Source organism: Anabrus simplex, chromosome 1 (assembly GCF_040414725.1).
Source record: "Anabrus simplex isolate iqAnaSimp1 chromosome 1, ASM4041472v1, whole genome shotgun sequence".
NCBI lineage: Eukaryota > Metazoa > Arthropoda > Insecta > Orthoptera > Tettigoniidae > Anabrus > Anabrus simplex.
Window position 1 is genome coordinate 1,760,955,991 of NC_090265.1, and position 72,089 is coordinate 1,761,028,079.

Sequence of the window (72,089 nt, forward strand, 5' to 3'; positions counted from 1 at the left end):
CGTGGAGAAAGGTCAAATCCGGCAGTAACTGTGGAGCGCCCTACCGCTAGACAACGCGGCATCATGGTTTGGGGCGCTATTGCGTATGATTCCACGTCACCTCTAGTGCGTATTCAAGGCACGTTAAATGCCCACCGCTACGTGCAGCATGTGCTGCGGCCGGTGGCACTCCCGTACCTTCAAGGGCTGCCCAATGCTCTGTTTCAGCAGGATAATGCCCGCCCACACACTGCTCGCATCTCCCAACAGGCTCTACGAGGTGTACAGATGCTTCCGTGGCCAGCGTACTCTCCGGATCTCTCACCAATCGAACACGTGTGGGATTTCATTGGACGCCGTTTGCAAACTCTGCCCCAGCCTCGTACGGACGACCAACTGTGGCAAATGGTTGACAGAGAATGGAGAACCATCCCTCAGGACACCATCCGCACTCTTATTGACTCTGTACCTCGACGTGTTTCTGCGTGCATCGCCGCTCGCGGTGGTCCTACATTCTACTGAGTCGATGCCGTGCGCATTGTGTAACCTGCATATCGGTTTGAAATAAACATCAATTATTCGTCCGTGCCGTCTCTGTTTTTTTTCCCCAACTTTCATCCCTTTCGAACCACTCCTTCTTGGTGTTGCATTTGCTCTGTCAGTCAGTGTATATATGCAGATCTCATAGCGTAACCATTGTTCAGGCTAGCGTATTCTCGCTACTCATTTCAGTAATTTTGTATTCTAACCCATTAGAGTCGGGTAGTATTATAGCCTAGTGCAGTTACCGATTCCGCATCCCTTATAGCACAGATACGTTTCTCATATCAGGTCATTATTACGTTATAGACCATAAAAATTTTATATCATCGTGAGGGACTTCTCATACTACGAGTACAGGACGATAACAATCAACATTATTTATGGCCGATGCTATTGTTTTTAAGGACCATAGTAAACTCACGTTAATGGAGGTATTACTGGGAACTGCAGGGTGGTTGAATATAGAGTCTCATTGCGATCATATTTATTTGTTTTGTTTCCAGAGCACATGACCCCAATTTAATCCAGAATTAGAATACAGATTAAATATAAACAAATTCAGCTGTATGAATCGAACAAGTATATTATCGATAAGGCATTCAATATCGTAGCTGATCTCTTTATTGGTCTGCGTGGAACATTTTGAAAACCAGAAATTAAAATTCTAACGAAGCTCATAGTAAAATAAGCTCCTGTTACTGTACTAAATACTGTATGAGAAAGATAATGTGAACTTCTACAGAACGGGGCATATGATGTATATAAGCAAATACTAGCTGTTGAGATGATTATGATGATGATAATGATGATGATGATGATGATGATGATGATTACTATTATTGTTATTTATTCGCTTATTTTGTGGATAACTAACAGAATATATAAGTAATGATAATAAAAGTACACCAATAGGATACAAACTAAGTAAGCAGTTATTTATAAATGACTACCGGACTTTTAGGCAGTAACTTGATAGGTTAGAATGCTAATTTAGTTATTACGAAGTGTCATGCTGCCCGCTATTCCACAATGTAACAGGAGTAACATACATTCTAGGGGTTTTGGTAGACGAGTCCTGGTGTAGAGGCAGATCTCATAGCATAACCATTTTGCAGGATAGCGTATTCTCGCTACTCTTTTCAGTAATTTTGCATTCTATTCCTATTACAGTCAAGAAATCTGGGCCCTATTGATAACCTATAAAAACCAAACCCCATGGCGCAACAGCCCCGAAGGGCCTTGACTTACCAAGTGACAGCTGCTCATCCCGAAGGTCTACAGATTACGACGTGTGTGTGAACAGCACGGCGAATCCTCTAAGCCGTTATTCTTGGCTTTCTAGACCGGGGCCGCCATCTCACCGTAAGATTGCTCCTCAACTGTATTCCCGTAGGCTTAGTGGACCTCAAAGCAGTCTTCAAATGCAGGTAAGTATCCATGAGCTGGCAGGGAATCGTACACGGGGCCCCCGGGTAAGAGGCAGGCACGCTACCTCTACACTGAGGGGCTGCCCTATTTATAAACTATACCGTGAATAGAACTTTCATTAAAAATAATATACTATTTTATTTTTTTATTTAAACTCTATGTGCCCCAGCCTCTCAATACATCGGCTATCGGATTCACAGGAATAACTTGTTTACTGTATAATATGTAGCCAAGCGCATTATTCAAAAATATTCATTGCCTGATCTGATAAATTTATATAAAAAGCAAGTGCACGTAAATACGGTAATACGGAAGTTATAATACGAAAGCGAAAATGTTTGTAAGCCCAGGCTTTATCCCGTCCCTGTAATGGGTCAGGTATGAAGTGAGATGAACCTTCCTAGCGTTTTTTTAACCAGATATCCTTCCTGACGTCAACCTCAACAGTGGTGTTATTGAACGAAAGGAATGATGTCATATATGAGAGTACGAATAGAAAGGGTGAAACCCGCTGCCAACACATGGCTTATTCCTGTCAAATATCAAGGGATCCGTTGAAAGCTTAGCGTCTCCGTCTGCCAGACGAATCATAGTCTACAGTGTCGTTTGCCCTCACTCCACATAAGTACATCGGAAAGGTTTGGAATTAAATTCAAGCTAGTGATTAGAAATTGTATACCACCAACTCTCCTACCCTGGCGCCAAATATTCCGATGATGACATTTCCTTTCCCAACTGGACTCGAACCGAATAACTACGGTGTCAGACCTCGGAGTCTGACGCCTTAACTATCATAGCCACCAGGCGGGATAAAGCGAGAAAAAAAAGTATTCAACTAAATACAATCGAATTATTTTACATCGGTGCTCACATGCAACTTACAAATTTACATGTCGAATAAGTTAAATAAGACGTACAAGTATTACTATACTATCACGACGGGACCAGAAATTGAACATGGCACCCTGTGAACGGAAGGTCGCTAAGCTAAACATTCAAACGAGGAGCCAGATGCAAAAGAGATATTCAGTAAATAACAAAAATGGCCAAAGTGGCACTAGTCAGAACCAAACTCACGACCTTCAGATTTCGTTTCCGATGCTTTACCATTGTGCTACGGTGGCCTAGTTATTTCTGTTTTGCAGGGTGAAGTTCAATATTTAAAAATGCATACATTTTTATTACTGAAGACCAATCATTCAGATTTTTTGTTAGGAAGTTCACAGCTTTTCAAATATTTAACAATTAGCCAATAATTCAACTATAGCCTCTATCGCGAAAGTGAACAATATATGAATTCGTGATTTGTATATTTACCTATTCGTATCATATCTTCTACATTGTGACGTGTTGGGGATGTAGAAAGAAACAAATTTATCAATTCTTAGAAAAACAAAGCAACCACGTAGTAGTTGATTAAGATTCTTTGACAAGACGTTCAAGGAGAAAAGGGCTGGGACCAATTGGAGGTTGGTGGATGTAATAATAAGAAGAAAAAGGTTAATAAAACAGTATATTGTTTCCACAAGGAAATCAATTTCAAATTTACAACTCAAAATTTTGTAATCTGGCACATAAAAGAAAACGCTAATCGTGAATGACGTACATTAGAATAGAATCCCTAGACCATTTACAAGTTCTAATGTGTGACTAATCAAATAAACATGGTAATCTATAAGCCTCGGAGAATATTGACACAGATTTCCAAAAAGTTAAACAAAGGGAGAAGAAAGGCACGGGAAGGGCCAAGGACGGGGATCAAAATAATGGGAGTCGCCTGAGTATAAACGTTGCCAAATGCAGGAACAGTTTTATGTGATAAGTTGTACCGTCCAGGCCACAAGTTCAATCACTCACTAACCTTGAAATTGCATATTACTCGATGTTCATTTGTTAAGGAGAAATATCACTCATATCAAACTTAGAAGAAAACCGGCCACAGCAATGAAGATAACTCCAAAATCCATAGGAGAATACTAATAGTGGTAATTATAAAATAAATACTCTGTTGCTCACCCAATACAGGAAATAAAATAAGTGGAGCTTCCCAGCAAATACTGGGAAGTCCTCAGACGACCCTCCAAGCACACCCGGTGTCAGCGCTGGACTGAAGACCGAGTATGTGGGGGAAGCCTTTATACCGCTGCAGAAAGTTCAGGAAAAAAGTACACAAAACGTCGAGAAATATCGGGCACTGACGCAGCGGGTGACGTAATCCAGTGGAGACTCAGTGTGTAGTGAGCAATTCACCAGGACGGATGCACGGCGAGGCAGCAGTGAAAGTCCAAGGCCGGTTATATGAGTAAAGTAGCGGCGAGTATATGAAAATAGGTGGAGTTCCAGATGACGGCAGCCGAAAATAGGTGAGTGATCGTTACAACATCTAAAATATTATTTGATAAAATGGTATGATTGGGAATAACCTAAACACTTAATTTTGAGCCAGTTGTAAATAGTTTAAATAATATTTGGTAATACCACTTTTCTCTACGGGGGTGTTCATTGACGTAACAATGGAATTTTCCACTTTTCCCATACCAGGAATCGAATTTGGCTCCCTCTGAATGGAAAGCCATGAGGCTATCCATTCATCCAAGGAGTCGGATAACAAGGCTTGTTTATTACGAATCTATATAAATAAAGTTGTAGGGGGGTCCGCTGTCTGTAATTTCGTTTGTTTTGGCAGTTTTTCAGATATTCATCCGTTTTAAGTCAACTCAAGACCGAATCGGTGGTTTTAATTTTTCGTGTCTCTTTGTCTGTTTGTTCCAACATCGCAGCGAAACGGCTGGATAGATCTCAACCAAACATCATATTTAATGTATACTCATCCCGGCGACGGTTTTGATATGCATATCGTTTTAAAATCTTTGAATAGACGGGGGGATTATAGCAAAACCAGAACGGTTTTCCTCCATTTTCTCTTATACGATTGATTTTCTGTAAACTCTGTGAACTTTATGTGAAACGCCACTTCATGATAAACAACTTTTGTCATGTTAAAATTTACCCTACTCTTCAAATGACGGAGAAATTTACTATTTTCTGCAAGTATCATGCTCTGCATTGAGTGACCGACAGACCGAAAACGAACCTACAGGTTGCCATGGCAATGTCTCTGAAGCATGCCACCAGGGAAGTAACGTGTTGCCATTTTCGTCATAATTCCTGTAAATTCATGGTTGTTCTTTGAATAGAAAGCAAGAGAGGGTTCAATCGATCATTCTGCGGGATATTGGCGGAATATCGTTGGAGGTTATAACCGTCCTCGAATAGCTTTAATAATAACATCATTAGTCATCTTCTCATCTGTTTACCTAAGAATCCCTGCTCCTAAATTTCTCCTCTGTTACCGCTTTCTTATATCCATAACTCATACCAGCATAATATATTGAGGGGAATTTCATTTTCCAATACATTCACTTGGCATTTACATATTTGTACTCATCCCGCTGTCATCAGATATAATCCTATTTTCTGTCAATTTCAACTTTCTCAACTGTATTACTTTCTTCCTTAATTACTCCGTATGTATGCGTGTGCTAATCCCGAAAGCTGGATACTCTTGTTTTGAGGAAATATGCTAAGCTATGCAAATGTGTAGCTTTTGGCCCCGGAAAGTATCTAAATATGGATGCAATTTTAACGACGGTGCAGACATGCCTTTCGGAATAATTGGTGGCTAAACCGTAAGTCGTATCACGAAACATCGCGTTTCAATTTGGAGAGATCTACAACTTTGGTCCTATGAAGTTTTATCGTATCTCTGTCCTTTATTGTGTTAAATAGTACTGCATTTCTTGAGTTCAAGTTAATGTTGTACTTTTTACACGTGTACATTATTGTTTGGCATACTTATAGGAAGGATGCAATCATGGCATTGGGCATGTACATTGATATGACCAGTGGCCATGTGTTCGCTAAATGTTATAATTTCAGTGTCACATTAGTATCAAAAAATAAAGTAGTATGTGAAATGTGTATCAAATTTCACCCCATTCAATGAATAACTGAATCTAACCCATGAAATGTCGTATGGCTTTTAGTGCCGGGATATCCCAGGAAGGGTTCGGCTTGCCAGGTGCAGGTATTTATATTTGACTCCCGTAGGCGACCTGCGCGTCGTGATAAGGATGAAATGATGAAGACGACACATACACCCAGCCCCCGTGCCATTGGAATTAACCAATTAAGGTTAAAATCCCCGACCTGGCCGGGAATAGAACCCGGGACCCTCTGAAGCGAAGGCCAGTACGCTGACCGTTCAGCCAACGAGTCGGACATAAACCCATAAATATAGGAGATACGGGAAAATGTCACAGGACCAACCATGCAGAACACTGAACGAGTCGTCTGATGGTGAAGTCCGTTTGTAGGTTCAATTTAATATAGTGTTACTCACTGCATTTACAATAATTTACATAGAAATCCGTATACAATGTAGAGTACCGTAGCGAAGCGCGGGTACATTTTCTGGTCGGTTCATAAAACTTCCGTTTAACGCAGTGGAATAATAAATAAATAGAAATCCATTCAGTAGTCTGCCTTCAAGTTATGTTAATTAACATTGTGTTCATTCAAACATTAGCCAAAACTTTTATGTCTGAAATAATAGTACACTTTGACTAAGAAATAAACAGCTATCTTAAAAATATAATATAGTTACATGAATACCTCTGGAGGTGCAGAAGGTAGAGGCTTCCGCAAATTCTGCCATTGTCTCCAGGAATAGGTTAGTCTGAGTGAACAGTAGGTCCATTAGGCTTTACAGTACTGTAATTTTTTCAAACCTTCAGACTTTATGGGTGGAGAACTAAGGATACGTACCTCCAGGTGAACAAAAATGTGTTTATTGTCCCGGCTGGGCAGCACCCTTAATCCCATTCGAGGCGATACTGAAATCAGTAGCTCTATTACTGTCATTGTTAAACCATTATTTAATCAAAATATTATGTGTGTGAGTTCGTGAACAATATTTCATCGGCATACAAAGTTTATCACTTTAAACTAAACCGGTATGTCATCGCTCTTCTCCCCCTAGGACATACAAAATCGGGTATCAATAACCGCCCTCGATGCACGCATACGTCATTATGACATCTAAAAAGTCAGACCTTTTCAACTTGGAACAATTTTTAAAAATATATGTTGTATATTTATTTGCATAAAGTGAGTTACGCCATACATCAATCAAAATTTGACTAATAAATTTTTAGTGCGTGAACATGCCAATGAATGCATTTTAAAACTCCATTCACTTTTATTGGGTGTTGCAAATATTTCTGTACTACACAATATTTTTTAAATAGCTTGTATGTATTCACGACAATGTTGCGAACAAGTTGCACGCATCATTTCTAGAGAGTAGTCTGTTTTAAAATACATTTACGAGTGTAGTGTACTATGAGGACTCATTCTCGCCTTACAGTAATCATTATAGGTATTCACTCGCTGGTGAATGCAGTGATATATTCATATTTCGTCAAGGTGACCAATAATGGGTTTTTTAATGGCTGAAGGAACGATTTCTAGAATAGCAAGTCCTGCAGCAAAGTTGACACATCAAATCTAATAAAGCATATAGTGGAGGCTACTACTACTACTAAAATATTTCCATTACTCCCCTGAAGGGGAAGGTGGGCCTCTTAGACGGTGACACCGTCTCACCTACCGGGAGATTTGTGACGGTGAGGGAGATGCTCGGCCTATACTAGGAACTTTCCCGGCATTCACTTTAGTGGAGGAGAATGGTAAACCACGGAAACCCATTCTCAGGCCAGCTGACAGTGGGGACCGGCCGTGAGTTCCAACTTTTTCCCATCTCCCAAATACGGAGGCGTAGACCGACGGTAGAGCCGTGGCCGCCCCTCCTCTGTTCGGTTTGCCGGTCGGAGTGCTGAGCTGTCGGACTACGGACCAGCCGTGGCCACTTCCAGGCAGAGACTCACTCTGCATCCACCAACCTAATGGAGGCCACAGCGTAAGCTTTTTGGAACCACTGGCAGTGACAGTACACCATAAGAGAGTCTCCTTTACTATAGTGCAATATACATAAGCCATGCGTCTTGATAGGTGTGCTAGTTACCAACTACTGATAACCCTAAATTGGCAAACTGGGGCTAAACGAAAGCAACCAAGAATGAGTCAGTTGGAAAATTTATAGTCTCCAACAACCGACCATTTTCTCGTATATTGGAATTGCAGAAATCATGTAAGAATAAAGAAACATTTTGAAGTTCGTAATATTTTTGAGAAACCGTTTGGCTCTTTAACCAAATTTAACATTATAATCCAATGAATATCTCATTGGATTGAAATATCTCATTGGATTGAAGGTAGTTATCAGGAAATGACATGTTATTCTGTTTAAAGCAGTCCGGATCTTTAGCATTTTCTTACTGGAAGTGAATTTTTTCACGAAGCTCTCTAATAGCATGTGAATTTCTGCCTGGATTGAAATGATTTACATGAAAATAAATTAGATTCGAGACTACATCCTAACTCATTGTTTTGTTTAATTTCCGTTTGTCACAGAATCGATCTGCTGCATCATTCAGTTTAGCGTCTAGAAGTGCGACTTACTATTGTCGAGGAAACCCTTGAGTCAAATTTTTAGTTGGACCTTTTTTTCTTCCTAGTGGCTTTACGTCGCACCGACACAGATAGGTCTTATGGCGACGATGGGATAGGAAGGACCTCGGAGTTGTAAAGAAGCGGCCGTATCCTTAATTAAGGTACAGGTCCAGCATTTGCCTGGTGTGAAAATCGGAAACCACGGGAAGCCATCTTCAGGGCTACCGACAGTGGGATTCGAACCCACTATCTCCCGGATGGAAGCTCACAGCCGCACGCCACTAACTGCACGGCCAACTCGGCCGGTTGGGCTATTGTTTATTATTATTATTATTATTATTATTATTATTATTATTATTATTATTATTATTATTATTATTATTATTATTAAGAACCAGGGTACAGTAGTGCATTACTTCAAATTATCTTAGCAGTTGGTTGCTATCCGCGATTGGAATCCAGTTCATTCATTCATTCATTCATTCATTCATTCATTCATTCATTCATTCATTCATTCATTCATTCAGTCAGTCAGTCAGTCAGTCAGTAATTTCGTTCATTCAATCAGTCAGGATCTCACTCAATATGGAATACTCAACGCAGTCCATTACAATTCAACCATGAAACCACCAATTTACCAATTCATTCAGTCATCCACTCATTTAATTCAGTCCTAAGGCATAATGTAATGGTAGGATACTTCTTAAGACTTGTGACACAACAGTAAGCATTAAATAAGCTAAGGAAAGGGAAGGTACATGTTGTCCTAGACAATATAGCATTGTTAATGTCTAGAACAAAACAAAATTGTATTTAGAGTTGTAATAGTCCAGTAATGTCCGCCTCTGTGTTTAGTGATTAGTGTAATTAACTGCCATCCCCGAAGACCAGGGTTCGGTTCTCGCCACGAAATTATAAAAGTGATACGAGGGCTGGAACGGGGTGCACTTAGCCTCGGGACGTCAACTGTGTAGAGGTGGGCTCGATTCCCACCTCAACCATCCTGGAAGTGGTTTTCCGTGGTTTCCCACTTCTCCTCCAGGCAAATACCGGGGTGGTACATAACTTAAGGCCACGGCCGCTTCCTTCCCTCTTTCTTGTCTATCCCTTCCAATCTTCCCATCCCCGAGCAAGGCCCCTGTTCAGTATAGCAGGTGAGGCCGCCTGGGCGAGGTACTGGTCATCCTTCCCAGTTGTGTCCCCCAACCCGGAGTGTGAAGCTCTAGGACACTGTCCTTGTGGAGGTAGAGGTGGGATCCCTCGCTCAGTCCGCGTGAAAAACCAACTCTGGTGGGTAAACAGATTAAGAAGAAAAGTATATTCCAGTAATTGTAAGGGAAGAATATACCGCATGTATCGAATTTAATGAATTGCAGTAAACTACAACTAAAATATTTTCATTCCTCCCCTGAAGGGGGAGGTGGGCCTCCTAGACGGTGACGTCGTCTCTCAGGCCAGGAGATTTGTTACGGTGAAGAAGATGTGCGGAGAAGGTGAGAGGGTTGGCGGTCGTGGCCTATACTAGGAGCTGTTCCAGCATTCGCCTTAGTGCAGGAGAATGGAAAACAATTTTCAGGACAGCCAACAGTGGGGACCAGCAGCTCTCCGTCTTCCGAGTACAGGGGCGTAGAGCCACAGCAGGGCTATGAACACCCCTCCTCTGCTCGATTGGTCGGTCGGAGTGAGCAATGCTCTTTGCCCCTGTTTCAGGCCATCCGGAACTAAGGGGATGGGAGTTAACATTCTTTCCATTCTTCAGCTCCGTTCTATTCTATCCTAGTGTCATCCGTTTCATTTTTGTGTACTAGTTTTTATTAATTTCTTCAGGACTGGGAATTTGTTCTATCCTCAACATCCCAACACCCCTGAAAATCATAAGTCACACACAGTTCTACCCTTCAAGTTTCTACTATATATTGCTTCTTCAATAAACAAATTAAAGGTTATGGTGAGAGTGAAAAAAACTGGCATCACCCCGTTCTTAATTCTTACTATTTTTGTACATCCAGTCACCACTACCTTGTTACACTGGTTCTTAGAATTTTCCAGATAAGCCTCCTATCATTCCAATGTACAATCACGGCAGCAAGAATTGATCAACAAATAAATATTAAGAAATTAAGATGAGAATTTGGTAATGTAATGATGTAGCCTCATATGAAAAGCCTACATGTTGACTTTCCTAATTCTACTCCTTGTTGACGCCAGCACGTCAAGTTCAGAAACCTATGAAAAGTTCGCTCTCATTATCCAACTCACGCAAAGAACTAATTTAAAACGCTTTAACCACCAGGAAGTTGGGAGCTGTAATTAGAGCCTTCTCTCTATACTTCGTATCCCTGTTAATGTAATAGCAGTGTAACAGACTGGCGCAGAGGAAGGGAGTAGTTAGGCTCCTCTAAACTAATCTTTCCTCTCCCGACACTGGTATAATGAATGGATTCGTATTACGTGCTTTGATATACAAGTCTACTGAAGTTTAATTAGAAAATGCACCATCTTCATTATCTCTCTGTAGAAAATATCCGAATGTCAGCTACGTACAGTATGTCGCAGGAGGAATGGTCAATAATCAGGGATATGACAGGTAATATCATTTGAAGCAGAAACATTGTATGGACATACGCCTTATTCCGAATTTTTTACGGGATAGAACCCGTTTAATGTACATTTATTTTTGGGCTAGTGGCACGCACGTATGTGTCTTACCCACCCAACCCCTCTGACATTATGAAATGTGTACAAGTTTTGCGCATGTAATATTTGCCATAAACGTATTCGTGGGACATTGATACCTGCAGTAAGTCGCCGTGTCCTCGTAGTAGGACTACGCTGCACCATTCCAACAATGTGTTGCTTTTTCTGCACAGATTGTTGAACTGACATGAAATGTCGTATGGCTTTTATTGCCGGGATATTCCAGGATGGGTTCGGCTAGCCAGCAGCAGGTCTTTCAATTTGACTCCCATAGGCGACCTGGCGTCGTGGTGAGGATGAAATGATGATGAGGACAACACATACACCTAGCCCTCGTGCCGTAGGAATTAACCAATTAAGGTTAAAATCCCCGCCCCGACCGGGAATCGAACCCGGAACCTTCTGAACCGAAGGCCAGTACGCTGACCGTTCAGCCAACGAGTCGGGCATTGTTGAACTACACGATCTGGAGAAAGAAGCGAACTAGGAAAAAAAATCTATTTCACGGAATGTGCTGAAAACTCTGCTCAGAAATTCGACGTGTCGGAAAGCACCGACGATATTCCTCGACAGCAGGAGGAGCACCACCATCGTAGATGCATATTTTCATTAGCCAACGGCCGTAACGGATCCCGTGAGATCTCCGAAGGTAAGCAACATTGGGCGTGGTCAGGACGTGGATGGGTTGCCACGCGCTGTTGGTAGGGGGCAAGGGAATGGAGGAGCGGAAAGGAACTGGCCACCCTACCGCACGTAAACTCCGGCTCAGGAACACCTCTGCGGAGGTTCGGCCCTGCCTTCGGGCAGAATAAACCTTACCTATATTTTCATTGGTGTAGATGTTTGGCATTTTAACAAGCGGGTGTACAAACACAGTTAACCGATGATTCTCTTTGATACGCTCTCAATCCCTCACACCTCTTCACTCATAACACACCATCGACAGACCAGCTCTGGTTTCTTTTTAATAAATATACTCATGTCCGTAGAAAAGAACACATTGATAGACTGCAGATATAAGTTCATATTCACAGGTCATGTTAATTAGTATGTTCTGCAGAAATGATTAGCATTTCAGTCACCTAAGTTCAGCATGTGTCCTGTTGCCTAGCAGGCACTGGGTCCTCCATGGGCACTGATAACTTGTTCCATGCGTGATGGCATCGACGCGTATAATGCGTGAATGGCGTCCTGGAGTATAGCCATGCATGCTGCATTCAGCTGGTTCCACAGTTCGTCTTTGGTGGTTGGCATTCGTTCACTGCGCCGCACCCGTCGTTTCACCATATGTGACGTATTCTCGATTGGCGACAACTCCGGTGATAGGGAGGAGCAGGGCAACAGTCTGACATCCTGTGACAACAAGAAAGCACGTGTTTATGCAGAAACATGTGGTCGCGCGTTGCCCTGCTGAAATATGGCGTCTGTGGTGACGTGCAGAAAGGGCATGACTACGGGTCAAACTGGTTACATTGCCCTGGACAGGCACCAGCTGTGATTTGTGGTTGTACCGATTAGCACCCCTCACTTAATGCCTTGAGTTGGCACTGTATGTTTTGTGCGAATGCATTCAGTGTGATGCCCCTCTACCTGTCTGCGACGAACCAAAATGCGGCCATCTTTTTCAAACAAACAGCACCTGGATTCGTCTGGAAACACTATCTGCTGCCATTCTTGTCCCCAGTGTTGTCGTTTCATACACCATTAAATCTAGCAAGTTTACGCATATTAGTCAAAGGTAGACGAAGAAATGAACGACGCGCCGGTAACCCTGACCGTAATAAACGGCGACGGACAGTCACTCCTGACAGTGTACGATGTTTTACACTGTTGAGCCAGAGCCGAGATGGACGCAGATCTGACCTGTAATATCATTCGAATGAGGTGTCCATCTTCTCGAGGGGTGGTCTGTGTGGTGCGACCAGACCCAAGTCGTCGTGTTCTACGGCCTACTGCGAGCCATTCTGTACACACCCGTTTCACTGCCGACACCGTTCCTCACGAGCAGCAATTTCCCCGATGGATGCATCACGTTCTCTCATAACAACAAAGAACCCTCTTTCAAACTCACTCATTTGACGGTACGGTTATCGCTCACATCTGCGAGGCATCTGCACATATGATCATGTCACACTGAGCCATTACCTTCAGTTTATAGCGACAACATGAGCCGCAAGCGCTTTTTACAAGTCACTGGTGGTGCACCGAGATATCGATGTGGGCCTTGAACCTGAGGGCCGACGTGGTTCAAATGCTAATTATTTCTTCAGAACATACTGAACCCATGACCTGGGTTCAATACGAATGCGTTTTATGTGAATATGAACTGCCTATATCTAACATGTTTTAACAAGTAATAAGTAGGTCGAAGTTCTTCAACATCGCGCTTGAATGAAGATATATGTCACAATTAATTCCTTGGATAAATGTTTTTGTAGAAATTTTATCATGTTAAGTGAAAAATATGTCTTATTCTTAAAATTTTCCTGTTTTAAAAACGTAATTATCAGTGATGTTTGCAAAATAAAACCAAGAGTGATTCAGTCGAATGGATTCCTAGGTAATGAAATGCAATAAGTACCTAAACGAACTCAAATGAGGTTTGTTATGATGATTCTAAAGGAAAATAACCGATGGTACACTAGACAACAAAAAGTAGTAAACAAGACGTACAATGACCCGCTCATCGGAAAAGGTTTGCTGAATCTGGCCTAGCATAATCAGTGATATTCGTCATTACAGAAATAAAACCAAACCACTAAACGCCAACAGTTCTGAAGGGCCATGGCCTACCAAGCGACCGCTGCTCAGCTCGAAGGTCTGACGATTACGAGGTGTCATGTGGTCAGCACGACAAATCATCTCGGCTGTTATTCTTGGATTTCTAGACCGGGGCCGCTATTTCTCTGTCAGTTAGGCGGAGCGGACCTCGAGCCAGCCTTCAGATTCATATAATAATCCCTGACCTGGCCGGGAATCGAATACGGGGCCTTCGGGTAAGAGGCAGGCACGCTACCCCTACACCGCGGGGCCGGCTATTTAGGAAAGAAAATATACTAAAATTTCACTGTGACTTTTCTTAGGTGCGATTCCCAGGTTGCCGATTCCCTGTCTCTTGTTTTCTTAGTCTTTTATTATATGATTGCAAATACTGTACATTGGAAAATATATTGAACTCCCTAGGTAAATTATTCCAATTCCTAGCTCCCTTTCCTCTAAACGAACATTTGCCCTTTCGCGTACAGTAAAAGTGTGTATTCATATTATATTCAAACGATGTGATTACTTGGAAATGTCTAGCACCCGCACAGCGCAATGAGATGGCGAACATGGCCATCTTACAGCACTCCTCTTGACGTCAGTACATTACTCATACGACCACACGTGTGTGTGTCGAGGTTTCAGGCAGAGGTTTGAGCCTTAATGAATGAACCACATCAAAGCGTGAACGTTATTAGTAATTTACTAGCATACATAGGGATCATATTATTTTCCTCTACATGGGTGACGACAGTAAGAACAGTGTTTGCTAACTGAATATTAATGGGATGTGAGAAACCCAGATATGTAGAGGTTTACAATCTATTCCCTGAGTTTAGAGTTACACTAAATGATGTACCCGTGCTTCGCTACGGGGTTCTCGGAAAGACTGTCTTCGTGGTTTTTCCAACTGAAGTCAACTTAGTCCATTACAGAAACGCCAGCAAAGTAATGTTAACATATAAAATACTCGATCAAATGGAAAACCGCACATCTAAAAGTTCCAGTGCTGGAATGACCAGACCGCAGACAGCCGTGAAAACTTCCCTGTCATTATTCCGTTAAATATGCACACTGCTCATTCCAATCAGTGCCTCAGAGTAGGTATTGAATAGCTCGAATGCTATGTTGAACCAGTGTGTTAGGTACCAGTAAAATCAGAAAACTTATGAACCAGGGGAATGGCATGCAAAAGAAGAAAGTTATCCAACTCCTCATCTACTTACCGCCAATATTCAGGCAGACTGTTATACTCAGCACGACCAGGCGAGTTGGCCGTGCGGTCAGAGGCGCTCAGGTGTGAGCTTGCACCGGGGCGGTAGTGGGTTCGAACCCCACTGTCGACAGTCTTGAAGATGGTTTTGCGTTTTTCACATGGAGCACGGCTGTACCGTAATTAAGGCCAGGGACGCTTCCTTTCCACCCCTAGCCCTTTTCCTATCCCATCGTCGCCATAAGACATATCTGTGTCGGTGGAACGTACAGCAAATTTAAAACAAACTTGGCATACAGCAGTAATCCCATCCATCGGAAATGAGTTGCAACAGAGACATAAACCACATCACAACAAACAATGGTCAGTGTAATGTTATTGTTGACCAACGTTATGAGCTTTCTATATTGTAGGCCTCCATGTTTAGTATTCTTTCGACTCTGTCATATTACAGCGTTTTACAGAATTATTTATAGCGTAGACTGTAGTTCATTATTCCCCACCTCTGCATACCGATTTTCATCAAATTCTGTTTACCCATTTTCTCGTGACTCGGCGCTGATATGGACTTAGCAACAAAAATCAAAATTCATGAACATCTCTGTTATCATAGCCGGTACGGTAGAAATGCATAAGACATATGATCGGAAATTTAATACTATATAACTTTAGTTTGAGAATTAAATTTTTGGCCTTCCCCTAAACTACCATTTCACTCAGCGTGAATAAAATTATTTACAGCCTAGATTATAGAAATTTATTCTCCGACTTTGCATACAAATTTTCATTAAGGTAGGACCACTAATAACATATATATTCGAGAATTAAATTTTAGAACTTCCCCTAAACTATTATTTCTCTCAGATTGAATAAGACGATTTATCGCTTAGATTATAGAAAGTTATTCCCCGACTTTGCATACCGATTTTCATTAAGCGACCACTAATAACATAAATATTTGAGAATGAAATTTTAGGTCTTCCCCTAAACTACCATTTCTCTCGGCGTGAATAAGATTATTTATACCTAGATTATATCGACTTACTACCGGACTTTACATACCGATTTTCATTAAATTCTTCTCAGCCGTTTTCTAGTGATGCGTGTACAGACAGACAGACAGACAGACAGACAGACAGACAGACAGACAGACAGACAGACAGACAGACAGACAGACAGACAGACAGACAGACAGACAGACAGACATACAGACAGACAGACAGACAGACATTACGGAAAATTAAAAAGTGTTACTATGGACACGACCGATACAGAAATACTATCCTTTTCTTAATTCTGAGCAATGTACATTCAAATCTCTTATGGTATATATATATTATGCAATATCGTTGGAGTTACCAAGAACGTGAGAACGATATAAGTATATGTCGAAAGAATCGTGTAACGCATTACAGTGTGTTTAGTACATACTGTATAGTAAATATCGGAGAGATGGGAGCCAGGTACCAGTGATGTCCGAACCAACAACCTTCAGATATCGCGTCTGATGACTCTTACCAATGAATTGAGCTATGGTTGTCTAGGTCGCACTTGGCTGTTAGGAAGGATCTGGTGTAAATATCCTGCGCAAGATCCGATGCATTGCACGGCGCAAGGTGCAAAATACGACTTCGCTATGTTGACCAGAGTGCAGATCCCCCACTACTCGCTTTTTAGCAATAGCTCTATCTCTTTCTTTCCCTGTGCCTGTCTCGCTCGCTCCGCCTGTCTTCCCCTTCCTCACTTTCTCGGCAGCGCTCCACCATACGAGCAGAGTTGAGCCGAGCTTAGTCGAATTGTCCCGAGACAAAACGCTGGTCCACACAGAGCCGAGTTTGACCGATGCAGGGTGCACAGAACTCCTGCGCCTCGGTTTGCACGCGTGAGATTTTGAGCGTTTGTGAGACCCTGCTCTAGAGTTCATGCAAGTCGCCCATTGTGAGCCAGTTCAATGAATATTTTCCTTGTCAAAATGTGATGGATGTGCAGAGTTTGTGAGGAATCTACCTACTTTGTAGGCCTTTTAGATTGTTATACCGAGCGGGTAGGGTGAGAGGATTGCAACGTAATGAAACTGGAATCGTTCCTGAATGATTCTTTTTCGAATGCATGGGGAAAATGAAAGTGCTTCCCACAGTAGATTTTCAACGTAATTTATTTCGTATACAATGCGGCCGTGATCCCTCTGGAATGAAACTCGGTGGATTCCGTGGTTTCCAGAGAAAGCTCAAACTTAAAAGGGGAAAGAAGTTGTCTGAAGAGAGAAAGGAAGCTCGATGAAAACGACTCCAGGAATGCTGGGCATAGGTCAAAAACCATGGAAGAAAATTCGTTGGTGTCATCAACCACGAGAAGGAATTTTGATTAGACGATATTGAGACTACTTTCAGGTCAATTTCACCGTTTCGTCTTGCTCTCTCCCACATGGTCGAGAAACCAAAACACTTTGGTGCCCTATTGATGAGATATAATTTTATCCGTCTAGATGCTGGGTGGGTCTCGGCACACAAGTGGCGACGGGTGGTCTGTGGTCAGACAGCTCTACACTCTGACCAGCCAAGGCTCTACCGTGACTCCACGCCTCTGCGTTCGGGAGACTGAAAGGTGAAGATCCCCACCATTGGTTGTCGGGAGAATTGTGTATCGTGGTTTTCCATTTTCCTCAGTAACGCGAATGAAGGGACAGTCCCCAGTGCAGACCACGGCCGTCAACCCTTTCAACTTCTCCACATATCTTCTTCTCGATACAAATCTCCTGCCCAGTGGGAGGGCGTCACCGTCTAGAAGGCCTCGCTTCCCATTCAGGGGAGGAATGTAGTAGCAATTTTATCTAGTGCTCAACGTAAGTCACCATATAACTTTTTGTGGAGTATTCGCCCTCAAAAGTTCGACCTTGTACGCCATATTTAATCCCGTAATCTCGATAGGGAAACCCTGATCCACAGAGGGATCATAACCAACTAGAGTTCAAAAAATGAAGCCCTGAGTGGAAACTAGATTAAAGAGCACTGATGTACTTCTAGACTGCGGTGGAAAAAATACACAGTTTTGGATCTTCAGGAAGAATAAATATCTGGAAAATAAACTCTGGACCGCCTCTGTGGTGTAGTGTTCAGTGTAATTAGCTGCCACCGCTGGAGGCCCGGGTTCGATTCCCGGCTCTGCTACGAAATTTGAAAGGGGGTACGAGGACTGGAACCGGATCCACTCTGCCTCGGATGTTTAACTGTTTAGAGGGTGTTCGATTTCCACCTCAGTCATCCCTGAAGTGGATTTCCGTGGTTTCCCGCTTCTCCTCCAGGCGAAAGCGGGGATGGTAACTTACTTCATGCCACGGCCGCTTCCTTCCCTCTTCCTTCTCTAACCCTTCCAGTCTTCCATTTGCCTCACAAGGCTCATGTTCAACATAGCAGGTGAGGCCATCTGGACGAGGTATTGGTCCTCTTCTCCAGGGGTATCTCCCCGACCCAATGTCTCACAGTCCAGGACACTGCCCTTGAGGTGGTAGAGGTGGGATCCCTCACTGAATACTAGGGGAAAAGCAATCTTGGATTGTAAACTGATTAAGAAAGAAAGAAAGAAAGAAAGAAAGAAAGAAAGAAAGAAAGAAAGAAAGGAAGGAGGAAAGAAAGAAAGAAAATATTATTGCTCAAAATAATGCAAAGAATGTATTTCTGACGAAAATACTGATTTTGATGACTTCAGACTACTGTATGTTCTTAAATTTTCAGTCAGCACTGACCACAAAAAATGTAAATATGATCTTTTGGTAAATAATTCTGTAAATATTTTACATTTAAAGATACAACAATTACTGGGGAAATAGGTTTTGTTGTTAAAACTTTCAATATAATTTATTCTCGTACCGTCTAAACTTATGTTGAAAGAACAAAAATGCGTATCGTTTTAGGCTTAGTGAACATTAAATAAACATCGTTTATTTTAAATAGCAATATTTGAACACTAATTTTGTTTTTCATTTAAGTAGTTGGTGACCTTTGACCACGTGAGTGATAATCACCAGGAAAATACGTTACCTTTCCTCTCTATTTTCATAATGTAATGTTATCTCATTCTATCTGGATTTACAAATTTAACTGGCTGCAACTCGTTGCAAATAATCTAGGAGTTGATCTCTGTATAGCCCGCTAACTGAATTGCAGTTTACCTCTGTATTCCTGGGGAAACTTCCAACTGCAAATGTTCTAATGAACACAACAAAACTTTAGGCCAAGTTTATACTAGACTTAACTAAAGTTGGCGTCTGACAGGTAAGGTTGGAGGGAGGAGCACTGCGCGTGCCATTTCACGATGTTGCCACATTCCAGCATTCCTTTCTACATGGTCTTACCCCTCGCTTCCGGCTCACTTGTTCCCTCCTTCATTCCGACCGCTGTGATCTGTTGTAGACTACCTGGCCAGGCGGTGTCGTCCCATTTGCGATCACTCTTATACAAACAATCAGGTTCTTATCAGTAACAGTGACAGGTTTGGCAACTCCCAGCAAGACGAGCTGCCCTGAAGTTTTATCTCCATGGCAACCGCAGTCGCCCCACCCTCGTTTCCATGGCAACCACACAGCCACTCCCTTTATCCCGACCCGGCAGGCAGTAAACGCAAATCCCTCTAAGAAATGTCAGACGCCAACTCTTATTATTAGCAGTATAGTTAATTGAATTGAAACTGTTCGTATAAAAATCAGAGAGGATAAGTTTGGCGAGCGAATATCTGGTATTGAAGTATCAGGTTAGTGGGGAATTACGTAGTATGACAGTGCTTCTTGCCAGCCCCTTTCCATTCTGCCAGGAAGGGACTAGAGCAGCCCCGAGTCGGCCTGCAGAGTGTTGAATAGCAATTACAGGGACTCTTTTATAAACCCAGACCGAGCGCACGGTGTTTGTTCTCTGCGCTACAGCAGCTGCCTCAGCCCAACTTACGTCGCGCGCGGCCGCCCTGCTTTAAGCGTGTATGCAAAATATGAAATCTTACCTTATAAAAGGTGCTGGAAGTGTCATCCTTCATAATGAGGGACTTCATAAGCACGATTAGGATTTTCTGCACAACAATAGCGAGAATTATAACTGTTCACACGACCATTAAGATGAAACCAAGCCTCATCCAGAAAGAACACAAACTGTGGGTCGAATAAGCGATCATTCAGTGATGCAAGATACCACTCACAGTACCTCATTCTTGTGGCTGAATCATCAGGTTTTACACAATGAGCCCGTGTAAATCCGTACGGTTTGATTTGTATCAGTTTGTAGCTCTGTGTAGAGAAGAAACCGTAACCCCTACGTTTTTGGCTAATTTTGTGAGAGATTTATTCGGTGACCATCCAAGACTCGCACCGGTGTCATCTAGAGTTTCCTCTGTTAAAACTGTTCACGTGTACGCGTGTTTGTTATTGAGCACTGAGCCAGTAGTTTCACATTTATTTACAATTACGTGACTCTGTGCTCGTGAAGGTGGCACTTCACTAGGGAACTGCTGAACTAATGCATCGCATCACTGTCGAGCTGACTCCTACCTAAAATAACTTTTACATACTGAAAATACGGTGTTGCAATGATAAACGTCTCACCATGTTAACAACTGAGATTCAGGTTGGCGACTGATGCTTGCAAGGTCGAACACGTGCACGCTCCTTGCAAGGTCAAGCACTATGTCCGCGCCTCCCGTACAGCTGCTTAGGTCTCGGAGAGTAGAAACGCCGCTGGACAGACGGAATTTATAAGAGAGACCCAGCAGAAGTGGAATTCGTCGGTGAAGATTGTGGGTTGCCGTTCATCCCTCCAGATCTGACGATTCAAGCACCATTGCGGTACACATAGACGGTGACGAAGCGTGCGTGTGGACACAGCTGATGTGCCATATGCCTGACATCCTCAGTGAGGGTGATTGTTGTGGTTGTATGTTACTCTAAACCCCATGCGTACCAAATGTATGTCCTCGCACTCGTTGGTACGACGAGGCCTTTGGCATCCTGCAAGTGACTCAGCAGTCCCTCCTCAACGCACTTATTCCATGTCAGGTTCACTGCGGCTGCATTTCTTCCAATACGGGTTCCAATTTTGGGGTGGTGTAATCCAAAATCCAGATAGGGCACGATTCATGCGAGGTCAAAGGCAGAAACTTGTTTAACAGTTGTTGTGTTCTGTGATGCGGCATTCTAGCTCTCTGTATAGAAGAACGGGACGGAGAAACGCAATTTTACTGCCTTAGAGTGGTTTATTGTACAACATCAGCCAGAAATACGGCTATACGTTAGATTATAACTCTTGCAGATGGCACCGTCCGAGGCTCAAAGCTCCTTACTATCGAAATGCAACAATTCAAGTCAAAATCAGTTACATCGTTAATCAAATTGGCGCTGACTATGCAACAGGAAGTTACCGTAGCTGCATGGGCGATTGCTTTCCGGAATGATCGTGACGTTGTGCAAGTCGTGATTTTAACAACATATTGCTATTGTCGACTGTGGGAAAGTGAAGATAACGAATGGTGACAACGATGAACTTTCAGAAGAGAAAACCTCCGCAAAGGCGTCGCAGCTGAACTGATTCAGCAACAATGGAAAGGATCGTGGAACTATTCGCAAATAGCTCCCGGCAATCAACATGCTAAGGTGCTCGTGAGCTTGGCATCAGTCAGCTCAGTGTGTCTCGTGTTCTGAGACGTGAGAAGTACAGAACTTCCAAGCCAATTCGTGTTCAAAATCTTAATGAAGATAACCAGTTGTAACTGTGTGAGTATGTGTTAGGATCATGTAAAATTAACGCATCTTGGTACTTACGTCAGATTTTACTTAAACGCAGTGCCCCCTTTAATCCCGCTACATAGTTTTCATACATCTGCATTCTTCAGATGAAGCTCTGTTCCAGATGAATGGGAATGTTAATCAACACAAACTGCCATTAGTACGCGAGAGAAAATTCTAAAATTATTGAAGAGAAATACACTGACTGACAGAGCAAATGCAACACCAAGAAGGAGTGGTCAGAACTTTATGCCAATTGCAGGGTAGACTGACGTCACTGAGGTATGCTCATGATGTGAAATGCGCCGCTGTGCTGCGCACGTAGCGAACGATAAATGGGACACGGCGTTGGCGAATGGCCCACTTCGTACCGTGATTTCTCAGCCGACAGTCATTGTAGAACGTGTTGTCGTGTGCCACAGGACACGTGTATAGCTAGGAATGCCAGGCCGCCGTCAACGGAGGCATTTCCAGCAGACAGACGACTTTACGAGGGTTATGGTGATCGGGCTGAGAAGGGCAGGTTGGTCGCTTCGTCAAATCGCAGCTGATACCCATAGGGATGTGTCCACGGTGCAGCGCCTGTGGCGAAGATGGTTGGCGCAGGGACATGTGGCACGTGCGAGGGGTCCAGGCGCAGCCCGAGTGACGTCAGCACGCGAGGATCGGCGCATCCGCCGCCAAGCGGTGGCAGCCCCGCACGCCACGTCAACCGCCATTCTTCAGCATGTGCAAGACACTCTGGCTGTTCCAATATCGACCAGAACAATTTCCCGTCGATTGGGTGAAGGAGGCCTGCACTCCCGGCGTCCGCTCAGAAGACTACCATTGACTCCACAGCATAGACGTGCACGCCTGGCATGGTGCCGGGCTAGAGCGACTTGGATGAGGGAATGGCGGAACGTCGTGTTCTCCGATGAGTCACGCTTCTGTTCTGTCAGTGATAGTCACCGCAGACGAGTGTGGCGTCGGCGTGGAGAAAGGTCAAATCCGGCAGTAACTGTGGAGCGCCCTACCGCTAGACAACGCGGCATCATGGTTTGGGGCGCTATTGCGTATGATTCCACGTCACCTCTACTGCGTATTCAAGGCACGTTAAATGCCCACCGCTACGTGCAGCATGTGCTGCGGCCGGTGGCACTCCCGTACCTTCAGGGGCTGCTCAATGCTCTGTTTCAGCAGGATAATGCCCGCCCACACACTGCTCGCATCTCCCAACAGGCTCTACGAGGTGTACAGATGCTTCCGTGGCCAGCGTACTCTCCGGATCTCTCACCAATCGAACACGTGTGGGATCTCATTGGACGCCGTTTGCAAACTCTGCCCCAGCCTCGTACGGACGACCAACTGTGGCAAATGGTTGACAGAGAATGGAGAACCATCCCTCAGGACACCATCCGCACTCTTATTGACTCTGTACCTCGACGTGTTTCTGCGTGCATCGCCGCTCGCGGTGGTCCTACATCCTACTGAGTCGATGCCGTGCGCATTGTGTAACCTGCATATCGGTTTGAAATAAACATCAATTATTCGTCCGTGCCGTCTCTGTTTTTTCCCCAACTTTCATCCCTTTCGAACCACTCCTTCTTGGTGTTGCATTTGCTCTGTCAGTCAGTGTATTTGAAATGCGGATCAGTGACAGCTTGGACAATGGATAGATGCGAATGATTGCTAGGCATGCGAAGTTGAGAGAGACAGTTACGTTGAATGATATTGTGAAATCCTCAATGAAGTTGCAGTGCCAGTGATGCAAGGTGTTCAGCACCAACAATGCGTATTCCAGCAGGATGGTGCACCCCCCCTTACTACGCTACTGCGGTGAGGCAAGTTTTCATTCGCGAATTGGCAAAATAGATGGGTGGGAAGGAGCGGGCTGTAATTTTTGGTTGCGGAGGCCTTTGAAAGATAAAGTTTACGCTTAAAACCACGAGACATTAAAATGCTGAAAACACTAACTGAGTGAGAAATTCGTGCTACCCAACTGTTCATCTATCATAAAGTAATGAGTATTTCTTTCAATGCGCTGTCGACTGTGCTGTGATGTTCACGGCGAACAGTTTGAGGCAATTATGTGACTCGGTATCGATGGTTTTGACTTCAATGTTGAGTGTGGATAGTGTTAGGTGTTTACTTTTTAACGGGATCATTCTTTTACCTGTAGGAGTTAAAATAAAACATAAACAATCGATAAAACGTACAGCCGTACTGATTTCTTGCTGTAGACGGCGCTCGTATACCGTACGGGCGTGATTTTCGCACGTGTTTATAGGCAGTTGTACGTATCCCATACGGTTCCCGTCCCTTACTTGGATGTAGTAGTTTATGTGGTGTCCGCTAGAGTGCAGCAATTATCGGGAAGTTTAAACAGAAACGGTTAAAAGGGTAGTTACTCCTTGCCGTGTTTTATACCGTAGCACTCGACGTGTCGGATACAGAGCGCGCCAAATCTGTAGCGCTGTCAGCTGTTTTACTGTTACGCCCGGCTCACTGATATCTTCAATAATTTATCCAGAGTAAGGAGGTCAGAAATAGATGAGAGTGATGAAGACTCTGCTTACGAACATAAGTCGGTGGAAGCCAAGTGGGCTTCGGCTTACACGTGGCCACGGCTGGTCCGTAGTGCGACAAATCTGCACACCGACAGACCGACCAACCAAGCAGAGGAGGGGTGGCCGCGTCTGTGCCGGGGCTCTAAGCGTCTGAATTCGGGAGACGGAGAGGGACTGGTCCCCACCGTCTTGAGAATGGTTTCCGATGGTTTTCCATTCTCCTGCAGTCAGGCGAATGGCGGGACAGTTCCTAGTATAGGCCACGGCCGCCTACACCCTAACTTTCTCCGACCATCTCCATCACTGTGTCACGTCTCCTTGGCCTGAGAGACGGTTTTTATTAGTAGTAGACAACGTATCAAGTGATAGTTTGGGCTAGATTTTTATTTGTTATATCAGTTTTGGATGCAATATTTTAGCTGTATTATTTTACACCGAATAAAAACGATAGAAATACTTCGCCTCTCCGGAAATTTCGTATTATTTTTTCGTTTGGAGGAAGAGACACAGGCAAATGATTCACCTGTACTGCTGAAAGAAAGTATATGGTTGTGTAAGTTTGGACTGTGTATAGCCCAATGTTTTCGGTCCTACCATACTAGAACAATCTATTCCTAAATATGTTAATTCTGTATTTCAAATGTAATTGTTTATAATTGTTCCTTATGTATCACATTAAATGATTCATTTTTATTGTTTGATCAGACTTACTGGTGTAACATGAATGTAAAATTTTTCCGTAAATGAGTTTATGTTCTTCATAAGACTAGTACAATTGAATTTCATTTTGTATCATTGAAACCTTCATATGATAACAAAAGGTATGTACGATGTTTCGCTGTTTTGTGTAATAATGTATTAAAATCCAGGGAGAAAAGCCCTGTTCACTGCCAGGGTCTATGTTAAAATAGGTAGTGTTGAAAGTGTTACACAGAATAGTTGGGCAGTATCAAAGACGGACATGTCACATTTCGAAATTTTTGCAGGAGAGGTGAAAAACCGGTTGAGGGGTTTCTGGGTGAGAAACAGTATTGAAAATTTTTGTTGAGGTGTGTTAGGTTTTTAGAATTGGATTAGAGTATCTGATTTTAATTGTAGATTTGATACTTGGGTCAGAACCACTTTTGAAAAGTGTACTTGTCTGGGTTTGACACCAATATTTGGACTTGGCCGGTTTCGAAATCAAGTGCCTTCTATATTGATTTTCATACTGACCGTTTCTGAACAAAATCTGTTACCAACTCAGCTTCAGAAACAGACTATTGAGGAAAAGATGGAGGGAATTACGGAAAGCAAATAAAATCTATGAAACATTCTTTATTTAAATATGAATACACTCTATAATACTCGAAAATTCTCAATGCAAAACATTTCACCACTAAAATAAATTGATTTTCCTAAAAATAACACAATAAACTGTGAATACGTCATCTCTGCAGTTACTTATCTTAAGAATGGTAATAATTTTAAAGTACAAAATTAAACAGGGACAGACTTTAAAACAAACTGTTGGAAAACCTCTAGCATTCTATGATCGTGAGGGGCTACAACGCAAACAGCACTTTCCATTATAAAAATGATTTATTTTGCAAAAACATGAAAATATCACAGATAACAGTTGAAATGGTGTCACCAATAAAAGTGCCACCACGTTATAATCTGTTAGTGTGTGCGTTGCACCATGGGTAGGTTGTACGAATACTCCTCTCTGATTCGCTCCTGACGGACTTACCCGTTTTGATTCACACACACACTAGACTTGGCCGTGTTTTGATACCAATGTCCAACTATAACCACAATTTTAAGTTACTTCACATTCGGAAAAGTTAGTAGACACGTCCGACTTTGATACTACCCTACTCAGATTATAAGTGTTGACATTGGTGCACGTGCTGTCACTTGGCTGAACAAGTAATCACGTATTGTCTGATCATGCTGTATGTTTCAAATTAAAATTAAAATATAGGAACTTTATCCACCTTATTCAATGCACAAAGTTGTTAACTCTAAAAAATGAATAGTTTAAGACATATACATGTTTCGATCATCATCAGTGCATAAAAAATGTTATAAAACAACTAAAATATCAAGATATTTGCGTAGAATTTATTTTAAGAGTTATGTCTTCTCACTGGGATCCTACTGTGTGGAGTTCTTGTATATTTCTGGTCATTATTGTAGATAATGTTACCAAGTTCTTAGTTCTTGTAAGTATATAATGGAATTTTGTTGATTTTAATGTGTCTTTTGCTGTTATTTTAGTTCAATCGAACCAAGTTTGATGTTGTGGATGTTAATGTTCTAAGAGCTAAAATCGTGCTTCCGTGGAATGGAATCTACAAGAAGGGAAAAACATTTATATTAGAAGTTGTTTTTAATATAAATACTGGCTTCAAATTAGATCCCAATGAGAGGACACAACCCTTTAAAGGAACTTTACACAAATATCTCGATATTTTAATTGTTTATAACTTTTTACTTTTTTTGGCTGATGATGAGCCAAAAGATCGAAACATGTCCATGCTTTAAAATACTCATGTGTTAATTTTATATCTAACAACATCGTGTATTGGATAAGGTGGATAAAATTCCTTCATTTTAATTGTTATTTGTCAATACGAAACAAAGATGATTTTTATCATATGTATCAATTGCTCTATGTTTTCCAAACTTCACGATCCATCAGGTATGTTCGTCTTAATGTCTTAGTTTTAATGTGCAGCAGTATAACAACAATCATACGGCCTCAAACACCTTGTGCATGTATTTATATTTTAAGCAATTTGAACAGCCTGTGTTGCAAATTGTATGTTCTAATTTACTCCACCAGATGGGAAAGAAACTAGAACTCTGGTTGAACAACAGAGGAAGCTGACGGAGGTAATCGCTGGTTTTAATATCCCTAAAATAATTTTCTTATCAAGTGAATGAATCATAACAAGCTGTAAATCTTTGTTTTTCAGATCAATAGTTAAAAGGGGAATTCCTTGCGGCATTAAATTACTACAGCGCGAGTAAGAAAAAATTATGATCCCAAGTTTAGAACTTTTAGTTTCTCGGCAGAACCATTCAGCGCATTCCCCAGCAATTTGTACGTCACGACATTCTCTCATTTGCGTCGTACATTCTACACAACTAGAAAATAGGCGTGGCAGAGAAAGCCATTACATGTAATGGCAAGTTCATTTCCTTGAGACGTTCTACAGCCGTCTGATGTATGAATTTGAAAGTGTGTACTCAGAATGTTCATAAACTACGAAATATAGCTTAATTAATATCGCACACGATACATGGCATAGGTAGGAATTAGGGTGGTATTTCTTGCTGGTAGACTCATTCTATCCAAGGAAGGTGGTTTCTACAAATAAGAAATGATTTAGCAGTGATGAGTTGTATATGCAATGGATTATTTTTGTGAACTTCATAAAAGTTATTCAACTCCCTTATTGGATATTAGCTATTCAAAAGAGGTTCTTTAAAAGTAATTCGATATCTAGAAAGAAATTTCTAGATACACAATATTCTAAGGTTACAATCACCACCCCACACTCTGACACACCGCGGTGCAAAAACCACGAAAGCTCTCGGCTTGCCAAGCGACTGTTGTTGAGCCTGAAGGTCTGCAGATTGCGGGGTGACATGCGGTCAACACGAGGGAATCTTTAGGCCATTATTCTTGGCTTTCTAGACCGGAGCGGCTATCTCATCGTCAAAAACCTCTCAATTGTAATATGTAGGAAAAAATTCCTGGCCTGGCCGGGATTGGTTGATCTACGTTTGATTGGAAAAATGGGACATTGGAAAAAAACGACATTTGGTGGGCATTTAAGTACACCGGGAGTGAAAAGGCTTCAATGAAAGTAACGATTAAATGGCGTATGATTTCATATTTGAATAATAACTCCGAAATCAAAAGACACACACACAATAACCTCCAAGTAACTCTCGGTCTCATTTAATTCCATACCTCTTATCCCTAAGTCATTATAAACTGGAGCAGACTTCAATAACGATATGTAATCGGATGAAGGAACACAATAGGTGCATCAGACTCAAGTAACCTGATAAATCAGCTGTATTACTGCTATTAAAGTATTTTCATTCCTCCCCTGAAGGTGGAGGCGGGCCTCTTACTGGGTGATGCCATCTCTCAGACCGGGTTATACGTTACGGTGAAGAAGATGCACGGAGAATTTGGGGGGAGGGGTGGTTGGAGGCCGTGGCCTACACTAGGAACTGTCCCGGCATTCGCCTTAGTGCAGGAGAATGGAAAACCACGGAAATCTATTCTCAGTACAGTCCACGGTTGGGGCCAGCCGTGAGGTGCAACACTGTCCCGTCTCCCGAATGCAGAGGCGTAGAGCCACGGTGGAGCCGTAGCCACCCTTCCTCTGCTCGCTTGGCCGGTCGGAGTGCAGAGCTGATTGACCACGACTTGCCGTGGCCACTTGTGGGCCCAGACCCACTCTGCATCCACCGACCCAATAAGGTGGTGGTGATCATGCTTTAGCGACTGGTCATGAAATCATGATCAAAGGAGTGGATGGTCAATAACGCTCCAGAATCATCAGGGAGGTGGTTGAAGTACGTAAACACCCAGATAATATGAACCGCGATACAGGCTACAACCTCAGTGAATCATGCCTACCTATTATCAGAACCATCGGAAGATGGTGATGCCTTTGCTACTGCCATTCGTTGTCCCTAGCATGGGGCTAAAATTGCTTCCCTGTTATCTCTTAGATATTCTTTATTTCTCTTGGCAACCACTGATGCGTCGTCTTTCCGTTTTCTTTTTTCTCCTGATAAAGAAAGGCAAGGGACCAAACGTGCGTTATGTGAATTGATGTAGTTTATTACACGGCTTAATCCCAAAAGTAATACACCATGAATAGTTATACTACCGAGCTCGACAGCTGTAGTCGCTTAAGTGCGGCCAGTATCCAGTATTCGGGAGAGAGTGGATTCGAACCCCACTATCGGCAGCCTTGCAGATGGTTTTCCGTGGTTTCCCATTTTCACACCAGGCAAATGCTGGGGTTGTACCCTAATTAAGACCACGGCCGCTTCCTTCCCAGTCCTAGCCCATTCCTGTCCCATCTACGTTTGATTGGAAATATGGGACATTGGAAAAAGTGACATTTGGTGGGCTTTTAAGTACACCGGGAGTGAAAAGGCCTCAAAGGAAGTAACGATTAAATGGCGTACGATTTGATATTTGAATAATAACTCCGAAACCAAAAGACACACACACAATAACCTGTCTGTGTCGCTGCGACGTAAAGCCAATAGAAAAAAAATAGTTACACGGGCTGAAAGTCAAAATGATATTATTATTATTATTATTATTATTATTATTATTATTATTATTATTATTATTATTATTATTATTATTATTATTATTATTATTATTATTATTTCTTGCGAACCGACAGAACTTAGGACCAAGCCAATACCACTTCGCATCCTTCTTATCATTCCTTGTTCCTTCCTCTTTCTCCGCAGTACCTTCATTCTTTCAGAATGTTGGGCTCTTCTCTCTTTAGTCCATCTCCCCCCTCTGCGCTCTTACTTCACTTCCACAATATTTTTTTGTCTATCAGGACGTTCTTCATCTGCAATTCCTAACCTATTGATTTATTTCTTCATCTGCTTGGCATATCTCCCCTGGCTCTTCAAGTAGTATATTTTATTAAAAGTTTGTTTATTTAACCTTGCTGGACCCGTTCTGACCATGTGTCCATAGATCGCAGCCGTCTTTTCCTAATTGTTCTTTTGTATATCTCCTTATTTCATCGTAATCTGTAGTTTCCCTCTACCACCCTTGGGCCCTAAATCCTCCTTAATATTCTCCTTTCAATCTTTTGTAGTTTGTACAGGATCGTTACTGTTGCTGTTTTCACCCGATACAAAATCACTGGTTTTACCAGTGCATCATAATGTCGTAGTTTGGCATTAATGGAGAGATTCTTAGTGTTGTAAATGGCTTTGGCTATTTTCCATAGCCTCTTCACCCATGTGTTGCTGCTGATAATTTCTCCCAGGTATTTAAAATGCTTTGTGACCTTCACTTCGCCATATTTTGACTTCATTGTTCTCTTCACCTAATTCCTGTCCGTGCTCATCATCTCTGCTTTTGTGCAGGATATTTTAAGCCTGTATTTTCGGCCATCTCCTGTAGTTCATTTAGCTGTGTTATTGCTTCCTGTTCTGTCTCAACGAGGATGCCAAATCATCAGCCAAGGACAAACACTTGGGTTTGACATGTTTATTTTTACTATCTATTATAGCACCTGAGTCATTATGTTTCAAAATTGTTTTCATGATCTTATCTTGAACCACGATGAACAGTGTTGGTGATAACCTGTCACCCTGTCTCAGACCTGCTTTTATCTGAAAAGGTTTTCTGATCTCTTTGTTATTATTATTATTATTATTATTATTATTATTATTATTATTATTATTATTATTATTATTATTTGTATCAATTTAGGAAGGCTCGGCTTGTGCCGGTAACATAATGGGCTGACTCGGCCTAAGCAAGGAGTCACCCTCTTGATTATGAAACTACAGGTACATATACGTACAAATATTTACAACAGAAATAATTACAACATATACATTTATACAATAAATACAAACAACTTCAGACTTCTTATGTCCCCGTTTTGGGAATCTGTTCTTCAGTATTACTGGAACTGCGACCTGGAACTTCATGCTGTTTGGCGTGAGTCAGAGGAAAAGTCGTTCCTAGGAACTTTCTCACAATGTGGCAGGTGCTCAGGAGGGTGGCTTTCTGTAGTTCTACGTATGTGTGATGATGCAGGTTTAATGCGGCCAGAGAGCTGTGCAAGCAGTTTGGAATAACACCGGTACATTATATTACTATTGGAACTGTGGTGACTGATTCTAGTTTCCACAGGCGTTGTATTTCTATTGCCAGTTCTGTGTATTTTGATATCTTTGTGGCTATTGTTGTTTGCAGATTGGAGGTATTTGGACAAGCAATTTCTATAAGGGATGCGGATCTTTTTGATTTATCGATTAGAATAATATCTGGCCTATTGTTGCTGAGCGTGACATCGGTTATGACTTCTCGGTCCCATAGTAGTTTATATGAAGAGTTTTCGAGAATGGGTGGATGTGTATATTTCCAATATGCAGTTGATGACTGAAGAAATCCACATTTTACAGAAAGTTTCAGGTGAATGATTTTTGCTACCTGATCATGTCGGTGCTTATAATCGGTGTTGGCCAAGTGTGGGCAACCAGAGATGACGTGCTGTATGCTCTCTGTAGTTCTGGAACAGCGGCGGCAGTTGTCTGAGACAACTGTTGGATCCTTCATGATAAATCTACGGTAGTTCCGTGTAGCAATTACTTGATCTTGGATGGCCAGAACAAATCCTTCTGTTTCTGGGAAAAGACCGGAGTAGGTCAACCAAGCGTGCGACGCAGATTTGTCGATATGAGGTTGATCCAGTTCATGGGGGTATTTCCCGTGAAGAGGTTTTTGCTTCCACATGGCCATATTCATCTCTTTTGTAGGTGGGGTAGAAACAGGCATTTCTGGCGACGACAGATTGAGAGGTGCATAGTTTATATCGGCTCTGCAAACAGCATGATGAAGACACGATGTATCAGATCTCGAGTGGAAATATTCTCTTAGACTTGATATCAGATTGCTATGTAAATTGACAATGGATAAGAAGCCCCTACCACCTTCTGATCTCGGGAGTGTAAGACGTTCGGTTGCAGATTTAGGATGGTGCATATGGTACCGGTGAGTGAAACTGCTGTTTTCGTTTGTAACTGCTGAAGTTCTGTTTGGGTCAATTTTATGATACCAAAGGAGTATGTGAGCAGTGGTACGGCGTACGTATTGACTGCTTTGGTAAGATGTTTAGCTGTCAGTTTTGATGATAGTACCTTGTTGAGACGCGTTATATATTGCTGCGTGACATTTCTCTTGATGTCGGGGTGTTTCATACGAGTGCTCTGATGAAAACCGAGGTATTTGTACATTTCTTCTTCCTCCAGCTGTTGTATGGATTCGTCGCTTAAACTCAAAGGTGTCCCTTGTGCTGAGTAGGATCCTCTGATGACAGTTTGGGTTCTGCATTTGTCCAATCCAATTATTATTATTATTATTATTATTATTATTATTATTATTATTATTATTGGTATTGTTATTAACAACACAGGGTCATTCATCATGCAAAATATGCTTAATTTATGCTACTTTAGCCTCACACATCGTAAAAAGAACGAAGTTCTCATAGCTTGTGCATCCTAATTATGACAGGTAATGTGTTCGCTAAATTACGGACGACCGAGCTCGATAGCTGCAGTCGCTTAAGTGCGGCCAGTGTCCAGTATTCGGGAGATAGTAGGTTCGAACCACACTGTCGGCAGCCCTGAAAATGGTTTCCCGTGGTTTCCCATTTTCACACCAGGCAAATGCTGGGACTGTACCTTAATTAAGGCCACGGCCGCTTCGTTCCCACTCCCTGCCCTTCCCTGTCCCACCGTAGCCCTAAGACCTATCTATGTCGGCGCGACGTAAAGCAACTAGCAAAAAAAAAAAAAAATTACGGACCATTTTAATGAGAAAGGAAAATTAAAATGTATTACCGTAGTGTATTTGCTGGTTGTAGAAATTGCTGCATTAATGAGTCACCATTTAATTATCTTGTAACGAATGTCACGTTGACACGTGATTCAAAGCCACCTTAATCTGCAATTATTTTCGAGGCATCTAGACAGCTACTGTGTGTTAAGTTAGTTAAACATTTGCTCGCAGTCGCAGGTTTTGTTTAATCTGAAGCTAATTTGTAACTAACCGTGTGATTAAGCAACTGTATAAACTCTGTACCACTTCACCACAACAAATATCAATTACAGTAACTCCCATTCAACATATTTACATGTTAACTGAAATGCACATTCCAAACAGCCGAGACTGTACTGCGTACAGTTGTTACGTTTATATTTAGAGATCTAGCTTCGCTCGTTTGGATCTTGTAATATGATCAAAATAATCGTTCCTAGGTACTGCACTAAGTTACTCTCCGAAAATTTCTAATGTATAAAAACTCACCGTACAATTCAGTTTCATTTCCCCAGTACCTGTTTGTAAACCACGTTTTTGGTATTGACTTTTGGGGCTAACATGACCACGTTACTGGAACATGTGACATAGAACTGTTCATGTGAGAAACAGTCCTCTCTCAAGTTGAAAACAATACTCATTTTGAAAATCCTCCTGCTTTTTCAATTGCTTTCACCCCGTTGAGTGGACTTTCGGAAAATCAATAGGAAAGTTCTTCCTTGTTTTCAAGGAACATTCCAAATACCAGTTCTTACGTCTGTAACACGTAAACTTTTTGAGATATACTCATTTGAAAGATTCATCCACTTTTTCACTTCCTTTCTCCTCCATTAAGTGGATTTTCTGACCACAAATTTACGTTAATTTTATTTTCTAGGGAGATTCCTAGTACGAACTTTCAATTCTGTAAACTGTTAGGTTTTCTGGATATGGATATAGTTATTTAAAAGTTTCATCCCCATTTCCCCCTCTTAGCGATGGAATATCCAAGGATCCTTCCTTAATTAAATCCTAAACCGTTTATCTTCAATTTCTTTATGTCCGGTCTCAGCGGTGATGAATAAGTCAGTCAGTCAGTCAGTCAGTCAGTCAGTCAGTCAGTCAGTCAGTCAGTCAGTCAGTCAGTCAGTCAGTCAGTCAGTCAGTCAGTCAGTCAGTCAGTCAGTCAGTCAGTCAGTCAGTCAGTCAGGACACGTTACTTTAGGGTGTATATATCATCCCTCAAGCGGCTTTAATATTCTTGATTATTATACTATTACCGTTTATTTTACGTCGCAACCACACAGATAGGTTTTATGGCGACGATGGAAACGGAAAGGCCTAGCAGTGGGAAGGAAGCAGGCGTGGCTTTAATTAAGACACAGCCCTAGCATTTTCCTTGTGTGGAAATGGGAAACCACGGAAAATATCTGCAGGGCTTCCGACAGTGGGGTTCGAACCCACTATCTCCCGAATACTTGATACCGGCCACACTTAAGCGACTGCAACTATCGAGCTCGGTAATATTCTTGATTCAACGTCACAGTAATCATTTACTTACGATTCTTGAAGATGTCAAGGTGTGGGAATTTTGCCCCATAGGAATTTTGTACGTAAATTTATCGACAGGATGTTGGTGTATTTCAGTAGCTTCAGATACCACCGCACCGTTTCGGGAACAACCCGCCAACTTAGGCTTAGAAATCCAGTGCTATACTGACTGAGTCACTCATTATTACTTTTCAAAAGATACCTGACCAATATATAAATTATTCACAACGAAGACAAGAACGATACTATATATCGTAACCTTGAGAAACACGGGCCTAAACCTTGGCTCTTAGGGTTAAATTGAGAGTAACCAAAAATTATTGATTTTGAAACATTCGATTTTGTGTACATTATCGATGGCTTCTGCCGTTTTATGATGAACTCGAATCAGAGGTGACTTATCAATTCCAAACATTTCTATGCATACAAAGGGATTCAAATCGCGGTTATCACAGTCAGCGACCAGATATATTATGGTGATCATTGATCAGGTGGAAAATTCAGTAGCATATCATCACATCTTAAGACTAATCCACGGCGAAAAACGAGTTGTTCGACGCTGCCAAGTGTGAATATATTTGCGTGAGGAAGAAAGTGTTCAGGAAAGGTATGAAACTGATGCTCAGTAGGTCTTAAAACTTTTCGATTTCAGGAGGAAACAGGAATTGACTGACAAGTGAAAATCAGGTAGGGAAGGAGAAAGCAATGAATCTGGTACAAAGAGGTGGAAACAATGGCAGTCTCAACTCTGGCTGTCACTCCTTGCTCTCAGTTTATTTCCTTGTGTCATTTTCCATATTTTGAATTAAATCAGGACAATAATATAAAACCAAAAACCAAACCCCGTGGCACTACATCCCTTGAAGGGCCTTGTCCTACCAAGCGACCACTGATCAGCCCGAAGGCCTGCAGATTACGAGGTGTCGTGTGGTCAGCACGACGAATCCCCTCGGCCGTTATTCTTGGCTTTCTAGACCGGGGCCGCTATCTCACCGTCAGATAGTTCCTCAATTCTAATCACGTAGGCTGAGTGGACCTCGTACCAGCCCTCAGGTCCAGGTAAATTCCCTGACCTGGCCGGGAATCGAACAGGGGGCCTCCGGGTAAGAGGCAGGCACGCTACCCCTACACCACGGGGCCGGCTCAGGACATTAATATACAGTGCAATTATTTCAATATATCATGACTTTCAGATTTACAGTGTTGCCACATAGTTGTTTTCTTTCTTTCTTCGTTCTTGCTTTCTTTCTTTCTTTCTTTCTTTCTTTCCTAAACTGTTTACCCTCCAGGGTTCCTTTTTCTCCCTCGGATTCAGCGAGGAATCCCACATCTACCGCCTCAAAGGCAATATCCTGTTGCTTGAGTCTTTCGGCCGGAGAGATACAACTGGGAAGGTGGACCAGTACCTCGCCGAGGTGGCCTCTCCTGCTATGCTGAACAGAGGCCTTGTGGTGTGGCGAATGGGAAGATTTGAAGCGATAGACGGAAGAAGAAAGGAAGCGGCCGTGGCCTTATATTTGGTACCATTCCGGCATTTGCCTGGAGGAGTTGGGAATCTAGTTCGAGAATGGCCAAGGTGGGAATCGAACTCCTCCCTATTCTGATGACCTCCAGAGCCTGAGTGGACCTCGTTCCAACCCTCATGCCACTTTTCAAATTTAGTGGCAGAGCCGGGAATCGAACCCGAGCCTCCAGGGCTGGCAGCTAACCACACTAACTACTACACCACAGAGGTGTGCCCTACTCTAGTTCTGACTTCTGTAACTCCTTGAGAAGGCAACAGCTGTGTGATGACGTGGGAACATACTGACGTGCAGCACATGAAGAACAACAATTATACGTTTTAACTCGCACAATATTCAACATAAGATGACAGAACCTCGCTGGTGCAAGTTTTAAGCTGAAATATTTCACATGCCGACTTTTGAAGGTACAGAAACGATATTTTTTATACGAACATGACTTTTATTTTCCAAGTAAAACACATTGTAATTCGCTTGTTCGCATCTTTCTCTCCACTCTGCATATGCTAATTAGACAAACCAGAATAAGTACATGACCATTATAACCCACTGTCCATAACTTACAAGGTTTATGCATAATTTTTTCCGACTTTTGTGGTAAAAAAAATCCACGTAATTTTCAAGATAAATTATGTATTTTTTATTTAAAATGTTGGCCATCGCCTTTTACATACTTCGCCCATCTTTCGGGTAAGTTAGGATTACCATGCCAGAAACCTGCTTGTCTTTTGCTGCAAACGACTCGTCCAGCAATCTCCCAACTTCCTCGAAATTGCCGAAGTGCTCCTCTGCGAGCGCGCGCCCCATTGATGCGAAGAGGTGTAGTCAGATGGCGCCAAGTCGGGAGAGCACGGCGGGTGCGGAACGATGTCCCATCCAAGCTATTTCAAGTTTCTTTCAATGGTTTTGCTGTGTGAAACGGCACATTGTCGTGTAACAAAATCATTTTGCCATGTCTTCTGGCCCATTCCAGTCGTTGTGCATTAACAGTTTCGCCGACCTTCACGAGTTCATAATACACAATACCGCTCTGGTCCCACCAGACGCAAAGCATGGTCTTCCTGCCGAAGCGATTTATCAAAACTATGTATCACATATTCTAATCGATGGAGCGTGTTCACCATATGTTTTTACCCGAAAACGATGATTTTCTACAGACTTTCCCTTTTTACTAAATAAGAAAAGCAATGCGTGTCGCAAATATATTTTTTCAGACACAGTCGTCGACATGATCATTGAAGGATACAACACAACGCTAGAGTTTGTAGGACTCAACTTGTGTGTAGTGGTAGGTTAATGCCAAACGAACAAACTGACGTATGTGACAAATGCATACGCTGCGTACTGTTCGCTGGCGCCATCTCTTAGCGAAATAGGAAAAGACTTATGCATACACCTGGTAGGCGAAGAAATACCAAACTAGAGTTAAAAAAATTTAATGGCGCATGGCTTTCAGTGCCGGGAGTGTCCAAGGACAAGTTAGGCTCGCCATAAGCAGGTCTTTTGATTTGACTCCCATAGGCGAACTACGCGTCGTGATGAGGATGAAATTATGATGAAGACGACACAGACACCCAGCCCCCGTGCCAGCTAAATTAACCAATCATGGTTAAAATTCCCGAACCTGGCGGGAATCGAACCCGGGACCCCTGTGACCAAAGGCCAGCACGCTAACCATTTAGCCATGGAGCCGGACAAACTCGAGTATATGAAGTGGAATCACTGGCTTCCTCACTCAGGAGACTTTCGTGAGTTTCTCGGTACGAAATGTTCGACTTATTCTTGTTTAAACTAATACACTTTTGCTTGCAATATGTACTTGTCAGTACTGGGCTAGAAATATTACTACGCACTCAAACAACGTAGAGACTGTTCTGCTGGCGTAATACGTCAAGCTCGTGCCGGTCCTGCTTACTTTTCAGTCACTTTCTCCTCTTTTGTGAGACTCTTTTCCCGTAATAAATTATCTTCGTACGCTCTAGTATATCATTAAACATTTGTTTCTTGTTTATATATTAAACTTTATCGGTAAAACTTAACTAATGAGGATAGAAAACGGAGTTTAAGTTTCGAACACGGCGTGGCTAGCGCGACGTCATGACGAGGACCACAAGGCTACCAACTGAGGTGCGGATAGTGCCAACACCATGGGTGTGGTTTTGGTTAGATTATTGGTCGGCTAGTGACAAGACCTTGGTCGGGATAGATTAGATCATTGGTCTGAAGGCAAGCAAAGGGACCCACAGGTGTCCCCTGCGACAGTATTTGCTATACTAGGGCCGACGAGAGTTAGAGTCTGACATTTAGCGCTAGCAGCGAGGAAGCCTTGAATAACGCTATTTGAAGGTGGTCCGTTTCCATGGCAACAGTATCATAGATACCACATGTTAAGGTTGATATCACCACGTAGCTTGTCTTTGCTTGCTCACGGTCACTTTTGTGTTATAATTTGGAATGAAGCTTTGTTACTTTTATTGTTTACATGTTTGATTTCCGATTATTATTCTTGAGTCCGCCTCTGTGGTTTAGTGGTTTGTGTGATTAGGTGCCAGCTCAGCAGGTCCTGGTTCAAATTGCCGCTCTGTAACGAAATTTGAAATGTGGTACGAGGATAGGAACAGCTTCGGGTGGTCAAGTGAGGAAAGGGTGATCGATTCCATCTCAGTCATCCTCGAAGTGGCTTTCCGTGGATTTTCCACTTCTTCTCCAGGCAAATACCGGGATAGTCCCTAACGTAAAGCTATGGTCGGTTCCTTTCCTCTTCCTTGCCTATCATTTTCAATCATCTCATCGCTCACAAGCACCTGTTCAGCATACCAGGTCAGGCCGCCCTGGCAAGGCACTAGTCCTGCTCGCCGACCGAAAGTCTCACGCTGCAGGACACTGCCCCTAGGGCAGAAGAAGCGTGATTGATACCTTGCTGTGTCTGGAGGAAAATTCATGGGACCTAGTACAGCTAACACTGTCACAGGGGGTACTTAAACACCTTTTTCTTTTTTTGCTAAGGGCTTTACGTCGCACCGACACAGATAGGTCTTATGGCGACGATGGGATAGGAAAGGCCTAGGAGTTGGAAGGAAGCGGCCGTGGCCTTAATTAAGGTACAGCCCCAGCATTTGCCTGGTGTGAAAATGGGAAACCACGGAAAACCATCTTCAGGGCTGCCGATAGTGGGATTCGAACCTACTATCTCCCGGATGCAAGCTCACAGCCGCGCGCCTCTACGCGCACGGCCAACTCGCCCGGTACTTAAACACCTGTTGGACCTTTTGCGTGCCTTCATTACAACGGTAAAACTGAGTAAATAATGTTTTAACAATAAAATAAAAGATGTGTTGTTCGTTTATTTTTGCTAATCAGTGGCTATTTAAGAATGTAGCTGTTTATTAATCGACGGTAATACAAATATCGATGTGGACAGTGTTGTATTCTCTGTTCGAAAATACGTTTCTTACGAGTAGTTCATAGATATAAGATATACCCAGATTGCAGTTTTTGTATTTTGTGCATTTGTTGATGTTAATTGTACCGGAAGGTACACCCCCCCCCCCCCACTTTCTTTTAAATCAAGCGCCTGGAAGAACGCTATCCGCCATCCTGAAGTTGCAACAACTAATGCAAGAAGTTTGGACCTTTCTCTACAGATGTCTCTAACTTATGTCATGCCCTCTGGTGTGAAAAGGGACTGTTAAGATTGGAAAGTAATTTGTTCGTTTAAAGTTCACTACACTGAGTTGATTATTCTTTGCTTTTGGTGCGTCATAGTTTGCAACACTTCTATATTTTGGCGCCAACTTTGGATGTTGGTCAATAGAAAATTTTGTATATTTATTTTTCTGCCAATTAGATCTGTCTTGTATTTATTTAATTACCCAATAAGAATTGGGGCCTTAGCCCAGATTTCTCTATAACCCTACTCTCGTGTATGAAAGCTGGCAGAGTTTTGACCAGGTGGTCTTATTCATTCCTCCAGTCTAGTGTGTGTGTTTACAAAGGAAGCTGGTGCCTCGTCCATTTTCCAGCAGTCCATCAGTTCAAGGTAATGATAGCCCGGATTTTATTAAGTTCTAGTCTTCGAAAGCTAGCTCGAGAGGAATGTTTCCATTCTTTCCTAATGTAACTTTAATTTTCTAGAATATAACTTTCAGACAAGTCAAAAAACTTGGCCGAAATCTCGCGTTCCCTATAAACTTGATTTTGAGGTGACTATGATTTTGTAAATTTTTTCAGTTTGAAATCCTTGTAATTTAAATATTCTCTCCATCTAGTCACCTCGGTAGCAAAGACTTAGCCTCTGTAACTTTGGGCCATGAGCCCAAATAGGGTTTCAATCTTGTAATTGCAAATTTCAAGGTGTGCAAGTGTCAGCGTCCGTATCATTTTGATTTTTGGGCCAGTAAGTTTAACCTGTTGTTTTCCACATAGGCTCGGTAGATTGGGTACTAGATATCCCTCTAAAACACTTGCAGAAAGTTAAAGATGTTAGCTGTTGAGCAGTTAATACTGCGAATACTGTTGGAATTTTTAAAATGTAGGCTGACCCTTTGACAGGCCTGGAAATTTCTGAAAACAGATTCCTAAGTGTAAATTTTATAGAGCATTGATGCTCCTCCTATTCAGGTAGAAGTGTTAGCGTAAATATTGAATCAGGCCTTTGGACGGCTGTGACGTTATAATGTTTGGAGAGTTGTCTCCTAGACAATGTTGTGGAGCAAAAAGTACTCTTGAAAGAGGGTGTATTTTGGAATACTCTGTCTCCTGGTGATGTAAAGAAATTGGGAGGTTCATCTCCTGGACTGTTCTGAGGAGTCGCAGCGCTCTTGGAGAATGTATAATTACTGAGCTGCAAGCTCAGGTTTGCTAATGTTTTTGTTTGTTGATCGTTCTGATTTTATAAACGTCTTCACCTAACTTTTAAGAAAATTTTGGTACCTGAAATTGTAAAGGCTAACTTTAACAAGAAACAAAAAGGAGAGGGAAGTATAAATGTAACATTAAAGTTTTAGAATAATCCTCTGATTGCCCTAGTTTGACCCATTCATGCCCTCTGTCCACCACGGTATCACCAGAACATTAATTATCAGAGATTGATAATTTATTTATTGATTATCAGATCTCATATTTGTCAGCAATGATGTGTTCTGTCTTAAATGCTGAAGTTATTACCACGAACGTAGGAACGGTTCTTGGCCTGTTGCCATTTCTTGATGGATGCAGTACTTTTGTATCCGTCTCTTGGCACAGGCCAGAGCAAAGTGTAGCTTCCACCGAAGTCCCAGTCTCATCCATGGCTGTGACAATATGGAAGCTGCTGGGGTATGGGTGGTGCTGAGTAATGACATTCAGAGCACGACTAGTGCATGAATGTTATGAAAGGTGTTGCTCATAGGGTCAGTCGTGCTGTAGTAGCACCTTCTGGTCCAGTGAGGAAAGCAATGGCAAACTACCTCACTCCTCATCTTGCCTAGTACGCCTCATTTGGGCTCTGCCATTGATTTTTGCAGTTTCCCTATAACTGCATAGCCTTTGGAGGTGCTATTTGAGGATCCAACCAGCCTCTGGGCTGATGACCTAACAGACAGACAGGAACGGCTCAAAGTTCATTGTTGAATTCCATTAATACTAGATATTAAACCTATATAAAAGGATGACATACCGCACGCGGAGTTAACTGTGGTAATTCATTGCACCTCGCATTTATAGCTTTCACCGCCCATGTCAGACTTCATCTCTCACGTGCCCAAATATAATAATAACACTATTGTTTTGATCATTCGCTAGTGATAAATCCATTGGTCTAGCTAAAGATTCTGTATATCTCGTTCTTTTCGTACTTGATATAATATTCAGGTCGCGAATACATTCAATAGGCGCCGTGACACTTTCAAACCGTGGTTTCGTTATTTTCACAGTGTTTGGCTATCCTCTGCCCACAGGTGATACGAGGAACTCTCTTGGACGCAACAGCAATCTGCTCCGGCCAATAGCAACACAGAGAGTTGTCGTATTTCCCAGATTTACATAGAGTTTGTTTTCATTTCTGTGTGTAAGTGAGAATACTTTTAGGGGAGGTTCTCTGGCAATCATAAAGGCTCTGCTAATTCAGGTATCACTTTATGTTATTTTTGCACGATTTTCTCATTTCTATAAATCAACCCCGTTTTAGTAAAATCTTGTCTTTGTCTTACGGCAGTTTAAAATCGGAAATGTCAATATAATATAGAGGTTCTCCTTCCACCTTGTGGATGCCTGGATCCTGGTGCTTCCCTACAAGATAGCACATCTCGGTGGTCAAGCTTAGTCGGCGTAGTTACCCCTGGCATTGGTAGAATAAGTATTCAAGCTGCTTGGAATATTCTTCTTATCAGTCATCTCCACACTCTTCTGCAGTAGCCAACTAGTAACATTTAAGAAAATCCGGCCTCCTCACTGTATATTCTCCTGAATGTTGTGCATGGCTCCAAGCATTACCTTCGCCTTCTCTTGGTCTTCTTATTTCCAATGGGGTGTCCGTATCGCTGTTGCTTTACGTTTGGGAGCAGTCGTCTGCGAGCCTTACCGATGCTCAGCTTATGGTTCCTATGGTGATTCACGTGGCCTCCGTGGCATTTCTGTTTTAAAAGTGAAGGCGGACACATACGCCACTACACTATAAGCGATGTCTTCTTTCGGGCTCTGTTTTCAGCAGAAGTCCCTTCCATACGAGAGCCCACTGGCTGCTGCCGTTTAGACTGTGAAAGGCCAGGTGGAATGGCACTTGTGGCATGGAAAAGGGTTAAATCTCTCTCTCTGTGCTGACGTGCTCGCCCAGTCCAATCTTCCCCTTTCATCACGGAGTGCTGCAGGAAAAATGCTAAAATAGAAGAATACAGCGATTTGCTGGACAAATTCCTCTCCGTGCCAGTGGCCACTGAATTGAGAGGTACCTGCGGTAATGAGGGCCTCAATTTATCAAAGTGGTTGGCCAGCGGATTTCTCGGATTTCCGGAGCTACATTACTTTGTATTTTATGATATTCTGAATATATTCGATTACTAGTTTAATAAATATTTGTGTAGGCCCCTATATCTAAGAATATTTCGAAAATTACCACTGATCTCGTCGAAGGATATAAGATAATTTCTCTCACCCAGTTCTCTGGGTAAATATCACTCTGTAATTCTACTTTTTTCATTTCCTATGTAAATTTTTTTTTTTGCTAGGGGCTTTACGTCGCACCGACACAGATAGGTCTTATGGCGACGATGGGATAGGAAAGGCCTAGGAGTTGGAAGGAAGCGGCCGTGGCCTTAATTAAGGTACAGCCCCAGCATTTGCCTGGTGTGAAAATGGGAAACCACGGAAAACCATCTTCAGGGCTGCCGATAGTGGGATTCGAACCTACTATCTCCCGGATGCAAGCTCACAGCCACGCGCCTCTACGCGCACGGCCAACTCGCCCGGTTGTAAAAATATATATATATATATATATATATATATATATATATATATATATAGCTAGCCCTAACTACTCTCGTAAAAATTTCTTTGGCTACCAAATCTTCTTCTTCTTCTTCTTCTTCTTCTTCTTCTTCTTCTTCTTCTTCTTCTTCTTCTTCTGCCAGTGCCATCTCTTTTCAGAAGGTCGGCTACCATCATAGAGATTCTTGCTTTAGATCATGCAGCGCGAAACAGCTTAATAGCGGCACAGTTGAACGAAGTTTTCAGATTATCAGTACAAGAAATGTGTCTTCTTCCTGGTCTTCTTTTGCCTGATATTTTCCCTTGAATGGCCAGCTGCACTTCTCTCTTCGCATCGCATGGCCTAGAAACGGAAGTTTTCTAATTTACAGCTGTGACATTGTCTCTCAGAAATCTTTCAGAGAAACTCCTCCACGTGTGTTTTGGTCATCGTTTTCTTGAGGTGGATCTTCGATACCTTGGACTTTCTGAATAAGGCGATTTCCGATCTGCATTGCACGTGCCCAAACCATGACATGGAAAAGAAAATAAGCCATAAACAGGATATTTTGCAAGAGAAGAAATGAAACAGTCTTGCCAACTCTGTGAGGCAGATTTTGTTGAACAAATATAATGTAAATTCAAGGAGTTATCCGTTTGTCAGTTTTACACACGAATGTACACAAATTATGTTTCAGGCAAACATTATGTGATAAAACCCATTGTGAAAAATCACTGTTTGATAAGTCTGTTAGTTGACGTGTATGATTCAAGTACAAAGTACGCGTAAAACGCATGATATTTTCAATCCAAAAATCCAGCGTGGCCAGTAAGTTCCTTTCTTCCGGTGCTCTGATGGTTGGTTCCTTCCAAGTGGTTGTAAGTACTTATTGTTGCTGATCGCGTGATAGGATCGTCCACTTTTGAGGATGTTGTGCTCCATCCACTGTAATAACTCAATGAATGATTTGATAATTCAGGTCTGGAAATCCTTATATAGCTCACAGTGCTAATCTTTAAATCTCTCTCTCTTTCTATGGTGAAGTCACAAAATGCCCGCGCGTCATCATGATTCCATAAAATGGTTGAAAGTGGTTAGCCTCTCTGATCACTTCCGCAACTTTTTGCGGGGCCATTGCGGAATACACGTAACAGCGATTTATAAGAACAAAGAACTAGTATGAACGTTATGTCAAGATGCTGACAATAACGACTTACCATTTTGAATGGAATAAGTTTCGGAGGTATTCTGGCAACTTAAATATATCTATAGCGAACTATAATAGCTATAAATAAGTTTTACACGCAGATGACTGTCTACAAATGCCAAAGTTTATACCTAATACCACCAGAGACTTACTAGCACCTCCTTGCCAAACCCCGTGGACTTAACACAGGTTCCATCTTGCGTCAATATTAGAAGCATATCTACTCTACCAGGACTTACTACTATTTCCATGTCATTGTCATGAGCGTTTAATAGTTGCTCCATGAATAAACGTAATTTCAATACTATTTTAGTCACTATCTTTCCCAAGTCAACGCCTCAACTGTTCTTCGTGCAATTTTTTATCAGTTATCACTTTAAATTATTTACTTCTCGCTTATTCCATACCAGTTATGTTGAAATACGCGGATTGGGGAAAAAGTCATGGCAACTATTTTGTTCTTGAAGATACCAATCCGGTTGGAAAATGTGACATATACAGACAAAAGAACGAGGTGTTAACTTCATGTGTGGACAATGAATAGCACCGAAATATCGTAAAACACTAATTTATTACGGTAGTGTACAGGTCAATATGGCCTTCCCGGTGCAAAAGAATGACAACACAGTACACATAAAGTTCACATGACCAACCTGGGCCTAAAGACCCTCATAGTAGTCCGCTGCTACTGACACCACACGCTGCCAAATATGTGGGAGGCACTGAATTCAATCTGCCACAGCATTTGCCGCACCATGTGTGAATCGGGTCACCTGTTGGCGCACGGCATTAGCAATGTCCTCTCGTGTTTCAAATCGCCTATCACGTGGTGGTTCCTTAATCTTTCGAGTGAGATCAAAGTCACAGTTCGAAATGTCGGGAGAGTACGGTGGGTGCTCCAATTCTTCCCATCCCCAACGTCACAGTAACTGCCCTACACGCTCTGCTTTATGTGGTTTTGCATTATCTTTCAGGGTTGTTGCACTTCCCACTGTCCACTGCTCGATGACAGCACGTGCCACGTCGGCCCGCACACTGACAGGTCGTCCCGAACGTTGCTCATCACTGATTGACACACGTAATTGCTGAAACTTTTCTACTCATGTGCTACTGTGCTACTGTACGGTATGGTAGGGCATTATTCCCAAGGGCTTCCACTAATCCAGTGTGACATTCTATCACATTTCTCTCTCTGAGAACGGATATTTTGATGTAAGCGCGCTGCTCAACACGGGTTACGTCTATCTCGCAAGACACGCACCAACTGACTGATTTCACAGCCCTCGTTGCGCTACTACCAGCTGTCACAGTGCCATCTGTTGTTATGCGTACACACTATGCCTGCAGAACTTCCATACGACACATATACGTCCGTGATCCGTTCACATATCTACAAGAAAAAATAGTTGCCCTGACTTTTGCCCCAATCCTCGTACGTACGTCCTGAAAGAGTGCCACCATATCATATTCATTCAGATGTATAATATATATAATACGTAATACACACAGCATGTCATGCTGCTGAGGAAAAAAGTAATGTGCGTAGAAGAGTTAGTTGCATGACGTCACGCTATAAACAGCAGAGTTAATTAATGATATACTTAAAATATTCCAAAAAGAATTCAATTTCATGTTTGTAAATATTGTACGAATATTTTCTAAAATGTAAATTCCCAAGGAGGTAACTCAAAAGAATATGGAAATATGAACGCTTGCTATATATTTTATTTGTAGCGCATATTTAAAAGAACATGTTCCCAGGAAAATGCAGCTCAAATGAAGTATGGAAATATTCATTCATAACGAATGCAAATCGACTTTATGAATATTGAAATATGTTCCTTTCGTCTTAGCCACTACCTACGGCATGCGATCCAACGATGCCTTTGTAAATCAAGATAGGATTAGGCTACTCTCTATGCATGAAAATATATCCGTTTTAATATGTTGTCGACCCTGGCTTTGAGGCACTTGGATGAACTTCCTTAGCTTTCCATACTATTATAGGTGGGATATTTACATTCCAATTGAGCTGCAATTACTCCCAAAATCTTATGAAATTAAAGGGTGTGAAGTAAAAGCAAGAACAAGTAAATGTAAAAAGTTATCACGTTACTTTGTTATAAAAAAGTATCCCGTACTTTTCAGTGTCAACTCAGTTAATGTAAGCTTTTCACCTTGTCGAACACTAAATATAACACATAAACATACCTGTAAAGAAATACAGTCTTAAAGAAAGAATGACATGTTTCGTTCTTCGTAGATCATGACAATATTCCACCAAATCACATATTTTTTCATAATTGATGAAGATTGTTCAGAAATGTATAAACATGTATGTTTAAAATCTTTTCATAACCATTAATGGAAGTCATGACTGTAGCTTTCAATTTTCAAATTCTAAAATTTACTACTTATAAAAACTGCTGAAGTCCCCTGCAATTATACTTGGATTCTGCAGATTTGTAATTGACGGAAATATATACGGAGTTCAAGGAGGTTTATATACGTTGACTGCTGTCAAATCACAGTAAATATTTCATTTTCTAAGGAGGATGGCAAGTCTTGATTGTGTGTGATATCGCTTCTCAGACAGGTGGCAATTCGAATGATTAATTGCGGGCACTAATTTAAATCTTGTATTTTCCCTCTGGATTGTAGTTGGAGATCATTTTTCCGTCTGGGTTCCTTGAAGCAGGATGATATGAGTCTGGTGTTCTTTGAGAACTTCTGCTAGGTGCTCACACTTTGCTTTGCTTATGCCCTCGATATTAATCTGACATATTTTCATTGAAGGGCGAATGTTACGAACTTCAGGACCCTGAAACAGGCCTCTGGGTGTGTTTCCCCTCCGTTTTCCTTGACCGAGAGGTCGTATAAGGCAGTTCTGTCTCATCTTAGTGAAATGGTGCTCACTTTACACCACTCGGAGGACATGTGTGTGTAGGGTATTTTTAAGTTAAACCTACGGACGTAAGCAACATGCTTATGAAGGCTCCATAGAGGACATACACTGTGTATCAAGCGAAGCACTTTTCTGGCTCTCAAGTTCTGATATGGAACTTCTGTTATGAACTTGAGATGGTTGTTGTACATATTGTATATAATATTATATTCATCATAAGCAAAATAAATAAATAAATTATCAAAACAATGTTTAAAACACAAGTACCGGGCGAGTTGGCCGTGCGGCTAAGGGCACGTAGCTGTGAGCTTGCATCCGGGAGGGCCCCACTGTAGGCAGCACTGAAGATGGTTTTCCGTGGTTTCCCATTTCTGCACCAGTGAAATGCTGGGGCTGTAACTTAATTACGGCCACGGACACTTCCGTCCCAATCCTAGCCCTTTGAAATTCTTACGTCGCAGAAAATCGTGGATATGTTCGTGAAATCTTAGACCACTGTCCAAAAACAGTAAAAAATTGCGTGCTATTCAGGGTTCGACAGACAGAAAAGCTTTAAAATTGCAGTATCAGGTAACATTGAATTATTCAGGATCGTCAATTGAAGGACAGATGGTGCTGGCAGTGGTGATTGTTTTAAGAGGAAGTACACTACCGGTCAAAAGTATAGGACCAATTTAAATATTTGTGAAGTTCCAGTCAAACTCAAAATTGTGCTACTAGATCTCTGTATTTTCTTACCTGGGCTATCGCATCTAATATGATATACGGCAATTGATTTCAGTGATTTACGCCAGGTATTGTATATGTTCACTACTACATGAAGACATAGAGCTAAAATATGCACCGCGCGCCAAGCGAGCAGCCGGTTACAGCGCACAAGTGGCGAGTGACGTAGGAGCTCCTACATTTTTAACCATTGAAAGGTGACATCAGAAAGTCAAAATTTTATGAAATATTGTGTACTATATACTCTAATTGGTTTCAAGTATCACCACCAAGTTTATTTTATAGTCTTAGTAATAGTTGGGCGTAATTTTAGTATAAATATAAAAATTCGGAAAAAATGTGGCATGGATTTTTGGTGCGTTTACTTTTTTTTAAACCAGCGGTAAAATGGTCAGTTTTTTGCCTTGTCATAAGTCTCAGTGTAAGCTATCGGAATCAGAAATCGGTTTTTGAATGCAATCCGCAGGGTGTAATTGAAACTATCAGGGCAGATTAATTTGACGCCGATAACTCGTCCTGAGATCATTGGCCATACGTGACAAAGGCAAAGAAAAATCAACCAGTTTGGCCCTGGTTGGAAAAATAAAACACGCAAGAATACGGTGCTGCATATTTTCGGAATCTTTATATTTATACTAATATGGCCCCCACCTATCGCTAAGTCTACAAAAAAATCTTGGTGGTGATTCTTGCAACCAATTAGAGTGTACAGTACATTATATTACCAAAATTGTTGATTTTTTGGTGTGACCTTCCAAGATTTAAAATTTCATATCTTCTAAAGAATTTAGACTAACTCAGTTAAATCAGACTACATATATACTATTAGATGTGACAGTTCGCAAAGAAAATTACAGAGGTCTAGAAGCACAATTTTAGCTTCTAGATGACATTTCGCGATTTCTTTAGGTGGTCATAAACTATTGTCTACAACAGGTCGACCATCCTGTATTAACACTAGTCAGAAGGAAAAATGGAAGAGGAACAGCACTTAAAAACATGGAGATAAGGCCACGAAAAAGGAGAAGGGAAACGAAATTCGCTCAAGTTCTCGCAATCTTAATAGCAAGTGTTAACGAAGGGAGGTTAGATTGGAACATGAAAGTGAGGAATCTATCACAAGAACATTGAAGAAGTACAAGACACAGCTCAAGGCCCCGTAGTCCCTACACCACGCTCCCAGTTTGACAGCCCTTGAGTTCCCCTCTCAGTCACCTCTTGCAACGGTCAGGAGACAATATGAATATATTCTAACGTACCCACCCTCAAGTGGTTACGGTGAGTTCCCTCCAAGTAACTATAATATGAATTCTCTTTTCATAGTTATTCAGGTGTCCATCGATGAAAAACACTTGCATAACAGTGTTTCTCGGCCTTCGACAGACTATTTCCTGATATTTCTCTTTCTTTATTAATTCGTGTACCCTCCAGGGTTCGTTTTTCCCTCGGACTCAGCCATGAATCCTACCTCTATCGCCTCAAGGGCAGTGTCCTGGAGCGTGAGACTTTGGATCGTAGGTTTACAACTGGTGACGAGGACCAATACATCGCCCTACTGGCCTCACCTGCTATTTCTGCGGGGGGGGGGGGGGAATTGATGGAAAGATCGGAAAGTATATACAAGAAAGAAGGAAGGAAGTGGCCTTGGCCCGAAGTTACCTACCATCCCGGCATTTCCCCGGGGAAGGGGTGGAAAACCACGGAAAACCGCTTCGAGAATAGCATGGGTGGGAATCGAAACCCTCTAGTCCGTTGACCTATCGAGGCTGAGTGGACTCCGTTCCAGTCCTCGTACCACTTTTCAAATTTCGTGGCAGATCTGGGAATCTAACCCTTGCCTCCGGGATTGGCAGCTAATCCCGCTAACCACTACACCACCGTGGCGGACCAGGTATTTCACCGTTTACTAAATTGATAATCAGGCCACCACGTCGCAGTCTGTATCACATCCATGCCGACATTGTTCTCTGGATCTGGTTGATCTCGCGTCGTTCCTCACTAACTCAGTCTAGCACATGTTTATTGGTCATTTTCTCCGAGCAATGTCAGCACCACATCTCAAAGACTTTTGATGTTATCTGTGTTCAGAGACCAGCTCTCATCACAGTATACTGGTCACACGTAAGTCTTAACACGTTGCCTTCTTAAGCTGACGTATCGGAGATTGTTTATCGCTAAATACCATTTTATCCATAGACATATAGTTCCAGATTTCAGCTTCTTTGTTTCAATTCATATCAAAGTCTTCGTCAATATTTGTCAGAGATACATGACTGTTCCAACGCAGCCCAGGTTAGAATCTTTTTTTGATATAACCAAACATTCTTTATTGTAATCTCTAATATATAAATTTGGGGAATGTAAATATTGATTTCTTTAAAATGAAATGTTAGAACAGAACTATAATAATCTGCATATCCTAGACTTAGATTACTAATTGTGTGTCCATGGAAAGCGTTGTTCATACGACCTGTGCCGCGAGGACCCAGCTGCAATAGTAAATAATTTCCGCTGTTTCAGAGCACGTAAGGAACCATTCTGCCATTCGTGCGGCCGACACATATTCACTCCTTCCTTGAGCTCAGGTGTGCGAGGAAACTCAAGGAAGACGTTACGAGCCAAACCTGCAATAACCACAGGAAGATTACACTGTTCAACATGATCTGATCTTTTACCTTTTATCGTCCTGTTAACTCCTGTACCAAGTTACTGTAAACTTATAAAGCACCACATCCTTGCGTATTTTCAAGTTACACATTAACAGGCCGTTGTTGATTTCCGAGGAACGCACACAAAATTGTTATAACCCTAATCTAGTATTTCCTTATATAAATTGTTGTATTACTGTGTCATTATCTTATTTCCTTAAGTCAGTCATTAAGTGCAATTGAATTGAATCAGAACATCCCTTCATTCATTCATTCATTCATTCATTCATTCATTCATTCATTCATTCATTCATTCATTCATTCATTAAACTCTCTCTACAGTTGGTGGTTATCCGTGATTGGGAGAAAGGACTTGGAATCCAGTACATTCGTTCATGCACTCAGCCAAACATCAACTAAATCGTCTATTTAGGCAGTCAGTATTTCATTCCTCCGCAGTGAAGTGTTCAAGTTATTTCATCAATTCACATTCTAGCACTCATCCTCTGAACTGAATGCTCACTCCGCAGTTGGTGGCTATCTTTGACTCGGAGGGAATAATATCTATCCATTCATTCTGGGGTGAATAAAATTCAATCTTGGAAGCATCCATGCAAAATTCATAACGCATGAAACTCTCTCCACAGCTCTCTCCATCGATTCATGCACACAGTAATCCATCCATACATTCTTTTAGGCAGTCCGGATTTCATTAAAAAAGGAATGCTGAATTCAGTCCATCAAGGCATTCACACACCCAATCAATCACTCATTTATCAATAATGGTCTCTCCCCAGTTAGAGACTATGCATGATACGGTGAGGAGAATATTATTCATTAATTCATGCACGACCAGAATTCAACCATGAAACCATCCATTTACCAATTCATGCAGTCATCCACTCATTCAATTCACTGAAAATTTAGGACCACATAAAGTAATAACGAAATGTCATCTGGAACCTAAAATTGTGCCACTAGATCTCTGTAATTTTCTTTCTGAGCTCTAACGTCTAATAGTATACATAGGTCGCCTGTTTTCATTGAGTTAGTCTAAGTACTGCAGAAGTTACGAATTTTTAATTCTTGGAAGGTCATACCAGAAAATCCAAAATTTTGGTAATATAATGCAGGGCCCCTCAAACGCCCAAAATCTCAAGCGTGCAAACTGAGGCGCAGAGGACCTAGGCATAGTGCATCGGTCCCACTCGGCTCGGTTCAGACCAGCTCGTCGTCTAGTCGCGATTCGACTAAGCTCGGCTCATCTCGGCTCGGATTTGGAGCGCTACGGAGCAAGTGAGGAAGAGGGAGACAGCGGAGGGAGCGAGACAGGCGTGGGCAGAAAGAGAGACAGCGCTATTGCTCCAAATCGAAGAGTGGGGGTCTGCACTCTGGTCAACCAAGCGAAGTCGTCTTTTGCACCGTGCACAGCGCAATGCAGTGGTGCATGCACCCTCAGAGTCCCTTAATTATTGTACTGTATACTCTAATTGGTATCACAAGATTCCGGTCCCTCGGCGACTTCGAAAACAGTAAAAGTTTTCAATGGGACGTTGAACCATTATCATGAATTAATTAGAATGATTACTGTATAGGGAGGCACTAGAATAGAAATACTCCCATCTCCTAGTTCCGCATCACCTGAATCGGGATTATGGAGTTATCCTACCATTACAACATACATTACCGGTCAAAAGTTTAGGACCACATTAAGAAACATCATAAAATATCATCAAGAACATAAAATTGTGCTACTAGACCTTTAAATTTTTTCCTGATCCTCCGCATCTAATCGCTTGATTTCACTGAGTTAAGCCAAGTATTGTAGAAGTTACACAATTTTAACTGTTGGAATGTCACACCAGAAAGTCTTTTTTTTTTTTGGAAATGTTATGCACTATATACTCTAATTGATTTCAAGTACCACCACCAAGAATTTTTTGTAGACTTTGCAATAGGTGGGGGCCATTTTAATATAAATATAAAAATTCCGAAAATATAAGACACCTGTTTCTTTGCGTGTTAATTTTTTTTAGAAGAAGCACCAAGACGGTTGACTTTTCTTTGCCTTTGTCATGTGGGTCCCAAGGACTCTGTGTGAGCTACTGGCATCAGACTTCTCTGCCCTCATAGTTTCATTTGCACTCTGCAGATGGCATCCAAGAACACATTTCTGATAACGATAGCTTACGCTGAGACCTACGACAAGAACAAGGAAAAGTTGACCGTCTTATCGCTGGTTTAAAAAATAATAAACGCACAAAAATCGGTGCCGCATTGTTTGTAATTTTGATATTCATACTAAAAATACCCCCTTTTATTGCTAACTCTACAATAGAATCTTGTTGGTGGTACCTGAAATCAATTAGACTATATAGTACATAACAGTTCCCCAAAAAAAAAAAAAAAATTGACTTTCAGGTGTGACATTTCAACAGTTAAAAATGTGTAACTTCTACAATACTTGGCTTAACTCAATGAAATCAAGCGATTAGATGCGAGAGCTGAGGATAAAAATACAGAGGTCTAGTACCACAATTTTATGTTCTAGATGACATTTTACTGTTTTAGCGGTCCTAAAATTTTGACCGGTAATGTAGGCTATGTTGTAAACGTAGGATAACTCCATAAGACTTGTGACACAAAAATAAGCATTAAATAAGTTAAGGAAGGGGAACATACATGTTGTCATAGACTATATGTTATTGTTCACGTCTGGGAAAAATTAAATTATATTTGGTGTAGTAATAGTCAAATAGTTGTATGAAGGGGAATGTAAGGCATGTTCGTTCGTTCGTAATCGGTTTACCCTCCAGGGTTGGCTTTTCCCTCGGACTCAGTGAGGGATCCCACCTCTACCGCCTCTAGGGCAGTGTCCTGGAGCTTCAGACTCTGGGTCTGGGGATACAACTGGGGAAGATGACCAGTACCTCACCCATGTGGCCTAATCTGCTATGCTGAACAGGGTCCATGTGGGGGGATGGAAAGTTTGTAATGGATAGACAAGGAAGAGGGCCTTGGCCTTGAGTTAGGTACAATACCGGCATTTTCCTGGAGGAGAAGTGGGAAACCACGGAAAACCACTTCCAGGATGGCTGAGGTAGGAATCGAACCCACCTCTACTCAGTTGACCTCCCGAGGCTGAGTGGGCCCCGTTCCATCCCTCGTACCACTTTTCAAATTTCGTGGCAGAGCCGGGAATCGAACCCAGGCCCCCGGGGTTGGCAGGAAATCACGCTAACCACTACACCACAGAGGCGGACATGTAAGGCATGTATCGAGTTTAATGACTTGCAATAAAATAATTACCCCCCGTTTCAGGCGATGCGGAACTAGGAGATTGCAGTATTCTATTCTAGTGCCTCCCTTTACAGTAGAATAATCATCTTCATGATATTGTTTTAACGCCCCACTAACAACTTTTACTGTTTTCGGAGTCACAGAGGGACCGGAATCTTGTCCCGTAAGAGTTAGTCAATATGCCAGTAATTCTACCAAAGTAATCGTCCTCAAACTTAGGTTCTATTCTCGTGCACATTTAGAATTTTGTACTAGTGTATGTTAGCTTAAATCCTCGTAGAATTTAACAAGAATTATGTTGATATTCTACGAGTACCGGTACTGCAACTCCGTCACATTTATTCAGCTTAATAATTCTTTGCTTCCTCCACACTAAATAATTCACCAGTTTAAACATAGGGCGAGGAAAATTGTATAGAATGTTCCACTCATGAGGGTATTTTAGCTGTACGGAGAAGTGGTGAAATTTTGTGACATATATTTTTTTTAAATGGAAATTAGATAGACGACTTCTTAGTCTACTAATTATTTACATTGTTCAAAACAAACAACTTATATTAATAGGATTGCCGTCACTTAAATTGGTCATAAGTATACTAATGCATATACCTGATGGCATTACGGATAATCGTCTCCTGGGCATTTGTTTCCAACCAGACACTGCACAAAATTTCTGTCTTGTTTGAAATACTGAATTTGATTGTTGTTACAAGTTCCAAATAAAAACTGAAAGTCTCTTAAGTCAATAACAAGCATGATATAACATCCATTCTTGGCTCTCTTAAACGGTTACTTCAAAACACTCGAGAAAGAAAATTTCCGCCAAGTTTGCGACATGTTCCATTATCTGAATACATAGCTCATGTATGGATACCATTCAGCAATTTCTGCTCATCTGCAGACTCAAGAAAATTGCAATATCATCGGTAAGTCTGAGAACTTTGAATTCCTCTCCTTAGATTGTGATTCCCTTTCCAAATTCACACATCCCAAGGAAAAGACATATGTCATTTTCTTTTCCCTTTTTGAAAATTTGTACAGTAACCTATTCAGGTCAATGCTCTATACCCTTTGACACAAACAAGATAAATCATTTGGTCATAATATTTAAGAAGTAGAAAAATAAATTTTACTTCCAGATTATTGAAGAACTGAAAACAGTCTGCGGTAAGAACCAAATAACTTGAGTAGATTTTATTTTTTATTTTAATTCATTTATTGAAAAATACATGGCATTTACAATTTACTTTTCCACATACGTTCCTGTTTTGGAAATGCATTTGTCCCAGAGTATGAACAGCTTTTGATGCCCTCATCTTAAAAAGAACAGAGTCGTGTCATCAGCTAGTTGCGCACGAAATCTTCCACAGTCTCGTCATCTTCAAATGGTTGCCCTTCTAGAGCTTATTTAAGCGGTCCGGAGAATAAATCGCAGGGTGATATGTCCGGGCTGTAAGGAGGATGATTAAGTGTAGTCCAGTGGATTTCCTGTAGCTTTGAGACAGTTACAGCTGCAGTGTAGGTTGTCGTCGAGGATGATGACCTGTCGAATCGGTTGGTCTTGTATTTTGCTGCGATATGCCACCCTCGCCTTGTTCAGTAGCTCGCAGTAGTAAGCAGCTTTGATTGTACGTCACTCATGCAATAAATCAATCAGCATTAATGTCTTTAACCGCACCAATATTTTCGTCTGTTATGCTAGTCCGACAACGGTGATCGTGTTGCTAATTTTCCACACGTTCTCGTCTTACCTTGAACTTTTTATGCCAGTCAAACACACGCGTCCTTGACAATGTTTGATCACTGAACTTCGCAGTGAATCCGTGGCAAGTTTCCGCAGCTGTAACTCCTTCAGGAGAAAGAAATTTTAAAATGATACGTTGCGCAGAGGAAGGGTGTACCTGTTGCTCCGACATCGTGAGCATTACTGACGAAACGGCGGCAAATCTCTAACAGCACGCTCTCCCCACTCCTAATGGTCCCACCTAAGCATAGCAGAAGTGCGGGGCCAGTCCTACCAACTGTTGATGTTCAGTAACAAAACTCCCGTTTATATTTGATCGACCTTCGTATTTGTTGATTTTCTGAATATTGTTAATAAAGGTGGCTTCGACCAGATAAGTCCGTTTGTCTTGTGTGTATTACATTTCCTGTTATTATGGACCTGACATGATTACCTTTTAAAGGAGTAATTATTAGCTGTCCTTGTTAACGGAAGTGTTAAAATCGTACTAGCTAACAATACGCAAATGTGACTTACACCATTTTGGTTTTTACTGGTCTACATAAAAAAATAATATCTGGTCAATATAGGACAAATCAGTTTCATTCACGCCTCCGTGGCTCAGGCTTCAGCGCGTCGACCTCTCACCGCTGGATACCGTGGTTCAAATCCCGGCACTCCATGTGAGATTTATGCTGGACAACGAAGGGGCGGGACAGGTTTTCCTCCGCTTACTCCGGTTTTCCCTATCAATTTGAATCCAGCAACTCTCTCCATTAACATTTCATCTGTCAGTCATTTATCACTTCCCCAGAGGAGTGCGACAGGCTTCGGTAGCCGGCACATTCCTTATCCTCGCCACTAGATGGGGGCTTTATTCATTCTATTCCTGGCCCAGTCGAATGACTGGAAACAGTCTGTGGATTCCCACTTCAGTTTCATTCACAATCCAATGCAGATACTTATTCTTCATTCATTTTTAGAATTAAACAAAATCTATCCAAAACGCTGTTTCATATACCGCAGAACGTTTTGACAACTTTTGGTGAATCGGTGATTTCGTATTGTTTAAGAACAAAAATTGCTTCCACTTCCACTTTCATTGGACATTGGACATTCGGCCGCTCAGCCTAGCGCTCGTACGGAGCACATCAAGGAGAGCCAAGCACCGTCAGCGAAGAGACTAGCACCCAGATCGCTAGCCACTACTCCGACAACTAGCAGACCTTCGCTGAGCCCCTAGCTCGCCAGACACCGGCCACCCGCCAAGCATTCGATCGGCCGCTTGCGAGCCCCTGCACTATGGCGTTGGGCTTCGGCCACAGTGCAGGCGGCGAGCGGAGCGTTGCCGCTATCGAAAAGTTGAAGAGTGGGGAGGAGAGAGCTTCTGTGTGGACATCTTGCGAGAGTCAGTAAGCGGCGCGGTGTCTCCCCTGCACGAGGTGATTCGATAATGGCAGTTTCAAAGGTTTCTCGTTTGTCTCTGCTTTTAGAATTATTTTATCTAAACTTGAGAATTCGACGCACGACTAGGAGATAATTTCGTAATCATCCAGTAAATAAATAACGTGAAGTGCATGGGGAATTTCATCATTTATATGGAGAACTGAATTGATTTCCTGCTAAGATTTTTCAAATATACTTCTATGTCCATTCAAACTTTTTGACTTCTTTCTAAAACTTAACGTGCGACTGCAGAAGCAAGTCACCAACTTCCAGAGACTCATAAAAGTCAGATGTATCGACGAACACAAGTTTTCATATCGGCAATGTATTACAAAGGATAATAATATCAATTAAACAATAATAATAATAATAATAATAATAATAATAATAATAATAATAGAGCGTAAAATAATAATAATCATAATAATAATATGATGCACTAAAGACAATATTGTTTATGTCCATAACCATGATTGATTTTTAACTGAATTTATCTGGTATATTTAGGATCGTTCCAATCTCTTTCCAGGCTTCCCTTGTCACTATTAGGTTTTCGAAGTTCTACTCTCTGTCGTTCCATAGGAAAGTTCAGGTTTGAACTTCAGAAATTATCACTTTCTTCTCCTCTCTTGTTAATTCACTGACAGTCATTGCGAGCGGCGCAGCTGAAATATCAAACAGGAGTGAGCGGCTGGCGGCAGGCAGCGTTGTCCTTGAGCCAACTTCCCCTCCAAAATGACGCTCCGCTGGCACTATGGCCACATACATTTGCTGACGCAGGTTTGAGTCTCATCTTTGCCGCCACACATCGAAACGCTCCGCTCGCTGCCTGTACTGTGGCCGTAAACTCAACAATTAACAACTCCCTGCCAAGAATCCAGGCAGAATCAACAGCCGCCTGTTAATCCAGATTATACAGGCACCAGGCAATTTGTCAGAGCCATCAGTGTGGTCATTGGTTCGGAACTTGTCCCGTTGCGACACGGTATGAAGAATGAAATCGGATGGCTTTTAGTGCCGGGAGTGAACGAGGACAAGTTCGGCTGGCCAGATGCAGGTCTTTTCATTTGACTCCCGTGGACAACCTGCGCGTCGTGATGAGGATGAAGTTATGATGAAGGCGACACATACACCCACACTCCGTGCCAGCGAAATTAACCAATTATGGTTATAAAACCCGACCCTGCCTGGAATCGAACTCGGGACACCGGTGACCAATGGCCAGCACGATAACCATTTAGCCATGGAGCCGGACTGCTACACGGAAAAACTACACCCGTTCCGAGCGTGCCCACTGAGTGAGCGCCAAGCAACGCCGGTCCCCGTAAGAGTTTGACCAGACCAAACCAGTGCTTCACCTTACCTGTACCTCTACAATCACACACAATGAGCCAACCACAGGCCTGGCAATCAGATATAGCGTCTTCAATTGAAACATCATTCAGCCCTTTAACTCAACTCACACCACCATCACAAACGCCTCAATCCACCTCCAGCCCACTTTGCCACCACTCGCCACCCTACTCCCCCGCTTCCCCTTACTCCTCCCGCACCAACCCCGCATCCAATCAACCCCACAAGAAGAAGACGACAGCGGTAGCTCCGACGATGAAGACGAAGCAGAAGACAACACTGAAGAAGTCGACTATACAGCTCCACTATTCTGTGTTCGTGGTAACGCCACCTTCCCAGTCTCTCCGAAGTGTAAGGTGCTAATATTCAACCTCCGAAATCAAGACCCGGTGCCTATGACCAGAAAATCTATCATCAGCACCCTTATGCCTATCTTCTCCGAGCACATTGCAGTCATTGAAGAGTCTTATAACAAGCTACTACTGGTTACCCCTCACTGCAATAACTCTGTCTACAATATCTTAGAAGCACTTGAACATACAAATATCCCTCCCCTTTCATCATCAACTCCCTCAAAAACGATGTCAATCAACAAATCATTCCACCACATGAAACCATAAACAAACCAATCCAAACCCACTCCACCTTTACATTTCTAATCAATCCCCCATCAGTGGAAGCAGCAACTCACACAACTATAACCAACGCTATCAAGAACAACAAGCACGCCAATAAAACACAGGACGCCAGTTTTCAAGCCACTACTGACAGAAGAAAACTGAATTCGAAAGAAACCCAAACCAATCCTCCCCACCCCACCACAAATACTACTACACAAACTACTCCGTCCACTCAACAGCAAGAATCCCAAACAACCCCAGATACCCAAGATAAATTTCAACAAATCTACTCCATAGTCTCCGATATCCATTCCCATCCCTCCCTCACTCCTACGCCCTGTGTCAATCAATAAATCAAATCAGTCAATCTACACCAGTACCCAATCACAACTCACACAAACAACAGCCAAAAATAACCCACCCTCGAATCAAAAACAACCTAAACAGATCAAAATACCAAAACTCCCCTTCTTCCCACACCACATTTCTAAACCACATCTCAGCTTCGTCCACCACACCCCTCATTAAGTATACTCTGCTACGATTGCCTCAATGTAAATCAACATGCTGCCACGTGTAAAAATAAGACCCGGCGCAACAGGTGTGGTGGTCCTCACCACCACACCGAATGCAAGGTGCCACGGGACCAGGCGACCTGTGCAAATTGCCACGGCAATCACGCAGCATCGTTACCCAGTTGCCCATATTTAAGGAGGCAATCAATAAAAACTTCATAAAAACACCTGTCCAAAACCGACAGTAACCCAAACACAACCAAACCCACCCCCGCCTCTTCTCACCACCCCCACTCATCTCATCAACACGTCCAACAACATCCTTTTACTTCTTATCCTCAGCCCACGCCAACAACAAATTCAGTCAAATTCAGGGCCTCCTCGGTGAATCGAGTAGCCGAGACCCTGACGAACATAACCCGACACCCCCCCCCCCCCGCCACTTCAATCCCCGCTTAAAATCAAGACCTACCAAGTTATCACTTCCTTAACTGATGCCTCCTTAAACAATAATAACAGCTGTAAGATGAAGCACTGGTACTCGGAGACGAGGCGATGCACGCGTAAATGCTGCCAATTAACGATGCTACGTACTTCGAAATACCTCACACTCACACTAAAGCTAACAATTAGTTACTAAGTGTCAGTCACTGCACAACGAAGTCGGTTTAGTCCCTGCAAATATCCAAACGCAAACGGGCGTGGTCAGTTCCTGGAAGGGTGACCACCCAGTTCTACAGCAAATGACACACACGTTACCGCTGTATCAGTCAACTCTAAACGAAACTCGACCCCGTGGTCACTTATACTGTACACTAATTACATAACACATTTACACTCAAGACACACACATACTGAAAAACACAACCAGAGTTAGGCAACATTGGACCCATCCGGTGGGTACCAAACATTCGCACATACACTGTTCACAAAACTCAAGCTGAATACTTAACCAATGACTGACTTTTAAAAACATATAACGCACACAACAGTTGCAAACACACTACAGACCGACAGAGCGCACTAGTATCGGCAAGAGATAGCTGGACCATATGGACACCCAGGGACTGAGAACTTTCATTTTTGTCTTATCTGGGATGAGTGAATTCCCCTTTGATTTTCTTTACCGCCTTTTCTATATAACATGGGAAAGGAGAGAAGGAAAGCTGTAGACTCAACTCAATTATTTATGGATTGCTGCTACTTCGATAATTTTTCCATTACAAAAGTGACATACTTGAGAATATATATCAACACTCTGCTTCCTCTTACTTGTCCCAGTTCCCTCCCTTTTATCTTTCCTATCTGTCTTCCCTTGGTCGAAGTTCTTCCTTTCCGACTACGAAGGTGTTATATTTGGGAGTCCATAGAAAATTGTATTTTTTGCTCTTTATGTCCCTTCGCTTTCTTTTTTTCCTTTTGCTTCATTCTCCTTCGAAGGATTGAACCTCTCACTTTCTACTTTCAATCAATGTTTATAGAGGTTGGCTTCTCAGTTGAACTTCCTCTTAGAACAACGATCACTATTATCACCGCCGAAGTTTTGATTAACAATAGTAATTGTGGCTAAGACAGAGCACAGGCTTGTGCAATACGGCTGCTTAAAACGCTGATTGTGAGTTGGTTTTGACAAAACATATTCTCCGAAAATTTGCACTACGTTAAAAAATAAAATTCACTATTGAATTTAAAAGTAAATATTTCTCGAAATTTTGGGTGAAATGTTTATTATTCATACCAGTTCGAGTTTATTGTAGATTTCCCTTGCATTATGCTATTGAGTTACAATTTACAGCAAATCGCTGAATTTAATTTATGCAGTGCTGTACTTAACTAATCGCAGTATATCCCCACTCTAGAGGCATGGGATTATATTTTATAAAGTAATTATGCAACACGAGAGCTGGCTGGTCTTATGATCAGGACAACTTGTTTAGAAATACATGTGATTAGCGGGGCTTGTATAATTTAACATGCATCATTAACCCTGAATGTAATCTGAATTTGTAATTTAGCAGTTGATATATCAACTGATCAATTCAATGCATTGTTAGAGAGGTATTGGCAGCCAGTAGTGGGACACTCTGGAGCCACAGTTTCGATGTTCACCTGCTTTGAAGTTACACTGCAGTAAATTTTAGGTCAACTTTAATGCTTGGATTTATGAAGAAACTTTACTAACATGTAACTCAATCATTGAAAATAAGACACACTTATACTCTATATGAATATATTGATTAAAGTATTTGATTATATATTTTACGAACCAAACCAAACCCCATTGATAAAACAGCCCCGAAGGAGTGTGGCCTACCAAGCGATCGCTGTTGAGCACGAAGGCCAGCAGATTACGAGGTGTCGTATGGCCAGCACGATGAATTCTATCGGCCATTATTATTGGCTATCGCACCGTCAGATAGCTCATTAACTGTAATCGCTTGGGCTGAGTGGACCTCAAACCAGATCGATGTAAAATCCCTAATTTCGCAGGGAATCAAACTGGGGACCTCCTGGTAAGAGACAGTCACGCTGCAGCTTCACCGCGGGGTATATTTTACGATGCCTGGAAGAAGTAGCGACAACAAGCAAATGGAAGCCCTAGGGCTCATATCAGGTGAATACGGAGGATGATTCAGGACCTCCCACCTCCAATGTGTCAACAATTCCATCACAGGGGCATTGTCGTGCATAAAACGGGGTGGATGAGTTTGAAAAGCTGCCGTTACCTGCACAGTGTAGGACGAACATGATGTTTCAGAAACATGCGGTAGTATGCAGCACTCACTGTTTGGTTCGGGAGAAGTGCATGGCGCAATATGATACCGTTCACATCGTACGCCACCTTCCCTCTTCCTGGCACAATTTTAGGGCTGGCGTTATGATGGATGATGCCATTCATTGAATACGCACTTCAGTTCTGGCTCGTACGATCACGCCCATGTTTCATCTATGCTCATTATTCGGTATACCAAACACGACTTCAGAGGGATCCATTTTGACACCAAAAATTGATTGTTCGCAGTTGTTCGTCTGCAGAACCTGCACTAGAACACGTAAGTATGTACCATAGCTCCGCCTCCCCTCCACATGTTCCGCCAACAGCCTACAGTTGTTCCTGTGCGAAGTGACAACAGTGTTGTCATTACTTTCTGTCCAGCTTTCGTATTCCTTAGTTACGAAAACAAGGCAGTTTTGATACCATTCTATGCCATATTGTTAAAGGGCGATATACGATCATCACTACGAGGATTTCCTCGCACCATGTTTCAACGAAATGCTGATTGTATTACAGTATCAAGTACACATTCTAATCGCACGGTGATACCATTTGTTTTATATTAGTTTTTGATTTGTAGGCCCCTACTTCGCTCGATGTTAATAGATCTGTCTTTGATTTCCTGTACAGTATTTCTACATTCAAAATAAACTCACACGTTATAATTTTTGTGTTACAATGAACAAACATTCCGAATTTAAGAGTGTAAACTACGATTTACAATTTCTTGGATGGAAGTGACAGAATTTTCTCTATGAAATTTCATGTTTTTTGTTGAGTAAAAGATTGTCCGGCCTCTGAAGTGCGGGATTAGTGTGATTAGCTGCCACCTACAGAACTCCGGGTTCGATTCCCGACTCTGCCACAAAATTTGAAAAGTGGTACCGGGACTGAAACAGGATTCCACTCAGCCTCAGGAGGTGAACTGAGTAGAGGAAATTCTAAGTTCTGTTAATATTGTTATTATGTGAATGTATTATATCATGTGTAATTATTGGAGAATCAATAACTCTGTTGATGATAAATGAACAAATCAAATAAAGGTCGGCATTATATGTACTGTAACAGTCCTGGCCTAATCAAGTTTTAAAAATGAATTCAAATTGAAGTTTAAAACCATAACTCTCAAAACTTTTGCAGTTGACAAATGGAAGCGACTTTCTGTTATACTACGAAGCTGTTTTCAGAGCAATAATGTCCTTTTTTCTGTGTAAAACAAAGACCTTACATTGTGGAGTACTTAATGTTTTAGTAACTTCGCACGCGGTTTGGAGTATGAAGCGTCTATTAACGAGTGTCGACTCATCTTCAGGACGATGTCACGCGAAGTGTTTCTAGTGAAGCTAAATTGTTTCAAAATGTTGCTGTTTCGAAGCATCGATTTTGCTGGTATGTACAGAACGATATGAGTTCCTCTGCACACGACGCGACACACGAGGCAATCTCACTGGTTCGTGGTTCTCACGTTTCTAGGTATCGAGAGAGCTGACTGCGCCGCCTCAGTGTTTGGAAGCAAGCACATACCATCCAGTTCGATTGATGATGGCACATTTTTGTGTATTTCTAATCCACACGTGAACACTATTCACATAAATTACAACGTACTTGTAACCACGTTCGCAACTTGCGCTAACTCCCTCGTAAGTAGCATATCCAATGAAGTTACATTATACTTCGGGTATTCATTTAATTAAACGACTGGAAAAGAATGTTTTCTCGCTTCTTTTCGGAAAGAGGGAATCCATCAGTAAAGGAATGGAAGATTTCATTCGCTTCCTTTGGCTGTTACGGATTAATCTATTTATTGGATTTCGTATCAACGAGAGAAAGTGGTTGGTTCAGGAGAGACGGTAAATCATTCAGCTGAATGGTGAGAGCTCCAGATGTAGAAAGTAGTATTCAATTTCAGGGGAACGAAGATTAATAGCTTTACAGACGAAGAACATTTATTCAGGAATGCACAACAGTCTGATTTAATGTCTTAATACGTTCCATTTAGCGTAGCCAGGCACAGCTGAATGTCCTTAAATCGTTTTTTCTTATTTCGTAGAGCTTCTTTTTCATATATCATACAGTTTGTAAGTTCCTGCAGTTTCATTTTATAACATCGCTAGACGATGTTTGAAGGGGGCAAAAACGGATGAGGGGATAATGAAGTGTACAATGTTTATTTTCATGAAGACTTTACTTTCTCATTCATCTGAAAGGGATAGATAACGCTCAGTGATATAAAACCATGAAAGAGCTGTATTGAAATTCTATAGAGAACTGAGAATATAATGAAAACTTAAAAGAAATGTATTTTCTGAGTGAAAATCTTAATTCAAACTGTAACGCTGAGATCCTTTATCACTGAGTTGAAGAATGGAGATTTTGCTACATGCACCCCTTTGAGGTATGGTGTTACCGTCGTTGATTTGAATATCATCTATGAATTTTATGTGGAATAAAATGATGTTTTGTAATATGAATAAGAAGTTGGAGTCCTTACGAAGGGTTATTATAAACGATTGAAATAGTTTCACAGATTTGTTGCAGCTATATTTGTGACATTTAGTTACAAAACTTTCCAGGCATATAGGAAAACTCCAAACGATTTTGGCATAATAAAAGTATTTCATATATGTCACCTCCTCCGTCTGATTCTGGAGGTATAAATTTGAAAATCAACTTCTTCCCACTGTAGGTGCAGCATGTCTCTATCAATCTGTTCAAGAGAATGGTGATATGAGCTCACAGTTCTGGTAGGTTTGTTGATAGAAGTGGCTGAAGTTCTGAACTGTCTTTGTATTGTTACGACGTACTGATTCAATTAAACTCAAGCACAACGTAAGCTTTCTCGGAGCCTGTCAACATCATGACTAATTGTTAACTGCTGCGCTCTCGTGGCAGAAATCTGAATCATGGTTGCATCAAACAAAAACTTTTTGAGTTTCTCTGTATGGATATTGAGTTTTGTGTCAATATGTAAAATAATATAGCTAGAGTGAATTTACTAAATCGCTTCGATAATTTATAATAACTCTGTAATTTGGTTAGGCAGTAGAAACTCGATTACCGTCAGTAATGGTATCCGAAGCAATAACGAATATAAAACGAGACGGATAATGGAAATCGAAGACAATTACAGAACTGCACTATGTTTTTAATGACTACCTGGCCGAGGCGGTAAAGGCGTTCTCGGTTCACCTGAAAGGACGTGGGTTCGATACCCCGTCAGGAAGTCAAAAAATTAGAAAAGAGATATCGACTTCCGGAGATGCACATGGACCTGAGGTTCACTCAGCCTACACTAGAAATGAGTACGAGGTTATTTCCTGAGGGTAAAGGCGGCCGAGTGTAGAACTAACCCGTCCACCTTACCAAGTACCGAGGTTACGGATAGTGGAAGTTTTTACCTTCCACACTTCCAAGGACCATCGTGGCCTGTACGGAAATGACTGACTGATCTTGAAAAGGGGCGAACCGCCGATAGTTAAAGAGCCTAACTGATCGCCTTTCGCCAGTTTCATCGTTAGTGAACTTTCACATTACGACCGTTCGAAACATGACTTACAGTACAGTTTTCCACGCATCACGTCTAATATCACTGACCATTGTTCACCCGATAAAACAAATTGGCGCTATGGGCTCTTTGTAGCACTTCTTCTTCTTTTCCTTCTTCGTCTTATTCTTGTTTCGTTTGAGGCCTTCTTTTCCTCCTTATTCTTCTTATCTTTGTTTCGTTTGAGGCCCCTTGGACTACGTGGTTCCTAACATGGTATGCCTTCTCTGAATCCTCTTCACTCCCACTCCAGGACGCAGTGTTTTAGCTGTCACTTTCTGTTTCTTGCAGGATGGGTGACGCCTTTCGAAAGTCTTCCTTCAGGCCACTAAGAAAGCTGGTCAACGTGGAAGACGCTTAACAGGTTGCGTTTAGGAGTTGAAAGAACAAAGACCAACATGAGAAAGCGGGGTTTTGTCTTTGACTCCACTCTATGCGAATGTGGTGAAGAACAATGAGCCATCTCCTTGTTTGTAACTTTTGTCCAACTACTTGCTCTCTCCATAATGTGATCAACGTTACCAAGGAAGCATATGAATTAGCCGCATATCGGTCACACAACATTTAACTAAATTTGTAGTTACCTGCCATCATCAGAAATGATTAATGATTATAGTACCAGATTTGTTATTCTCCTGATATTATTGATATTTCTGACACGATTAAATAAATAAAGCTGTCAGTGACGGTGCGTCAGAGAAGATAGAACCTCCACTTCTGTAAATGCTATATTAATGATATAAATGGTATGTAGTTTATTGTCTATAGGCTTCCTCCTTCAAGTTAAAAATAAATTACCGAGCAACTGGTCGTGATGTTATGGTATGAGCTTGTATTAGGAAGATAGTGTGTTCGAACCCCACTGTCGGCAGCCCCGAAGATGATTTTCAGTGGTTTCTCATTTTCGCACTGATAAATGCTGGGGCTGTACCGTAATTAAGGCCACGACCGCTTCTTTCCAACTCCTAGCCCTCCCCTGTCCCATCGTCGCCATAAAAGCTATCTGTGCTGGTGCAACGTAAAGCAAATTGTGAATTGTAAAAATATCATATATTAACACTTCATTCAGAAAGGAAGTAAACAAAGTAATATGTTATGAAAATTGTCGCGGAACTTCCATCAAACAAACAATACAGTGACAAAATTGTTCATCAAAATATTCGATGTTATTAACTGGCTGCATGCAAACCAGTACACCGTTATTAGATGCATAATCCTCAGTTTTACTCAAATGCATCTAGTATATTTTCAGAACTGAACATAACTGGTCGCTCTTGTAAGTGGAACAAAGGAAACATGACAGTGTGAAGCAACTAATGTACATAGGGCTTACATTTTTCACTCGACCATCCATAAAATCTGTATGATTTGTGGTAAATAAGTAATAATAGTAACAGTTTTTTAACCAATGGATCGTGGGTTTTCCACAACCGAGGACAAACCATAGAATTTCCACCCGTATATTTAAATCTTGTGGTCGTGGTTCTCTCCTTACCGTTCCCACCACTCACACACCACTTAGTAGACTTCCTTCCTTACAACCGGTATGTTTTTCGATTTCCATGGCAGATAAGCCAAAGCTCATAGGCTATTGCGGCTTACATGGGCTGCACAAGATTATAATAGCTACAAAAAAGGAATGTAATCCACAAACAGGCCAGGAAGGTCCATTAAGAAGCTGAAGGTAAGGCCTTCGCCAATCCGTAAACTAGGCGCTAGATTGAACTGAGTAGATACGTCTGTGTTCGGCCGCTTCTTTCCCAGAAATTTATCAATACTCGTATTTGGTTCTGACAGAATGAACTTTACAGCCATGTGCCTGTCCAGAAATTGAAATTTCGTTTCTAGATGTCTCTAATAAAGTCTAACCTATGTTTTTCCACATGAACCGAGCATGCTTTTAAAGCTTCGAGTGCACGAAATGAACAGGTCAGCGAAACTACAAATCTGTTCTAAGGCATATTGCAAATCAAAAATGTACAGGTAGTGTATTCCTAAGAGAGTGCAAGTCTAAACCCAGCAGTGCGCAATTCCCAATGTTACACTGTCCACAGCACACCAATTTGCTGGGGATACAGGGTCTATCTGTACACCAATCCCACACCTTAGAATAAAGTACATGAAATACAGGGAGACAGAAATGTAGTAGTTCTAAGCTAGAACGAAAGACGGATGAGGGAAATTGACAAAATGGCAATGAGACCTGCCCTTGTAGGGTCTAAGCACTTATATGGCTCAGAATGCTGGCGAAGCACGATCGGTGAATGAAAATGCATGCCACAGAGTAGTGAACGCTGCGATGGTCTGCAAGCACTAGTCTAACCAACCGAGTGCGCAATGAGCACTTGAGATGACCCTTCGGGATCTCGACAATTGGTGGGAAAATGGAAGAGAGATAACTTCGTTGGTACGAGACCGTCAAACGGCGTGATGAAGAAATACCATCTACAGAAAACTCTTGCCATCACAGAGCCAAAGAGAGACCGAGAACCCAACACCAAAATTGACGAATATGGCAAGGCCTGGAAAATTCGCCTCTCTTTGGAAACGATGAAAGAACGGTGCATAGATAGTTTTGTTTCTGAAGAACATCTGGCATATAATGTATCTGATTTCATTCGTAATGTTCGATACACTTTTTCAGTTTATCCAGCAGCAATGCAGTTGCAATAAACTGAAACCATCGTGACAAAGACAGGCATCCCGCGGCCCGGATGTAGAAGCGGAGGGAATACTCTCTTCGCTCTAGAAGAGTGGTGGTCATAGCGGTGGTGGTTGTGATTGTTGTTTTATGAGGAAGTATATCTGTGGAAGTATCCTCTATTAACTCTAATCAGAGGGAAGAAGGAAGAGGTCCGTACCTCCGAAGAATGAGGACATCGGCAAAAGAAATTGAAAGACCACGAAGTGTATGGAAATGAAAGGCTTGCTAGGCCTTGCAAACCTTAAAGTGTTGGTGTCGTAAAGAAACAAGAGTTGATCAAGAGAGGTCAGATAGGAAAAATTAAATTGAGAAGTCTGACACAAGTGGAAACTGTGGGGACCATTGCCACCAATCCACGCGCGCAAGTTCAGAGCCCATGAGACCACATATAGTCACCTCTTGCGACAGGCAGGATATAGAGTGTATGCATTCCACTGGCCCTGAATGGTTCTCGGGATTGTCCCTGCTGCGGGCAAACATACGCCCATGGAGAAGAAGAAGAAATGCCGAAGGGAACAACGATTAACCTAACGATACAGAACAGAAAAGTTTATAAAAGTAGTGAGAATCAATGCCAGTCTCAGGTGGAGTGTTTTATTTGTCACGTTGCGGTCTTGTGCGAGATAATGCAAGGAACGCTGATAATAGTTACATCACATCAACCACTTCGTAAGATAAATCTGGGCATGAGATGAAGTTAAACTCTTTGTACCCAGGCAAAAGTGAGCGCGAAATAAAGTATCATCAATCATCGCGGTGGGTTATTTGTCTGCGGCACGCTATCAAATGAAGAAACTCGCCTCCCACCTAACATCTGCTGCCCGGTACTCTGAACTAGCATTCATAAATTCCAATGTGGTTAGATGTAAAGATCGATTGAGCTCCGTTTCATCTCCACCAACCCACATTTCTGCTTTAGAATGAACTGGAGGTATCTTGAGAAATATTTCGTTCCGATCCTTGCATAGTCACGGGATTTCAAACAAGAGTTGGAAAGAGCCCTCCTCTTGTTCTTCGATCAGATGACACTGAACAGTAGTTTGGATGAACTCAGTTTTTAAAAAGAAGTTACCGAGCTGGATAACTGCAGTCGCTTAAGTGCGGCCAGTATCCATCATTCAGGAGATAGTGGGTTCGAATCGCACTGTCTGCTGCCCTGAAGATGGTTTCCCGTGCTTTCCCATTTTCTCACCAGGCAATTGATGGGGCTGTACCTTAATTAAGGCCACGGCTGCTTCCTTCCCTCTCCTAGCCCTTTCCTGTCCCATCGTCGCCATAAGACCGATCTGTGTCGGTGTGACGTAAAGCAAATAGCAAAAAAATTAACTTAGTATACAGGTTCACGATTTCACTACTCAAGCATAATTATCATAGTAAAAGAATCATCTTTAACACCTAGGAGAGTTATGGCAAATCTTTACTCTCTAGCGTGCCATCGAAAATTTTCCTTTAACGTAGTCATAAGCCAACGGCCGTAGCCGTGTTGAAACACCGGATCCCGTGAGATCTCCGAGGTTAAGCAACGTTGGGCATGGTCAGGAGTTGGATGGGTTGCCACGCGCTGTTGTTGGGGGTAAGGGAATGGAGGAGCGGAAAGGAACTGGCCACCCTACCGCACGTAAACTTCGGCTCAGGAACACCTCTGCGGAGGTTCGGACCTGCCTTCGGGCAGAATAACCCTTACACTTACCTAGTCATAAAATCCCTCATTTGACTTTATTTAGGTATTAGATTGCAGTACATATAAATCCATTCGCGATTTTTAATTTAGTAAACGTCACTGAATATATAAATTAATTCAGTTGAATGTTTCATGATTTTTTTTTGCAAACATTACTGAACATATAAATTCATTCGACTGAAGGTTGTAACCGTCCAGGCTTCTTCATTTGATATCAAGTTTATCCGCCATCGGCAATTATTCGTAATAACATATTTATTCTACGTCAAGCAATTGTAAATTAGGTTTTTGCAATCATATTGTATATATTATAATATCACTTATTATTTATTATTATATTATGAAAGAAAGGAATTTATTATGTATTGGACTTGGTTAGTATGTTGATATATAGTTGTTGTCATTTCATCTCATACTTGTGTATACGGAAAAGGTTATTCTTGAGCGTGGAAATTTGCATGACTCATTGGGTTTAACTCATGAGCCAAGGCTAGTAAACAGCGACCCGCGTGCGAGGCTTGCAAGCTGGTCAGCTACATCTTCGCCACGCCTACTGGACTTGTCAAGAAAGAAGAGAAGGGGAGTTGATAATTCGATCTACGAATCAGATAGTTCGTTGTATATGAGTTTTGAGATTGAACTGTTACCAAGAGTAGGGGTGAGCCCCGATATATAGGGATTCTCACCACGAGAACGGGATCCTAACTACCACTTCTGCTGTGATCCGGACTACTATTAGAACTTCCACTGTGAACATCCACTGTGAACGACGTTATTGATTTTGAGAAGGTATGTGCTCGCTTCGATACAGTACTTAGTTGCGGTTATATTATCGGATCTACGTGAGACGAAACAAGCTTACGGCTTGTGTTATATTCAGTAAATCTTCTGGACGAAGAACTATGTTTAGTTGAAGTCCACGGAATTTGGTACAAGTCTGTACCGTATAAATAGTATAGCTCAGTTGGATTGAGATTTCTACTAATATGGAAAAATTCATATCTCTGAATTTTCTCCTCATACGATCGACGCTGATCAGCTGTTACAAGTATAGGGCCAATGTCTAATTCAAAGACTAGGCAATTAGGGAGTGCTAGTCCAGATAGCCCGTACCACATCAGAGAAGGAAGAAAGGATGTCCATGGAGCCAATTCTACATCGAGAAGAAGAGAACGAGTAACCACGGAAACCCGATGACTTCAACGAAAGCTGCAATTGGTGAGCTTCAATTAGATAAAGCTAGCAATTAGTAAATTCAGTAAAGTGAATTCTAAATCCCTCCACGCTTTAAGGAACTTTTCCGATTCATCTCATTTTTTTGTATAATAAATTCA